Source organism: Ahaetulla prasina, chromosome 3 (assembly GCF_028640845.1).
Source record: "Ahaetulla prasina isolate Xishuangbanna chromosome 3, ASM2864084v1, whole genome shotgun sequence".
Taxonomy (NCBI): Eukaryota; Metazoa; Chordata; class Lepidosauria; order Squamata; family Colubridae; genus Ahaetulla; species Ahaetulla prasina.
The window spans coordinates 223140051-223212139 of NC_080541.1; the positions used below are offsets into that span (position 1 = coordinate 223140051).

General features: G+C 43.9%; 1 protein-coding gene and 1 long non-coding RNA gene across 2 annotated transcripts; one reads left to right on the top strand and one right to left on the bottom strand.

Annotated features, from left to right (window-relative positions):
* The first annotated feature begins 9392 nt into the window (after positions 1-9392).
* LOC131194682 (uncharacterized) lies at positions 9393-13124 on the top strand. Its single transcript, XR_009154269.1, has 2 exons — positions 9393-10799; positions 11363-13124. It is a non-coding gene; the product is annotated as an uncharacterized LOC131194682 (long non-coding RNA).
* On the bottom strand, positions 13055-55789 carry PCMTD2 (protein-L-isoaspartate (D-aspartate) O-methyltransferase domain containing 2). The gene is made up of 6 exons (XM_058175962.1): positions 55634-55789; positions 41670-42003; positions 33817-33919; positions 31034-31205; positions 22244-22367; positions 13055-16143 (listed from the first exon to the last, which is right to left on the bottom strand). The coding sequence occupies exons 2-6, from the start codon at positions 41974-41976 to the stop codon at positions 15764-15766; spliced, it is 1086 nt and encodes a 361-aa protein (XP_058031945.1). The 5' UTR covers positions 41977-42003; positions 55634-55789; the 3' UTR covers positions 13055-15763.
* Positions 55790-72089: the final 16300 nt, after the last annotated feature.

A 72089-nucleotide genomic window follows, 5' to 3' on the forward strand; every position in this document is an offset into this window, starting at 1 on the left:
TCCTTGTCTCGTACCAGCTTCTAATTTTATCTCTTCAGTTAATATTCCATTCACCTTCACTCTTGCACTGCTCTTTTGGTACAATTTTGAAATAACATGTATAAACTTATTACCAAAGCCTAAAGCCTCCACAATTACTTTAATTGTTTCCCATTGTACAGAATCAAAAGCTTTAAAAATATCCAATGATACTATACCAATTTTATCACCATTATATTCAGCTACATCTATAATATTTAATACTCTTCTAACAATATCACTCATGTATCTACCCTTCACAAAGCCTACTTGATTATAACTTATATATCTATCTATAAATCTATTTAATCTATTACTTATAATAGCAGTAAATATCTTTGCATCCTGATTAATTAAAGAAATGGGCCGATAGGACTCAATCCTTTCTAAATCTTTATCTGGTTTAGGAATTAGGGATATCACCGTTCTATTCCATGACGAAGGTACTTCCCCACCATGTAATATTCCATTGAATAATTTTTGCAGTCTTGGTATTATTAATTCTTTAAATTCTTTATAAAACTCAACAGGTAATCCATCCTCACCTGGAGCTTTCCTAATTTTAATTTTGTATTATTCCATTAATCTCATCTTGTGTTATATCTTCTTCCATCAATTCCTTATATGTTTGATCAATTTTCACCACATACTTTTCTAAATAACTTTGCAATTTTCCCCGATTAATTGGTTTCTTTGAATATAGATTCTGAAAAAAGTTTCTAACCACTTCACATTTCTCTAATTTTTATAACATCTTATACCTCTATCATCTATCAAAACTCCAATTTCTCTCTTCTCTCTTTTATCTTTCGCCATCTTTGCCAATAATTTAGAATTTCTATTACTAAATTCAAAAATTCCTATTTAAAATCTCAAATTTCTTTTACTAACTCTGTATCTTCTTCTATCATTTTATTTCTTAACATATTAAGCTCCTGAAGAATTTTTTTCTTTAGTAAGCAAAATTGATTTTCCAATTCTTTAATCTTATTTTTATCTCTTTCCATTTTAATTTTATAATTTTTATATTTCCTACTTGATAATTTAATACTCTCCCCTCTAAACACCGCTTTCATCGCATCCCAAACAATTTCAAATTTAACCTCCCCGTTATCATTTAATCTCCAACTTTCCTCCAATTTTTTAAGTATCCATTTTTTATCCTTTTCATTTTTATACAATTTCTCGTCATATCTCCAATAGCTTCTTTTTTTCTCAAAATTAAAATCTAAGTCCACCATAACTTCTGCATGATCAGAATCTTTAAAAATTCCCACATCTACCTTATCCACATTATTCAACAAATCTTTAGAAAGAAAAATATAATCAATTCTAGAATATGTATTATATATCTTAGAAAAAAAAGTGTATACTCTCTCAATTCCTTTAACCTCTCTACACATCAACCACGTTTGAAGCATCCACATATTTAAAATCCCCAGTTTATTTGCTCCTCCACAGCGGGTGGGATTAGTACTGTCTATTTTATCTCTGATTAAATTAAAATCCCCAGCCACAATTACTTTCCCTACACTTTCATTCTCCAAAATTTTTGTTATTTTTTCAAGAAATTCTCTTTGTTTTTCATTCGGTAAATATAAATTAACAAGTGTCACTTTTTCCTCATTAAGATTTCCAACAATTATTACATATCTTCCATCTTCATCCAAAATTACCTTATGTTTTTCAAAGTACACCCTATCTGATATCAGTGTTGCAACTCCTCTAGCTTTTGAAGTTCCAAATGCTTTTTCATATATTTGCATACCTTTTATATACATTCTATTTGAATCTTCAGATTTCTGATGAGTTTCTTGTAAAAATAAAATGTCTGGTAAATCTCTTTTAATCTTAAGCTCCAATCTTCTTCTTCAACGGCATCCCCTACTTGTGTTCACTCACCATGCTGAAGTTGGTTAAAGCTTGGTTGGATTTTTTGAGGTTTAATGTGTTGAGATGCTGGGCTGAGTGAGTTCTAGTCCTGCATTAGGCATGAAAGGAGGCTAGGTGCGTTCTATTCCTGTATGAAAGCTGGCTGGGTGACTTTGGACCAATCACCAGGAGACAATGAGTTCTAGTCAGCGGTGGTATTCAGGCAGTTCGGACCGGTTTGGGCAAACCGGTAGTGGTGACCACCTGCCCCGGTGCTACGCCATCCTATTTAGCCACGTTTTCTAAGCAATGTATCCATCCATCCATCCATCCATCCATCCATCCATCCATCCATCCATCCATCCATCCATCCATCCATCCATCTATCCATCCATCCATCCATCCATCCATCCATCTATCCATCTATCCATCTATCCATCCATCCATCCATCCATCCATCCATCCATCCATCCATCCATCCATCCATCCATCCATCTATTCATCTATCCATCCATCCATCCATCTATCCATCTATCCATCCCTGTGGAGGGAGGGCTGTTCAGTTTGTACACAGATGGTCTCTTTGACCCCTCTTCCAAACCAGCGGTCCTCTCTATCCATAATATCTGGACTTTGCTGTCTTCAATGGCTGGAACGGATTGCCTTTTAGAAGTTGTACATGCTCCAACACTGGAGGTTTTCAAGACGAGACTGGACAACCATTTGTCCAGATTGATATAGGGGGTTTCCTGCCTGAGCGGGGGGCTGGACTAGGAGATCTCCAAGGTCCCGTGCAACTCTTGTCATTCTGTTATTCTTTCCCTCTGCAGTGCCCCATCGCAGATGAATCCCTCCCGCTGAGGCCCACCAACCGATGCCAGCTCAGACAATCATCCATCCTAAATGAAAGGGATTATTCACTCTTGGCTGGTTTTTAGACATAAACGAACTCTAATTAAGACTAATTGTCAGGGCAAAGAACCTCGCTGGTTGTAGAAGCAGCCTTAGATGTCTTTTCAATGTGTCTTTTAATCTTTATCTGGGTTTCAGGGCATACAATGGGAGAAGAGGAGGGCAGGGGGAGTGAAAAAGAGACATTGGATTCCTACTTTTTTAAATCTTCCGACGAATTGCTAGCTCCTTTGAGCCTTGATAAATGAACTTGATTAAATCAACTGCCAAGTTCTCTGATGCTATATTTAACAGGAAGAGTTTCAGGACACCATTCCCTGGCGATTTGTTGCTGAGAAGAGTTTATTCTGTGTTTTTCAGACTCGACAAATTTAAAGTGTGTGGACTTCCACTCCCAGAATTCCCCAGCCAGCGTGGGGAAGACTGGGGCTTTCTGGGAGTTGAAATCTGCACATCTTAAAAGTTTGAATTTCCCCGTCTGTTTGGTAGATGATGGCCAGTTGCCTAACAGAATAAATTTCAACGGCATCCCCTACTTGTGTTCACTCACCATGCTGAAGTTGGTTAAAGCTTGGTTGGATTTTTTGAGGTTTAATGTGTTGAGATGCTGGGCTGAGTGAGTTCTAGTCCTGCATTAGGCATGAAAGGAGGCTAGGTGCGTTCTATTCCTGTATGAAAGCTGGCTGGGTGACTTTGGACCAATCACCAGGAGACAATGAGTTCTAGTCAGCGGTGGTATTCAGGCAGTTCGGACCGGTTTGGGCAAACCGGTAGTGGTGACCACCTGCCCCGGTGCTACGCCATCCTATTTAGCCACGTTTTCTAAGCAATGTATATGCGTGCAAGCCAGGCGCGCAAGCAAAGTGCATGTGCAGAAGGCCACATGCATGCTTACATTTTCGGTGCACGGCGAACCGGTGGTAAAATTATATGAAACCCACCTCTGGTTCTAGTCCCACCTTAGGCATAAAAGCCAGCTTTGGACCAAACAACAAAGAGACTGTGAGTTCTAGTCCTGCCTTAGACATCAGAATCCACTTGACATCAGAACGGTCCCTCTCCCTTAGCCCAACAGCCCTCACAGGGTTGTTGTTGTGGAGAAAATAGGAGGAGGAAGGAGTATTATGTTCAATGTCTTGAGTTACTTACGAAGTAATAAAAACAGGATGAAAACGTTTAATAAAAGACACTGACATTCTGCCAGCTTAAAAAAACGTCTCCTTCAGAAGTGGGTTTCAGCAAGTTCTGACCAGTTCTGGAGAACCAGTAGTGGAAATTTTGAGTAGTTTGGAGAACCGGTAGTAAAAAATTTTACTGGCCTCGCCCGCATCTATTTTCTGCCTCCCGAGTCCCACCTGATCAGGAAGAAATGGGGATTTTACAGTATCCTTCCCCTGGATTAGAGTGGGAATGGAGATTTTGCAGTATCCTTCCCCTGGATTGGGGAGGGAATGGAGATTTTACAGTATCCTTCCCCTGGATTGGGGTGGGAATGGGGATTTTGCAGTAACCTTCCTTTGGATTGGGCTGGGAATGGAGATTTTGCAGTAACCTTCCCCTGGATTGGGGAGGGAATGGAGATTTTACAGTATATTTCCCCTGGATTGGGGTGGGAATGGGGATTTTGCAGTAACCTTCTTTTGGATTGGGGTGGGAATGGAGATTTTGCAGTAACCTTCCCCTGGATTGGGGTGGGAATGGGGATTTTGCAGTAACCTTCCCCTGGATTGGGGAGGGAATGGAGATTTTGCAGTAACCTTCCCCTGGATTGGGGAGGGAATGGGGATTTTGCAGTAACCTTCCCCTGGATTGGGGAGGGAATGGGGATTTTGCAGTAACCTTCCCCTGGATTGGGGAGGGAATGGAGATTTTGCAGTATCCTTCCCCTGCCACGCCCACCAAGCCACACCTACAGAACCAGTAGTAAAAAAAATTGAAACCCACCCCTGGTCTCCTGTGTGAGGTTAGGCCCTTCATGTCTCATCCTGGGCTGCCCTGGAGGGTCAAAAAAAGGCTGGAGAAGAAGAGGTGAGAGTTAAGATTTAAAACATCTGTGTGGAAAACCTGACCATTTCCCTCCCACTGAGTCATTTAATTTGATTCCACTGGAAAAAAAAAAAGGCTTGTAAGGCAGAATCGGTCCCCAGACGAAGAAATGAACAAATAGTATTCGGTTGATGGCAGCTTTTGCATCAGCGCAGATTCAAATACAAAAGGAGGTGGTGGATTTTGCAGGCTTTACAGGAGAAAGAAATAAAAAAATAAAATAGAGGAAGTCCTCACCTCACGACCGCAACCGAGCCCGAAATATCTGTTGCTAAATGAGACAGGTGCTAAGTGGGGCTTGCCCCATTTTGCAACCTTTCCAGCCGCAGCGTTTTTTTTTAAATCAATTTTTATTGCCCCCCCCCCCATAGTTTATGAACAGAGCATTGGCTATATCATATCTTACGCACCTTAACTTAACATATCCAAATACATTTTACTCCATTACAATTTCTGCCAAAATATTCTTTTACCCTATTTTAATCCCGGTCTTAATATTTCTATGCTACTTTAGCTTGTGATTGTTGGTCATAATACCCGGTATTTGCTCTGGGAAGTCCCGGGGGGGTGGGGAAGGGGGAGGAGGGGGAGAAAGGGGGGGAAAACGATACATGGATTGGTTATTAATGTACAGTAATGTTTGAAGATATGAAATTAAAATTTAAAATGATATTGGGGCTGCCCGACTGCCATTTCAGAAAGAAAAGAATAGAATAGAATAGAATTTTTTATTGGCCAAGTGTGATTGGACACACAAGGAATTTGTCTTGGTGCATATGCTCTCAGTGTACATAAAAGAAAAGATACCTTAATCAAGGTACAACACTTACAACACAATTGATGATCAATATATCAATATAAATCATAAGGATTGCCAGCAACAAGTTATAGTCATACAGTCATAAGTGGAAAGAGATTGGCGATGGGAACTATGAAACGATTAATAGTAGTGCAGATTCAGTAAATAGTCTGACAGTGTTGAGGGAATTATTTGTTTAGCAGAGTGATGGCCTTGAAAAACTGTTCTTGTGTCTAGTTGTTCTGGTGTGCAGTGCTCTATAGCGTCGTTTTGAGGGTAGGAGTTGAAACAGTTTATGTCCAGGATGCGAGGGATCTGCAAATATTTTCACGGCCCTCTTCTTGATTCGTGCAGTATACAGGTCCTCAATGGAAGGCAAGTTGGTAGCAATTATTTTTTCTGCAGTTCTAATTATCCTCTGAAGTCTGTGTTTTTCTTGTTGGGTTGCAGAACCGAACCAGACAGTTATAGAGGTGCAAATGACAGACTCAATAATTCCTCTGTAGAATTGGATCAGCAGCTCCTTGGGCAGTTTGAGCTTACTGAGTTGGCGCAGAAAGAACATTCTTTGTTGTCCTTTTTTAATGATGTTTTTGATGTTAGCTGTCCATTTGAGATCTTGCGATATGATAGAACCCAGAAATTTGAAGGTTTCTACTGTTGATACTGTGTTGTCTAGTTTTGTGAGAGGTGGAAGTATGGAAGGGTTTTTCCTAAAGTCTACCACCATTTCTACGGTTTTGAGTGTGTTCAGTTCCAGATTGTTTTGGTTGCACCACAAGGCTAGTCATTCGACCTCTCGTCTATATGTGGATTCGTCATTGTCTCGAATGAGACCAATCACTGTTGTGTCATCTGCGAACGTCAGTAGCTTGACAGATGGATCATTGGAGATGCAGTCATTGGTATACAGAGAGAAGAGAAGTGGGGAGAGCACACAGCCTTGGGGGGAGAGAGAGGTAGAAGGAGAGAGGAGTAGAAGGAGGGAAGAAAGTAGGTAGGAAAGAGTTGAGAAGGAGGAGGGGAATAAGAAGGTTAGATAGGGTGGAAGAAAGGAGGAGTGGAGAAGGAGGAGAGGAAGTAGTAAAGTGAAGGAGAGGAAGGATAGGAAAGTAGTAGAGGGTAGAGGGAGGTTGTGAAGAAAGGAAGTGGCAGTCGGGCAGGCCTGAATCAGTAATAAATAAAAATTAATGATTAAGGATGGATAATAGTTTGTACATAAATATGATGTTGGAAAACGGAAATAAAATTTTTTAAAAAAAATATTTCTATGCTCATTTATACAGACCACATCTTTCGCCCTCAGGTTCAAATTTCTCCATTTTTACTGACATATATTCTCTTTTATTGGTTTGTTTGTTTTTTTAGCTAATTCGATTTTTATCCTGACGGATTCAAACGGCCGCAGCGCTTGAAGGGACTCACTGCAGCGGTTAAATGAGTAACGCGGTCGTTAAGTGAACCGGGTTTCCCTGTTGACTTTGCTTGTCAGAAAGGTTGCAAATCACGTGACACCCCCCCCCCCCGGGACTGTTATAAAAATGAGCCAGGAGCCAAGCGTCTGAATTTTGTTTGCGTGATCGTGTGGATGCTACAACAACGGTCACGAGTGCGGAAAAACGGTCGTAAGTCCCTTTTTTTTTCCAGCGCCGCCGTAACTTCGGTCACTCAGCGAACTGTTTGCATGTCGAGGACTACCTGTCACCTCCTTTTTTCCCCCAGCGATTTGGGGAATTCTGCAGGGGTTGTTTTCTCTTGGAAAAGCCGCGGGTGGCCGCATAGGTTTGTTTTGCAAAGAAATGAGGCTACGCTATTGAGCCATCCTCTTGAGACAGAGTCCTCCCCCTTCCCCCCCAGGAGCAAAATTTCAGAATAAAAAGGAGGGGGATGGGGGGGAGGGGAGAGATGGTGAGGTTGTTTGGCTTCTCCGCTGGGAAAAATCAACTTTCGGCTGAGGTCAGGGTGGGACGCCCGTCACCAGTTCGGTTGAAAAACCACTAGGGACTTTTCATCAAGAACCGGCAGAGGCAAAATTTCCTTTCTCTGATTCAGTGTTTCAGAGTTCAAGGGACTGACTCATCGGTCCCTGTGCGTGTCTTTGTGTGCGTATGTTTGTGGGTAATGTTGCCCCCACCCCTACACCGGCAAGCTGGGCTTTGCAGGAAAATTCAATTACAGGCAAGTCCTCGGCTTACAACAGTTCACTTAGTGGCCATTTCCCACGGCGCTGAAAAAAAAAAGAGACTAATGACATACTACCACATGCGGTGGATGGGCCCTAAGGTGAGGAAATTTTGGTATAAAATTAAAGGGTGCTTGGAAGAGATTACATTTCAGAGGATGGATTTTAAACCGGAGATGTACCTCCTAGGAATGATTGATTAAAAAAATGGAAAAAAGTCTGTATTATATATTATATTATAACCCAAAAACTAAATACATACTAGATGGACATTACCTTACAGACGACCCCCATCCCGTCAAAGACCTTGGAGTTTTCATGTCAAATGATCTAAGTGCCAAAGCCCACTGTAACTACATAGCAAAAAAAAGCTCTAAGAGTTGTAAACCTAATTTTGCGTAGCTTCTTTTCCAAAAACACCACACTACTAACCAGAGCATATAAAACATTTGCTAGACCAATTCTAGAATACAGCTCATCTGTTTGGAACCCTCACCACATCTCTGACATCAATACAATTGAACGTGTCCAAAAATATTTTACAAGAAGAGTTCTCCATTCCTCTGAAAACAATAAAATACCCTATCCCAATAAAATACCCTATCCCTTGAAAATACCCAGACTTGAAATCCTAGGCTTAGAAAACTTGGAACTCCGTCGCCTTCGACAAGACCTAAACTTAACTCACAGAATCATCTATTGTAATGTCCTTCCTGTTAAAGACTACTTCAGCTTTAATTGCAATAATACTAGAGCAACTAATAGATTTAAACTTAATGTCAACCGCTTTAATCTAGATTGCAGAAAATATGACTTCTGTAACAGAATCATCAGTGCTTGGAATACTGTACCTGACTCTGTGGTCTCTTCCCATAATCCTAAAAGTTTTATTCTAAAACTTTCTACTATTGACCTCACCCCATTCCTAAGAGGACCATAAGGGGCGTGCATAAGCGCACAAACGTGCCTACCATTCCTGTCCTATTGTTTTTCTTTTCTTCTTTCTATATATATGCTCATACCTCCTTATATTTACCCATATATGTGTTTATTTACTATATAATCTTTTTGTATGATACCTACATATATTGTTGTGACAAAATAAAATAAATAAATAAATAAATAAAATAAAATAAAATATTATATCGCATATTCTAATGGCGGCTAGAATCACTCTAGTGCAAATGTGGAACTCGACCAGTGGTAAGATTCAAGTAATTTAACAACCGGTTCTCTGCCCTAATGATTTCTTCCAACAACCAGTTTGCCAAACTGCTCAGAAAGTTAACAACCGGTTCTCTGGAAGTGGTGCGAACTAGCTGAATCCCACCACTGAACTCGACCAATACACCATCGGAAGAAATAATAATTTTAAAAATCCTCAAATGCGCCAAAATGGACAAATTAACGATGGAGATCAAAGAAAGAGACGACTCGGATTATTACAAAGTGTGGAACAGGTTTTATACATGGTTAGAAAACAGAAATCAAATTAAGAAATAAGAACGTAAAGTAAAATTTGATATTAATACTCAGGATATAAATGTAAATAATGACCCTGCTTACAAAAAGGTTAATTATGAATATTTAGAAATAAAGAGAAGGAGCAGGAAGATAAAAGTTAAGAGTTGGTGCTGAAAGTCGGTGCTGAAAATTGTAAAATTGTATATATCTGTTGTTAGTAGTATAGTTTAACGTTTGATGTAAGTGTATGTATGGTTTTTTTTTCTCGTGTTTTCTTTTGTTATTGTGTGTTTGGTTTTAAAAATGTAAAATACTCAATAAAAATTATTTAACAACAACAAAAAAAAAGACCGTCATTCACTTCACAATGATGGTAGGGAACGTCTAAAAACGGGGCCAAAACTCACTTGGGCAAATGTCTCACTTAGCAACAAAAAGGTTGAGGTCGTAAGTCGAGGACTACCCATGCTACCTGTACTGAGTGAGCCCAAAATTTCTGTTGCTAAGCAAGGCAGGTGTTCAGTTCGTTTTTTGCTCCATTTTACGATTTTTGTTTTTGCCGGTTAGGCAAATCACTGCAGTTGTTAAGTGAATCACACGGTTGGTAAGCAAATCTGGCTTCCCCCCCATTGACTTTGTCAGAAGCTGCTGGGAAGGTTACGAAGGGGGAATTACGTGACCCTGGGACGCTGCAACCATCACAAATACCTGCCCGTTGCTGAACAGCTGGATTTTGATCACATTTTTTTTTAAATTTACATTTATATCCCGCCCTTCTCCGAAGACTCAGGGCGGCTTACAGTGTGTAAGGCAATAGTCTCATTCTATTTGTATATTTACAAAGTCAACTTATTGCCCCCCCAACAATCTGGGTCCTCATTTTACCTACCTTATAAAGGATGGAAGGTTGAGTCAACCTTGGACCTGGTGGGACTAGAACCTGCAGTAATTGCAGGGAGCTGTGTTTTAATAACAGGCTTCTTACAGCCTGAGCCACACCGCGGCCCTTGAGCCACACCGCGGCATCACATGACCAAGGGGTGCTCCAGCAGTGGAGTGAAAAGCAGTCATATGTCTGAGGACCCCAATCCCTGGGCCCTCGGCCTACTACTGGGCCATTGTCTGTTTGAAACTGGGCCATGTGAGCATCTGGACAGCATGATTGCACGCACGTGCAACTTAATTTGTGTGAGCAACGGGCTGGTGTGTGCACTTGTGCAGTTTGACTTGTGCAACCAGCTGGCTGGTTCCCCTCTCTCCCCATACCTGCCTGCTGGGCTGCCAAGCCGTACAGATTGGGAATTATTGTCCCAAGTCACATTTTTTCCGTGCCATTGTAACTTCGGTTGCTAAATGAATGGTTGTTAGCAGTGGTGGAATGCTGGAGGTTGAACAACCGGTCCGGTGAGTGCGCGCTTTGCCTGCGCATGGACCTAAGGCGTTTGCGCGCAGCACTGAAAAGGGAGCATTTAGAAGCCCAGCTACTTACCTTCCAAGTCAGCAACCGTAAGTAGAACAGCAGTGTGTGTGTGTGTGTAATCAGATTGAGATGAGCTACAAAGCAGGAAATAAAAGACAGGATAGAGCGGGGGTGGCTGCGCGGTGCCAACTGCTCGTCGAAGTTACCGGTTCGTCCGAACTGGTCCGAACCGGATAAATTCCACCTCTGGTTGTAAGTCAGGGACTACCTGCATGCTGTTTGTTTTGTATTCCTGGAGAAACTGGGCTGGTGTTTAGCAGCTGTGAAGTGTTTCCGACAAAGCCAGGACAAGAGCACCATCTAGTGGCAAAAATAAGTTATTTCTGCTGATTTGATCATGAATGGTGGACTCAGGTAGGGAAAGCCGAGAGGCAGTTTATTGTCTCTTGATGGGCTACGATGTCAAGAGAATGAGCTCATTCCTGTGTGTGTGTGGGGGTGTTCTAGGCGTTTTAGCAATTCTGTGGAGGTTACATGCTCTTCGGTAGATTTTAGTCAAGTTACAACTATTTGTTCAATGAGTGTTCAGTTACAACAGTATTGAACAAAGTGACTTAACCAATGGTTCTTGTATTTATGACCACTGCAGCCCCCCATGTCGTATAATTCCTATTGGCGACCTTCCCAGGGGATTGTTGTGGTCTGCCAGCAGTCTGCAGAGCTGGCAACGGAGTCGGACAGCGATGAGGCTGAGGTGAGGCCAGGGCCATCGGAAGTGATGTGCAGACTCCAGAGCCTCCAAAGTCTGACAGTAGTGAGGCAGAGGAACAGGAGGAGCCTGTTCCTAATGCACAGATGAGAACTTTCAGAAGGCAAGAGCAGCTCAAGCAGATAGGACGACTCAGGAGTAGGGCCAAGAGATGATTGGCCCCTCCCATAAGGCATAAAAGACCAGCAACGGCATTTGGGCTTTGCCGGAAAACATTGGCAGTTTCGTCTTCTGCTTCGTCTACGTCTTGCATTTATTTTTGTGACTTCTGAACGTTTGCCAAGGAAGGCCTTTGGCAGTTTGCCTAATTGGACCAAGGTTTGCGATACGACTGAGGAATTTGTGTTGGGAGGAATTTGCTTTAATTTAGTTGAACTACGCTGGGAATGAAGTAATTCTCAGCTGTTCGAATAAAGTTTTTTTTCCCACGGGCTGAGTTTCCTACTACCTACTTGGCCCTGGGTCACAACAGGGATGTCCAACAAGCAAAGTCAATGTGGGGATTCCCTTTATGATTGCATGTTTCGTTTAACGACTGCCATGGCTATTTTTTTTTCTTTTTGTAATGGAAAAAAACAGGTTTGAAAGATCGGGTGTAACTTATTTAACGAACACATCACTTCATGATCAAAGTTCCAGTTCCAGTTGTGGTTGTTAAATCCTAATATCATTTTCTTCTACACAAGTCTACAGTTCTCTATCCCAAGAGATCAGAAGAGGTGATGCAGAAGCCACATCTTAAAGCTTCATCCCTAAATCACATCTGGTCAGGTGGCTCAGTGGCTGAGCTTGTCGATCGAAAGGTTGGCAGTTCAGCGGTTCGAATCCCTAGTGCCGCGTTTAAACGGGGTGAGCTCCCGTTCCTTGTCCCAGCTTCTGCCAACCTAGCAGTTCGAAAGCATGTAAAAAATGGAAGTAGAAAAATAGGGACCACCTTTGGTGGGAACAGCGTTCCGTGCGCCTTTGGCGTTGAGTCGTAGATAGATAGGCAGATACCGGTAGATAGATACTGATAGGTAGGTAGGTAGGTAGGTAGGTAGGTAGATATAGAGACAGATAAGATAGATAGGTAAGTAGATATAGAGATAGATAGACAAGACAGCTAGGTAGGTAGAGAGATTAGATAGATAGATAGATAAATGGATGGATTGTAATGATGGATGGAAAGAGAGAACAGATTTATCATCTGTTGATTTGCTCCTGGAGTAAATATTAATGTCTGGTGTTCTTTTTTCGACCAAGAAACAGTAAGAGCTGTTTCAATGGGGAGCTCCCGCTAAGCTTTCTCCCCCTAACCAGACCATCTCCCCACAGAGTCTGAGGGTCCATTCTGAAAGTGACTGGGAGGAGCATGGAAGGAACATGCAGGAGGAGAGCGTATTCCCAGGACAAAGCACCGACACTACCGCTTGCTTAAGGTGGAACCATTTTTATTTGACACGGACATGTATTTCGATAAAAATCTGTTATTTTCGAAACCACTCTCTTTCCAAACGGTCTCCATGCTCCAGAAGTTAACTCTTCTTTCCCAATCTTAATCTCTAAGCTATTTACATCTTTAACTACCTTAGGAAAGCAAAACCTTTTGTCGTAAGGGTACAACTTAGCGATTCTATCCCAAAGCTACCAAAAAAAAAAAGAATGCTTATGTGAAACTGGAAAACAATAAACATTGGAGGGAACTGCGATATGTATATATATATATTTTGCAAGAACAGATATCATAGGCCACGTTAGTTGGCTAAAACACACTGACCCGGATTAACCAGTGTGTGTGTGTGTGTGTGTGTGTGTGTGTGTGTGTGTGTGTATGCTGGTGTGTAGAAATACCACACTGACAATTCCTCTTCTGTTCACAATGTTAAAAGCCTATGTTATTTCACATTATGCTGTCAACCCAAACACACAATTTTTTTTTCTACCTTCGTATATTGATAAAAACGACAACTGAACAAATCACAACGGCTTGCAAATCTTGCTATCTTTCACCCCAAACAAGAGAAAAGGGCTCCCGAAGATCCTTGGTTTTGTTTTGTTTTTCTACGCGCTGGAAAAAAAAAAAAAAGAATTCTAGATCGTTTTTAACGAAGGTGAAGATGAAAGAAAAAACCTTCACACAATAACTCTGGTCGTTCTTTCTTGAGAAAACCCCAAAAACAAGTAGAAAGAAGTAAAAGTTGATGAAAAGGATGCCTCGGGGTGGGGGGGCAGGATTTATTAACGCCGAAAGAAGAACGTTTACCGAACTAAACGTGAAGATTAAACCTAAGTGGCAGAGAAGGATTTCATAGGTTCTTTGATAAAACTGCTTTCCGGACAATTAAAACTTGAACCTGACCATAGGTTAAGACGACACCTATGATGTCAAAGTTGATGGGCCGTTCACCCGAGACGATGACAGCCCAAAAGGCCCAACAAGACCGACTCAGTCGAAGAAAAGAGATACGGAGCATCGAACAATTTTAATGGCATCGTTCAGAGCAAAAATGAAAGTTACCGAAGGAAATTCAGCACAGTTTTAACTGTTATTACCGAGAGCTCTACAAAACGATCGTTCCGCTATGGTTGACACAAAGCTTCAGAGGACACAACATGGAACACAACATTGCACATGCAGTGCCAACTAGACTGGGGGCAGGGCGGGGAGGGGGTGTCTCTCCCCTGATGGGGACCACAAAGCACGGGTTTATTCGGCTCCCGGTAAGCCCGCAGGACATCGCCGCCTTACTTTAATGAGGAGAGTTGCTTTGCCAGAGCTAAAAACCCGGTGGTGGGCGGGTGGGGAGATTTGCCTGCATTTCAGCTTAAAATAAAAATAAAAAATAATATTAACCTCTGGCTCACTGTTTTCTAAGTCAAAGCAGCTGAACCGCGAACACTGAGAAGTTAAAAACGTTCCACAGGAAATCTAAAGCAAACTGAAAACTATCTTCGGCCCCCTTCCTCTGGGGAATATCAGATGATCCTGTCCAATATTTCAGCTGGAAGGGAGAGAGGGGAAAAAAAAAAAGCCCTAAAATTTTTAACGACTGCTTCTGCTCACTCTAAATTCCAACCCAAAAACCAATCTACTTTCCAGAAGGATTTGTGCGTTAGGGGACATTTAAGAAGCCTTGTGCCATGTTTTCGAAGTAAGCTTTACCGTAGCCTCTATAAAATAAAATTTTTTAAAAAAAAAGGGGGGGGGGAGGGAACATAATGTTGAGTTTTTAGCCTTTCTGCTAAAGTAGAAGACCCTGGGGTGGTGGTAGGATGGGCTGGGGGTAAAGACACAAGAGCCCACCCAGCCACTGGTAGTTTTCTCCAGGCGCTTCCTGTCTGGATAACTAACCACCTGAATTCAAACAAGGTGCCCGGTTTTATCTCTCCGTGACATACTTGATTTCAACGGACCTCGGACAAGGCCAGGTGGGTTTGAAGGAACTGTTTTCCTTCTCTGGCGCCTCTCCTTCTTCATCACCTGAAATCCGTGCAGGGAATGATAAATCCCAGCCAACTTTCAGGCGAGCCAATGAAAAAAAGTCTAAGGCTGCTGCAGCGTTAAGGTGTCGTTGATTTGACTGTCCTTGCTTAAGCCGCACACGGCCTTTTTTTTTTTTTTTGGCCTCTCTCCTTTTTAATCGTACAGGATGAAAATCTCTTCTGGGTTTTTTATCCCCAGATCGTCGTCTCTGGGGAATCGTTCCCCTTCTTGCAAAAGCTCTGCTTAAACATCCGATGCGAAGGCAGCCCTAGTGGTTCAGCTGAGGCCAGCCTCCCAGCCTCACTCGCCCGATAAGAATTTATTCATATTTATATATATATAATTCCTGAAACTGCTTCCTGGAAGAGAGCGAGAGAGGGAGGGAGGAACAAACAAACAAAAAAAAAACAAACAAACAGTGGAGATATTCACAAATATTTCAGCAAATGTGTGATTTTCCTTTCAGGGTGGTTGTTGTTGTTGTTTTTTACCGGCACGAAACCCCTCTCTTCTGTCAGATATACGGGATTGGCTTGCCGCACTCTCTTCCTCACCAAGGAAGTCCTGCTTAGGACAAAACCGGAGCACTCAAATCAAGGGAAAGGGTCTTGGGTGGGAGTGGGAGTGGGGTGGGGGAAGGAAAAGGCTATCCCATTATTTTAAAATTCCTGGCAGCCGTGTTCCCCAGTTTAACTCTCACCCCACGCGGGTGGGTTTGTGTGAAAAGGCAAGCAAGTGGCCTTGCGTTTTTTGTCAGCCCTGCCGAGTTGTGTTATTGTCCTGCCTCCCTCCCTGACGGATCGGCTTCCCAAGGCTCCTTATTTCTCTCTATAATAAAGCAGGTAATATTTCAAAGGATCGGGGAGAGGCAGGCCGAGAATCTTCTCTCTCAAGGTGTTTGTAGCCGGTTCGGGCTTCAGTTCCGGCATAGGTTTCTCCACGTCTTCCCTGCAATCTTCTTCCAATTCCTCACAATTATTATCCTCCAAAGGGTTGGCGATCCGGCTCGCAAAGACCTCTTTGTCCAAGAAGACGATGGTTTCCATCCGGCGGTGCCGGATGCGCCTCCGTTTAAACCGCGGTGGGTTTCGGAGGCCGTTTCCGTTTTTGCTGGCTGCTTCTTGATGGATCAGCTTTTTAATGGTGCCGCGGATGGCGATGCGAGCCAGGTCCTGTAGGCTGCGAACCGACACTGGGGCTGGAAACGGGAAAGAGGAGAAGGGAAGAGGTGAGGGAATCTGCGTTGGAAGCCAGAAATTATACCTGGCTCAGGTTAGAAGAAACTAAACTGATAGAACAGAGGTTTAACAGATTAACAGAGTTGGAAGGGGCTTATAGGTCATCTAGTCCAACCCCCACCCCCGCCCAAGCAGAAGACCTCCCACCATTTCTGACAGATGGCAGTCCAGTCTCCTTGAAAGCCTCCAGTGATGATCCCACAACTTCTGAAGGCAACTTCTGTTCCATCGGTGGATTGCTCTGGCAGAAAATTTATCCTTAATTCCAGGTTAAATCGCTCCTTGTTCAGTTTCCATCCATTGTTTCTTGTCTAGCCTTCAGGTGCCTTGGAAAATAGCTTGACCCCCTCCTCTCTGTGGCAGCCCCTCAAATATTGGAATGCTGCTATCATGTCTCCCCTGGTTCTTCTCTTCACTAGACTAGCCAGGCCCAGTTCCTGCAACCATTCAGAGTATGTTTTAGCCTCCAGTCCCCTACAGAAAATCTCTGCAGCTCAGCATTGAACTGTTGGGCGCTTGGTGCTCTCTGAGCTTGGTGGTTTTCTTGTAGACATGTCATCAGCAAACTAACAGAATAACAGAGTTGGAAGAGACCGTGGAGGTCTTCTAGTCCAACCCCTGCTCAAGGAGGAATTCCTATACTATTCCTGTACCAGAGACATTGGATACGAGATTGGTAAGCAATAAATTTCATAATAAATAATAAAAATAAATTCCAGAAAAATGTGTTGTGGTTCACCAGCAGTCTGCAGAGCTGGCAGCGGAGTCGGACAGTGAGGAGGTTGGGGAGGACAATGGGCCAGTCTTGGAGTCAGGAGAAGGCTCGGACGAGGGCTCTGCGTGGGAGGCAGAGATGAGGCCAGGGCCATCTGGGAGCGGTGCGCAGACTCCAGAGCCTTCAGAGGTGGACAGCAGAGAGGCAGAGGAACAGGAGGAGCCTATTCCTAATGCATGCATGAGAAGAGCTGCCAGAAGGCAAGAGCAGCTGAAGAAAAAAGGACCACTTGGGAGAAAGGCCAGGAGATGATTGGCCCCTCCCATAAGGCTTAAAAGAGCAGCAACGGCTCTTGGGCTCTTTTTAGGAAGAGCAACATTGCTACAATTTTTTCTTGTCGGCTTCTCCTGTTTCTGAACTTCGTGGCGTTCTTGCCAGGAAAAGCCTTTGGCAGGGTGCCAAAGAGGACAAAGGTCTGTGATAAGGCTGAAGGACTTTTTCTGAAGGACTTTGTTTTGGACTTAATTTGGACTAAGCTGAGAATGAAGTAATTCTCAGTGGTTCTAATAAAATATATGTTTATTTAGGACTGATTGGGTCTGGTAATCACTACTTGGGCCTAGGTCACAACAATTTGGCTGTCCAATCTCCTCTTAAAAACCTCCAGTGATGGAGCCCCAAAAACTTCGGAAGGCAAGCCATTCAGCTGAATAATTGTTCTGACTGTAACATCACCTGCACTAGAAGGAAATGGCGATCCTCTCTTTTCATATACAAGTGATTTGTACCAAGCCTAACCAAGGAACATTCTAACCAACACTGATAAGGCAAGCCACTTGTATATATGCAGAGAGCAAACTCCCACTCCCTTCTAGCATTGATGATGTTACCTAGCTGGGTCATGCAATGTCTTCAAGAAAACAAGCGAGCCCAGAGAGCACGAAGGACCCTTCGTGTCAACCCTGAGCTACCAATGGTCCCCTTTATGCCCGGTTCCAAGCAAAGTGGACTTTTGGAATGGACAGGTTTTGTCAATACACCGACTGAGATGTTTTGCTCAGAGAGCACCAAGGACTCTACAGAAATTAAACCGATCAAAAACGGTACAGCGACCTGATCAAGGTGCTGGAGGCCACCGGGATGCTACGTCTGGCAAGAACAGAGAACTGATTGGTCCCTGCGACGTCCTCCAAAGCAAGGAAGGACATAATGAGATCCCCTGGGCAACCAGAAGGTCCGCATCGTCAAGGAGTTACTGTAGTATAATAATAGCTGTCATGTAACCTTACCCCCTTCCCTGGCTTCCTGCTGTCTGGAATTGGCCCAGTCCTAAACAGATACAGCAGTGGCCAAAATTGTGGAAACCTTTTGGGAAAAGTGTATTTTTGAGATTTGATGGCTAATAACATCACTTTTTGGGGGGAAGTTTCAAGATAATCCTATTCCACTGCTGGAATAGCTTTAGGAATAGCCCAGACCTTAACCCAATTGAAAATCTATGGAGCCGACTAAAGAAACCTGTTAGTCAGAAGTGACCCAGCAATAAAACCCAGTTAATAGAAGCCATCATTCAATCTTGGTTTCGCATTAGAACAGCTGCAGAACTCAAAAGACTTGGTTCACTCCATGGGAAGACGTTGTAAGGCCATAATTCATGCTAAAGGTTACCCAACTAAGTATTAACCCAACTACGTAAGTATTAACTGGTGCCTGATCTTCGGACCTTTCGCCGTGAGCTGAAAACGCACCTATTTATTCAAGCGGGACTGGATTGATATTTTATTGGGGTATTTATGTCTTATGATTTTAAATGGTTTTAAAAATTTTGGCCACGTTATAATATTTCTTTTAAACTTCTTTTTAATGTTTATACATTGTATTTTTACTAGGCTGTATACCGCCCTGAGTCCTTCGGGAGAAGGGTGGTATAAAAATTGAAATAAATAAATAAATAAACTTAACATTTTAGTATATCTCGTTTTTTCTACGTGTTTCACTTTTCTTCTTTATCCTGTAACTGCTATTCTAATAGCAAATCCTTCATGAAAGTTATTGCATTACATTCTTGATTAAATTGTCTAAATTGATATATAATTTTATGGTACTACTCCCCCCCACCAAAAAAAAGGGATGTTATGAGCGAGTTTTAGAAAATACACTTTTCCCAAAAGGTTTCCACAATTTTGGCCACTATTCTAAATAGGTGCCACTTCGGTGGGAAGGTCACAGCGCTCCGTGATGTCATGCTGGCCACATGACCATGGAAATGTCTTTGGACAGCACTGGCTCAATGGCCTTGAAAGGGAGATGAGCAGCGCCCCCTAGAGTCGGCAACGACTAGCGGACTATCTATGGAGTCATAGTGAGTCATCCAGGTCACGGTTGTCCCTTTCCCCTCCCTTTTTTTTTCAAGAGGCAACTGGACTTTCTTGTTTTTCTTTGAAGATGTTTCGCTCCTCATCCAAGAAGCTTCTTCAGCTCTGACTGGATGGTGGGGGGAACTTATAAACCCTTCCATTCCCTACCCATCCATTCAGAGTTGAAGCAGTTTTTCGGATGAGAGGTGAAAACGCCTTCAAAGATAGGGAAGTTGCCTCTTGAAAAAAAAGCAAAAAAGCGCCTTTGGGACGACTAGTGGAGTAAAACCTGCAGGGACTCCTAATTTGTTTCAGACTAAAGGCTTCTTTTTGCATCCCAATTGGCCCCCGAGCATATTAAGCAAATAGCCAAGGCAGGCATTCCTTTCCACGTTCCCTATCGTTTGCTTGCTTAAGGTAAAGGTAAAGGTTCCCCTCGCACATACGTGCTAGTCGTTCCCGACTCTAGGGGGCGGTACTCATCTCCGCTTCAAAGCCGAAGAGCCAGCGCTGTCTGAAGACGTCTCCGTGGTCATGTAGCCGGCATGACTCAACGCCAAAGGCACACAGAACGCTGTTCCCTTCCCACCAAAGGTGGTCCCTATTTTTCTACTTGCATTTTTTTACCTGCTTTTGAACTGCTAGGTTGGCAAAAGCTGGGACAAGTAAACGGGAGCTCACCCCATTGCGCGGCGCTAGGGATTCAAACCGCTGAACTGCCGGCCTTTCGATCGACAAGCTCAGTGTCTAATCTCTTCCTTTCCGATAAGCAAACATTGATTTTCCCGCTTGCTAATGATCCCAGAAGAGAGGTGAGGATGCCTCTAAGGGCGAGGGTGTGGAGAAAAGGGGCTGTGAAGATTTGTCCCTTTCCCCCCCCTTTTTTTTCAAGAGGCAAGTGGACTAGTTCTTGTTTTTCTTTGAAGAGGTTTCGCTCCTCATCCAAGAAGCTTCTTCAGCTCTGACTGGACGGTGGGGGGAACTTATAAACCCTTCCATTCCCTACCCATCCATTCAGAGTTGAAGCAGTTTTTCGGATGAGAGGTGAAAACGCCTTCAAAGAAAAACCAGAAAGTCCAGTTGCCTCTTGAAAAAAAAGCAAAAAAGCGCCTTTGGGACGACTAGTGGAGTAAAACCTGCAGGGACTCCTAATTTGTTTCAGACTAAAGGCTTCTTTTTGCATCCCAATTGGCCCCCGAGCATATTAAGCAAATAGCCAAGGCAGGCATTCCTTTCCACGTTCCCTATCGTTTGCTTGCTTAAGTTAAAGGTAAAGGTTCCCCTCGCACATACGTGCTAGTCGTTCCCGACTCTAGGGGGCGGTACTCATCTCCGCTTCAAAGCCGAAGAGCCAGCGCTGTCTGAAGACGTCTCCGTGGTCATGTAGCCGGCATGACTCAACGCCAAAGGCACACAGAACGCTGTTCCCTTCCCACCAAAGGTGGTCCCTATTTTTCTACTTGCATTTTTTTACCTGCTTTTGAACTGCTAGGTTGGCAAAAGCTGGGACAAGTAAACGGGAGCTCATCCCGCTGTGCGGCGCTAGGGATTCGAACCGCTGAACTGCCGGCCTTTCGATCGACAAGCTCAGTGTCTAATCTCTTCCTTTCCGATAAGCAAACATTGATTTTCCCGCTTGCTAATGATCCCAGAAGAGAGGTGAGGATGCCTCTAAGGGCGAGAGTATGGAGAAAAGGGGCTGTGAAGATTTGTCCCTTTTCCCCAGCTCCCTTGTGTGTCAAGGTCAAGAATGTGAACTTTCCTAGCCATTAGGGCTCCCCCGACTGATGGGGGTTGTATCCTCCTGATGTTATACATATTTATGGACCATTTCGTAATAAACCCTTTTAAAATATTTATTACGGTACAAGCCCGGGCGTCCCTCTGGGCGTTCTCCTTCTTTGGTATGCGTACTGGAAATTCTAAATCAAGTGTTGACACGCAGAGTAACGGAAAGGGGGGTTAAACTGGTTCAGGCTCGATCCTGGGGGGGATGAAGGGATTAGGGCCTCTTGCTATCGCTCATCTTAGCCTACTTTACCGGGGCGTGTTAAAAAGTGTGGAGACCCCGGTTCCAGGTGAGCTAAACCAGGGGTCTCCACCCTTGGCAACTTTCAGACCTGCGGACTCCCAGGCATTCTGAGAGTTGAAGTCCGCAGCTCTTAAAGTTGCCAAGGTTGGAGACCCTTGAGCTAAACAATCCAGCCCATTATAACAATGGAGCAAGTGGTACACTGGTTTTTTTTATTGATGTGCTTGTGTATAACCTGCCTTCATTATTTTTTATAAATAACTCGAGGCAGCAAACATTCTTAATACTCCTCCCTTCTCTTATTTTATCCCACAACCCTGTGTGGTGGGTTAGGCTGATGGAAAGTGAGCCAAAGTTATCCAGTTGTCTTTCATGCCTAAGATGGGATTAGAACTCACATTCTCCTGGTGTTCACCCAAAGTCACCCAGCTGCCTTTCATGCCTAAATTGAAACTAGAACTTAGAGTCTCCTAGTGATTGACCCAAAATCCCCCAGCTATTTTTCATGCTTAAGTCGGGACTAGAACTCAGTCTCCTGGTATTCGCCCAAAGTCACCCAGCTGCCTTTCATACCTAAATCGAGACTAGAACTTACAGTGTCCTAGTGATTGATCCAAAATCCCCCAGCTATTTTTCATGCTTAAGTCGGGACTAGAACTCACAGTCTCCTGCTATTCGCCCAAAGTCACCCAGCTGCCTTTCATACCTAAATCGAGACTAGAACTTACAGTGTCCTAGTGATTGATCCAAAATCCCCCAGCTATTTTTCATGCTTAAGTCGGGACTAGAACTCACAGTCTCCTGGTACTCGGCCAAAGTCACCCAGCCGCCTTCCATGCTTAAGGCAAGACTAGAATTCATAGTCTCCTGGTTTGTAGGCTCAAGCACTAGACCCAGTTTTCAAAAATGGAATGAATCAACACATGAACAGAGTCGGGTAGATGTGACTGACTTACGCAAATGAACCAGTCTTGACTTCCCTGAATCTAAGTGGTTGGGTTGGATTAGAGGAGCAAAGGAAACAGCCAAGATTTTCTTGGTCTCCCAGGCGGAAGGGCCTGTGCGAGTAATCTTCGTCAGCTGCATGGAACGACAAAAGCAGAAGGTGAAATGTGTGCTGCAGCAGAAATCACCAAACACAACTCCCCCCCCCCCCGCAACACACGCACATACACACACACTTCTCTGCTTCAGACGTTGCAAATGTGGCCCTTGCTAAACTTAAAACCCAGCAGTTGTACTGGTTGCGATGGATTTCAGCCAGTGGTGAAATCCACGTTTTTTTTTGCTACCAGTTCTGTGGGCGTGGCTTGCTGGGCGTGGCAGGGGAAGGATACTGCAAAATCTCCATTCCACCTCACTCCAAGGGAAGGTTACTGCAAAATCCCCCATTCCCTCCCCACTCCTGGGGGGAAGGATATTGCAAAATCTCCATTCCCACCCCACTCGGGGGCCAGCCAGAGGTGGTATTTGCCGGTTCTCCGAATTGCTCAAAATTTCCGCAACCGGTTCTGCAGAACCTTTCAGAACCTGCTGGATTTCACCCCTGACTTCAGCTCCCAGAAGTCTTAGCCATGGCCCTGTTGCCTAAGGAATTCTGGGAGTCGCTCTACACACCTGGAAGTTGCTAAGATTGGGATGGTGGGCTGTATACTACTCTAGTAGTTTATTAGAGTTACTCTAGTGTTTCTCAAACTCAACAGTTCAAAGTTGTGTGGACTTCAACTCCCAGAATGCTCTAGACAGCATGCTGGCTGGGGAATTCTGGGAGTCAAGTTCTCCTGTATTTTAAAAGTTGCAGAGGTTGAGACACACTGCACCACACCAGCAGTCTTCAGCATACCAGCGATGCTGGCTCAAGAATTCTGGGAGTTGAAGTCCACCAGGCATAAAGAGGCCATCGTTCCCTAACCCTGAACTAAAGTTCAGTATAAAGGTATCTCACCTCTACTATTACAGGCAGTCCTTGATTTACAACCATTGTAAATCATTTAGCACTTGTTCCAAGTTACAACAGAACTGAAAAAAAGCAACTTGACACATGGTGCCCGCACTTACGACTGTCGCAGCATCCCCATGGTGACGTGAGCAAAATTCGGGCACTTGGCAACCCTCTTGTTTTTATAACAGTTGCCAGTGTCCCAGGTAACCTTCCCAGCTGGCTTCTTGACAAGCAAGTCAATGAAAAAGCCAGATTCACTAAACAACTGCCTGATTTAGAAAGTGAAATTCTATTCCCAATTACGGTCCTAAGTCGAGGACTACCTTACGACCACAATTGAGCCCAAAAATATATGTTGTTCCGTGGAACAAAAAAAAATGATGTGAATTTGTCCCACGTTGCGACTTTTCTTGCCACCTTTGTAATAAAGTGAATTACTGCAGTTGTTAAATTGCTAAGTGAACCTGGCGTCCCCATGGACTTTTGCTTGCGGAAGGTTGCAAAATGACCCCTTGAACACTGCAAGGGTCATAAATGCGAGTCACTTGTCAAGCAGCTGAATGTAAACCGTGACCCTGCAATAGATGCTGCAATGGTCCTAAGTGTGAAAAATGATCCTATTTTCAGTGCCGTTGTGACTTCAAAACGGTCGCTAAATGAACTTCAGGTAAGTCAAGGACTTATCCAATTTATATTGTACCTCAATCCTATTCTGAACAATTGACTCCTCCCAATCAAACCAAAGGCCCAATAATTTCAACTTTGTCTCTCTCTCTCTCCACATACACATACATACACACACACACACACACAAACACACACGGTTTGCTCCTTCTTTACCCTCTTTCCCCAGAAGTTTTAGCCATGGCCCTTTTGCCTAAGGAATTCTGGGAGTCGCTCTACACACCTGGAAGTTGCTAAGATTGGGATGGTGGGCTGTATACTACTCTAGTAGTTTATTAGAGTTACTTGTGGAGTCAGTGTGCATTGCGAGGTACAAAATCTGAACAGTAATTCGGCCCTGTAAAATCCTTGGTCAGACAACTGAGTCAACTGTCAACAGTTTTCAATACACATACAAAGCAAGAGGAAGACTTAACCTAATCAAGAGAAAGACTTAAACTAATCAAGAGCAAGACATCACCTAATAAGGCAAGGGGAAAAGACATCACCTAATAAGGCAAGGGGAAAAGACATCACCTAATATGGCAATTGGGGAAAGAGATCACCTAATATGGCAATTGGGGAAACAGATACTTAAAATAACAATACCTGCTACGTGACAATTGTATAGCCATGCTTTACCTGTTTGCTACTCAATAAAAGGTGTGTGCTCAGAGCAATCTGGGCTCACCCCATCCAGAGAGAACAATGGTGTCTGAGTCTTTATTGGGAAGGTAGCCCGTGTTCCTAACACGCACCCTTGCGAGGGCCTGATCCATTTGCAAACAGCATCCCTGCGGGGACCCTACGAGTCAGCGAAGAAGACCCACCCTAGATGACAACGATGCAACAACTGGGAGCTCGTCCGTGGATTCTTCTTGACTCCAAGGTGTGATCTCTGTCTAGAGATACACTTCCTTCACTCCTATTACTTCGCACCTGGAATAGGCTACGTACACGTAAGTAATGGGCTCCTCACTTTCCAAAGTTTTGTCAGTTCATAGGGACGAACTTTATTCTTTAGTGAAGAAGGCTAACTGTTTGCAAAAAATTAATGGCACCACTGTATATCCTCTTTCTAAAAAAATCTCTTAATCAATTTCTTCTCTATATTACTCTTCATTGTCTTGCCTATCCCCAGGAGGGTACCTTGCGTCGTTCCTCTTGGGAGCGATTAGGCAAATATCTTTATGAACACCCCAGGGCACCAACTGAAATCTTAACCACATGGAGGGTGGTCATGGCTGCTCTTACTACCCTTTATCCTTCCTTTCCCACCTCCTCTCTTTCCCCCCTCTCTGAACCTTCAAAGCATATTGAGCTAGAAATTAAATCTGTGCTTGCTGTCCCTTCAGCCCCTTGCTTTCAACTCTCAAAGCATATTGAACCAGAAGTTAAACCTATACCTGCTTCTTCCATCTCTGCTTTGAAAACTGCCTCCTTTCCCCTGCCTGCCTCCCTTCCCCCAGAGCACCCCTCCCTTTCCCCCATGGGTGCTCAGCAACTGATTTGGTTCAATTACTTCTTTATATTTGGAAACAATCTGGAAAAGAATTTGCTCAGTGACTATATGGAAAAATTGGGAACTTATTTCCATGAAAGTCCAAGAGCCCCTGTAAAAATTTTGTCCAAGTGGCTCATGATCCTTGAATGCCTTATTTTACACGAAGTCACTTAAACAGTTTGTCAAGACCTCTGCCTTATCAAAAATGACTTAAAAGGATCCACAATCACAGTCATGATTTAAACTGCTGAGTTTTCTCAGACAACGTTCCCCAGGTCTGTAAATGTTGTTTGATGATGTGTGTGCTTGTGTATGTATGTATGTGATCATTTTCAGACCTGCATAAGAATTGTAGAGATAATTGTGATGCTTGATTTGCATGTAATGTGTGTATGTGCAAAACTCATTGAGAAGGTGTGAGATTTCTGTGTTGTCTTTTGGATTTGCAAGAAATGTGTGCATGTGTGAGAAATTGTCTCTGCATGTGTGTATGTGTGTGTGTGTGTGTATCTGTCTGCATAAATTCCGTATGCAAGCAGCCAGGTACTTTTGGAAAAACAATTTTTTTCCTTTTACAAGCAAGTGAGTTACTTTTGGACATTTTTTTCTCTTCAAATGCATGAGAGTGTCTTTCCAGTGAGTTACTTTTAACTTTTTTTCTCTGCCCTCGCTGGCTTATCTTAACTACCCCCCCCACCTTCATTCCTTGTAGTGCCAGGGAAGAGGGTGGCCGAAGGAGAACCATTCACCCCTCCATGTTTTTCTCTCTGCTGAGCCTGTCTGAGAAGGGAGGGACAAATAGGCTCTTTGGAGCTTTGCTTTTCACTGATTTGGAATTTCTTCATCTGCATAAAAGCCCTGCAGATATATTTTCCTTTCAACCCTGAAAACAATTTTGATTCTAAATTTCAATCCTGAAAACACTTTTGATTTTAATTTTTAACCCTGCATACGATTTTGATTTTGATTTTAATTTTTAATTTTTCTTGTTTCTGGAACTTTTTGAGGTTTAAACTGCCTGATTAAACCTATACCTTTATAAATGTTTTCAAAGCACTGAGCTGACTCAAAATGTTTCATTTAGTTTTGTATTTTTGAAGCTGTTAACATACATAATAAGAGTTGGAAGGGACCCTTGGAGGTCTTCTAGTCCAACCCCCTGCCCAGGCAGGAAACCCTACAGCATTTCAGACAAATGGCTATCTTCTTATGTATGGATGCAATTTTTTTTTAAGCAGAAATCTTTTTTTGGGAAATGTACTCAGGTTTTCCACATAAACAGACTCACCCAAAAGCTTACAAAATGTTTTTCTTTTTTTGAATCAGACTCAAGGTGCCTCTTATTTGCTGTTTGTATTGTGTATCTTTATTTTTTAGCAGCACAGTTTTAGGAAGCAGTTCCTTAGCAGCAGTTCCTGTTTTAGGAACTATTTCAGAGATAAATTAGAAAGTTACAGGATGTGAAGAGAGATTTAGAAGGATGAGCAGATACTAGTGCTGTGAAAGATTTAATTTGTTAATGAAGCTGAAATAAAAGTTTAATGTTAGGAGTTAGGAGTTAGAAAAGTTTGTTTTTGGAAGTTTTTGATAGTATGGATTTGTTAGTGAACAACTTCCACACATGAATAAAAAGGGTGGGAGTTGGGTTTTTGTTGATTCTTTGTCTTTTTCTCTGTCTTCCACATAGTACCTTTGTTAAAAAACAAAACTGAGATTTGTATGTAAACCCCCTCCCCAAGTTGTGTCATCTCTTCTTTGTCCCTGCTTTTATGTGGGTATGAATTTTAAAAGTGCTGGAAAGAAGAAAAATGACTTTTCCTACAGGATGGACTGGCTACTTAGACAGAGTGAAGAACAGAGTTCAACTTTCTTTCTTCTCTGTATTTTTGTTTAAATGATTTCACCTGTTCATTTCCTTCCTGAATCCAGCTACCTTTTCTCATATGGAAATATATTGTACTAGATTAACTGTTCAATGCTGATGTTTGCTGTTTCTTTTTCAGTTCTACCTGCAAACTATCTATTCGCCCTTGGCCCCCTCCCTAATCCTCCAACAATGCCTTTTCTCACCCAGAAAAAGAGGAGGAGGGGACCCTTTCTCATGTCTTTTAAACATGTAAAGATCAAAAGACTTTTTAAGACAGTTGATTCTTTCTTGTTTTATGTATTCATGTAAAATTTGTATTTTGAGATTTCTATCAGCAGCGAACATCCAAATCAACGGTGAGACCTTGTGAGTCCCTGGTCGACATATCTGTCCCTACCATCAAAAGATTGACGGCAATTGACTTTTTTCTTCCTACAAGAGACATTTATCGCTCCTTTGGCCTTCTCTTCCTCCAAGAAGGTGGATTGTGTGTGGTTTTAAAGGAAGACTGCTGCTTCTATGCTGACCATCTGGCATTGTACAGGACTCAAAGAAAAAACTAAGAGACTTAACTTTGATATGGTTTACAAGCTATTATAGTTGTAGTTGGTATGATTGCATTAGGATGTATAATTTTACTTTGTATTCTACCTATTTTTGTTAGAACAATTTCTAAAAGTTTATCTTTACTGGCTATTGAGGAACTCGAAGATGATTACACCCAAACTGCATCTAATGATTTCTGCCTGGTTGACGAATAAGAAATAGACAAGGATAGTATGGCTAATATTTGTGTTTACACCAACATGAAACCGACTGATTTGTCTGGTCCTAAAAAATAAAAACAGAGGAGATGTCCCTCTCAATTATTCAACTTACTGTATTAATGCCACTACAGATTTATATCATCAATGTACTATGTATGTGCCTAAATCAAGAATGTCCTCCAGTTTGCAGTCTCAATCTTTCCATGGAGGGTATGTCACTTTATTCTCCAACATGGTATCAAGATCTTTTTAACGTTTCCCCATGGTTAACCACTTTATTATCTGCTTTAATAGGACCTATTGTGTTGTTATTGCTTGCTTGTATTGTAGGACCATGCATCATAGGACGTATGATACAATTTTTAAAATCTCGCATTCAAGCACTTGACTCAGAGGTTTCTGAAACCAAGGCAAAATTGAATTTGGTAGCTGCTCAGGTTTACGACCCATGCAAACAACCACTGTTAGCATTTACCTCCGATTCTGATATAGAGGATGACAATTACCTTTCACAAAAAACCTTGCTCACTGACATGGAAGGTGCCGACCTTAAAGGGCCGGCTCCGGCCATGCAGACTTATGCAATGGAATCTATCAAATATGATTGTCTCGAGCAATTTTAAAATAAAATAAAAAAGGAGGAAATGTGGAGTCAGTGTGCATTGCGAGGTACAAAATCTGAACAGTAATTCGGCCCTGTAAAATCCTTGGTCAGACAACTGAGTCAACTGTCAACAGTTTTCAATACACATACAAAGCAAGAGGAAGACTTAACCTAATCAAGAGAAAGACTTAAACTAATCAAGAGGAAGACATGACCTAATATGGCAATTGGGGAAAGGGATAACCTAATATGGCAATTGGGGAAAGAGATACTTAAGATAACAATACCTGCTACGTGACAATTGTATAATCATGCTTTACCCCCTGTTTGCTACTCAATAAAAGGTGTGCGCTCAGAGCAATCTGGGCTCACCCCATCCAGAGAGAACAATGGTGTCTGAGTCTTTATTGGGAAGGTAGCCCGTGTTCCTAACACGCACCCTTGCGAGGGCCTGATCCATTTGCAAACAGCATCCCTGCGGGGACCCTACGAGTCAGCGAAGAAGACCCACCCTAGATGACAACGATGCAACAGTTACTCTAGTGTTTCTCAAACTCAACAGTTCAAAGTTGTGTGGACTTCAACTCCCAGAATGCTCTAGACAGCATGCTGGCTGGGGAATTCTGGGAGTCAAGTTCTCCTGTATCTTAAAAGTTGCAGAGGTTGAGACACACTGCACCACACCAGCAGTCTTCAGCATACCAGCGATGCTGGCTCAAGAATTCTGGGAGTTGAAGTCCACCAGGCATAAAGAGGCCATCGTTCCCTAACCCTGAACTAAAGTTCAGTATAAAGGTATCTCACCTCTACTATTACAGGCAGTCCTTGATTTACAATCATTTAGCACTTGTTCCAAGCACTTGTTCATTTAGCACTTGTTCCAAGTTACAACAGAACTGAAAAAAAGCAACTTGCAGCATGGTGCCCGCACTTACGACTGTCGCAGCATCCCCATGGTGACGTGAGCAAAATTCGGGCACTTGGCAACCCTCTTGTTTTTATAACAGTTGCCAGTGTCCCAGGTAACCTTCCCAGCTGGCTTCTTGACAAGCAAGTCAATGAAAAAGCCAGATTCACTTAACAACTGCCCGATTTAGAAAGTGAAATTCTATTCCCAATTACGGTCCTAAGTCGAGGACTACCTTAGGACCACAATTGAGCCCAAAAATATATGTTGTTCCGTGGAACAAAAAAAATGATGTGAATTTGTCCCACGTTGCGACTATTCTTGCCACCTTTGTAATAAAGTGAATCACTGCAGTTGTTAAATTGCTAAGTGAACCTGGCGTCCCCATGGACTTTTGCTTGCGGAAGGTTGCAAAATGACCCCTTGAACACTGCAAGGGTCATAAATGCGAGTCACTTGTCAAGCAGCTGAATGTAAACCCCGTGACCCTGCAATAGATGCTGCAATGGTCCTAAGTGTGAAAAATGATCCTATTTTCAGTGCCGTTGTGACTTCGAAACGGTCGCTAAATGAACTGCAGGTAAGTCAAGGACTTATCCAATTTATATTGTACCTCAATCCTATTCTGAACAATTGACTCCTCCCAATCAAACTAAAGGCCCAATAATTTCAACTTTGTCTCTCTCTCTCTCTCTCCACATACACATACACACACACACATACACACACAAAAACACACACGGTTTGCTCCTTCTCTACCCTCTTTCCCCCAAAATAAGACCTCCCCGATAATAAGCCCAATCGGGCTTTTGAGCGCATGGCAATAAGGCCAAGCGCTTAATTCAGGGTTCAAAAAATATATATAAGACAGGGTCTTATTTTCGGGTAAAACACGGTAGGTCTCCCACTCTCCATCCGCCAGCTATCTCAGATCAGTTTAATCTCACAGGGGACCTTTCATTTGTTCCTTGGATATCAAGCCCACTCTTCTATGGAATTTACTCAACTCGAAAACAGTATCGGAGACAATTGAAGGCACCCGTCCAGGGCTGGGCTTCAAAATTTTTAGCAAGGGGTTCTCTGCCCGGTTGCTGGGTGGGCGTGGCCATGGTGGGCGTGGTGTAGTCGGCCTCCTGCACCACAGCGGGGGGTGGGGGGTGCTTTTTGCCCTCCCTGGCTCTGGAGGCTTTCCTGAAGCCTCCAGGAGGGCGAAAACAGCCTCCCCCAGGCTCCGGAGACCAGGAATGGGCCCCTTTCAAGACTGTTTGCCTGTTTTTTGTCCTCCCTGAGCCTCTCTGCGCACCCTGCACTTACCTGCATCCAAAACAGGCTGCGTGGAGACTTCTGGGAGGGGCGGGGCAGGCAGGGCCAGCCAGGAGTGGGATTTGGGGGGGGGGTTCTCCAAACTGCACAGAATCTTAGTTAGAGGTTCTCCCGAACCCTCTGCGAAGCCCCAGCGGCCCCACCCCTTCACCCATCCCCACCAGCAAACCTTCTCCTCCAGGGGCATGACAAGAATCCCCCCGACTTTCAGCAAGTTCTTCATGTAGTCTTCGTGTTCCTTCTGGACGCCGGCTCCACAGTAGACGCGGTCGTATTGCGAGCTTTCTGGAGAGATTTCTAAGCAGTTTCCGGAGACAAAGGACGGCTCGCAGAACTCAAACCTCAGGAAGGAAGGAAGGTGGGTTGTGAATGAGACTTTCAACACGGCATGAGAATTCAGCAGTGAGCGCGGTTTATTTTAGTCTAGAGGGGTTTTTTTTTAACCTCACCTTTTACAAATAACTCAAGATGGCCAACGTACCTAATACTCCTTTCTTCTGTTGTTTCCCCTTCCCTCCCCCAACCAGAACCCTGTGAGGATGGGTGGGCTGAGAGAAAGGGCTGGCTGACTTTCACCCAGCTGGCTTTCAAACTAAGGTGGAACTAGAACTCGCAATCTCCTACTGATTGGCCCAAAGTCACCTAGCTGGTTTCCACGCCTAAAAGAAGGACTAGAACTCACAGTCTCCTGGTGTTTAGCCCAAAGTCACCCAGCTGGCTTTCTTGCCCAAGATGAGACTAGAACTCACTCTCTCCTAGTAATTGGCCCAAAATCACCCAGCCAGCTTTCATGCTTAAGGTAGGACTAGAACTCACAGTATCCCGGTTTCTAGCCTGATGCCTTAGCAACTGCTATCAAACTGGTTCATTTGCAATATTCACAGGGTTAGATTATGGGCTGACATGGTCAGACCTTTCAGATCAGTGGTGAAATCCAAATTTTTTTTTACTACCGGTTCTGTAGGTCTGGCTTGGTGGGCGTGGTGTGGCTTGGTGGACGTGGCTGGGGAAGGATACTGCAGAATCTCCATTCCCACCCTGCTCCAGGGAGGAAGGATACTGCAAAATCCCCATTCCTTCTCCACTCCAGGGGGAAAGATATTTGCAAAATCTCCATTCCCACCTCACTCTGGGGCCAGCCAGAGGTGGTATTTGCCGGTTCTCTGACCTACTCAAAATTTCTGCTACCAGTTCTCCAGAACCTGTCAGAACCTGCTGGATTTCACCAGATAGTTTGGATTGCAACTCACCCAGCCCTACCCTTCCCAACTGGGAAAAAGCAAAGAAAACCACAGAGGATTGGCCTTGAAAGTCACAGGACTACCCATAACCTGCAGTGCTCATCTATCATTTACCTCTCGTTATGGTGCTTTTTATCTCCAGATCTGTTATAACTGCCCCCCTCCAAAGACCTTGGCCAGCTTATACCGCTTCCCTGAAAATAAGGCCTATCCCAAAAAATAAGCCCTAGCATGGTTTGTTTTTTTTACGTGTGTGCCTAATAGAAGTCCTACGCCCAAAATAAGCCCTACGTAAGAGCCTGTACAACTAGCCGGCTGGTGGTGGAGCTGCTCCATGCACCCTGCACCAGATTACCTCAGAATCCCTGCAGCCAGGCCATCCATGACATCTGCATCACCTCGTGGCCGCTGCGTATTGCTGGGCCTCCTGTTCTGTTGCGGCCGCGGGCAAGCAGAAGAAATGGACCGGCGGTCATGCAGGGTCCTGCTGGATGTGGCTGCTAGAGTCATCGCTGCAAGATTGGCAGCCTCGCTGCGGGGGCCCTGGGGTAAGCCAGTGCGGGCCCATGGGGCGGTTCCACTCCCCCGCCTCACAGTGGCGGTACTGGCATACCGCACAGCCTCCTGCCCCCACCGCAAGTGTTGTGGCTCCCGCCCCCGAACCTGGCCCCATGCCTGAAAGTGCCTTGGAGCCGGGCCTGCTGCCAGAAAGTGATTTGGACAGTGAGGGGGAAGGGCTGTCAGGACTTACCTCGGAAGCACCGGCCTCCCTGGATCAGCTCCAGGAGCCAGAAGCAGGCTAGGTGAAAGAGATAAGGAGGCCTCCTTCTCCTGACTCTTTCCCCCCCCAGGTCACGCCTACAGAACCAGCTGATGGCAATCAGGCTTTGCTCAATCCCAGGTTTCGTAGGCAGGAGAGAAGGGAACGACAGAAACAGGGGAGGGGCAGGCCTAGGAAGTGCTGAGTCATGGCGCCACACCCCACAGGATATAAAAGGCAGCAAGGGCTGGTGTGTCTCTTTGTATCAGGCAAATCCACGGATTGACTAGAGCTGAAGGTTGTGACTCACCAGCGTCTTGGCAGCCAACGAGGGCTCTTGGCAGATGCTGGCTCTTTTGCTGCCAGAGCTGATAAGAGCCGGCTAATTAAGCCATCGTTCGGACGGAGGCGAGGAGGACACAACAGCAAGCAAGCAGAAGACGTGGGCCTCCCATATATGGGGGAAAAAAAATAAGGCACACCCTAGGGCTTATTTTGGGGTCCAAAAGAAAACAAGGCCTGGTCATCCCACATGCAATAACCGCCCACACAAAAATAACTGTAACAGTAAAAAGAAAAATAAACATATTACAGGCGTCCACTAAATACAATCCTGGGAGCAAAGGCAGGTCTTAGGCTCTCAGAACCGAATGAGTGGATTTTTTCGGCTTAGTTGGGTGGCTGAACAAGCGGCAGCTGAATGAGGACTACCTATGCCTGTCTTGGGTTCCCTTCCTTCTAGATCAGGGGTCTCCAACCTTGGCAACTTTAAGCCTGGAGGACTTCAACTCCCAGCTTTGCTGGCTGGGGGATTCTGGGAGTTGAAGTCCTCCAGGCTTAAAATTACCAAGGTTGGAGACCCCTGATCCAGAACGAGGAATTACTATCTGAAGGGTAGGGCATTTTCTGAAAATCTGCTTTAAGGCAGCCTAAGCGACCCTCTCCTCTTACTTGTCAAAGCTGTCGCTTGTTCTGATGAAGAAGTCCAGTTTCTGCTTTGCATAATCTATAACATCAGCGTGAAGCTCAACGCCATGGTTTATTCCAAAAGGACCTGGATGTTTAAGGAATGCAAAGAGACAGTTATAAAAGGCAGACTTGAGTTCAACCAGTTCCTCCTGCCTTGAAAAACAAACTAAGGCAGTGTTACTGCAACTTCATGGGCCTATAATGGGCAGGTACTCATCTAAAGCCACGTATAAATAAATTCTTTAGTTTTATTTTCTAATAGAATTGAACTATGTAGTGGATAAAAAGAGTACCTGGGAAGATCCTGGAAAAGATAATAATAATAAAAAAATCTGCGAACAACTAGAAGCAAAGTTATAATTAGTAGCCAGCACAGGTTTGTTAAAAACTAGAAGCAAATAAAGTTATAACTGGTAGCCAGCACAGGTTTGTTAAAAACTAGAAGCAAATAAAGTTATAACTAGTAGCCAGCACGAGTCTGTTAAAAACTAGAAGCAAATAAAGTTATAACTAGTAGCCAGCACGGGTTTGTTAAAAACAGATCATGCCAAGCCAATCTTATTTCATTCTTTGATAAAGTAACTTAATCAGTAGACCGGAGAAATGCTGTGGACACAGTATCCTTAGATTTCAGTAAGGCATTAGACAAAGTGGACCACCATCTACTTCTTGCTAAGCTAGAAAAATGTGGAATAGACAATATTTGTAGCTGGCTGACAAACCGTACTCAACAAGTAGTCCTTAATGGTCCTACATCCACATGGAGAGAAATAAGCAGTGGGGTATTGCAAGGCTCCATCTTAGGCCCAGTACTCTTCAATATCTTTATAAATGACTTAGATGAGGGAATAGAAGGGGAACTCATCAAATTTGCAGATGATACTAAACTGGCAGGAATAGCCAACACCCCAGAAAACAAGCTCAGGGTCCAAAAAGATGGATGAGAAGAGAAACTTTTTCAAAGGAAAAAAAAGCAAGAAAGCCCAGTTGTCTTTTGGAAAAGCATCTTTGGGATAGTACAGGTTGTCCTCGACTTATGACCAAAATTTCCACTCCAAAGCAAGGTGGCTGTTAAGTGAGGTGCCTCCGGTTTTATGACCTGCAGTGGCTAAGTGAATCACATGGTTCTTAAGAGACACAATGGTCACAAGTTAAGGACTATCTATGTGGAATAACTAACGAGGACATGGAAAAATTCTTTGTATTTCACTGGAAAACCAATGAAGCAGTGAGGAAATGGAAGAAGATGACACACCGGGGGGGGAGGGGGGGGGGAAGACAGATGCAGAAAATATGATTTTGATGTTTTTCTTCTTATTTTTTTTTATAGTTTCACATTTTATTAGTTTTTCAAAATGTAAAATACAAAAGAAAATAGAAATAATCGGAAACTAGGCGAAGGGAAGAGAAAATGAGAGGCAAAAGGGGAAAATGAAAAAAGAAGACATTGACTTCCAACTCTTTTTAACACAGTGGAAGATAATATTACAGCCTCAATTTTTTACTTTTTACACGTAAGTATAGAACTAGCCATTTCTTTAGCAGCAGATCTAATCAGGAAAACCAAAATCAACTGTCATTTTTTCCCATCACAAGCACAAAATCCAGAAGCGATTTCCAAATAAAAAGCATAATATATTATCTTCTTTGAATAATCAATTTAACCTGCTTTTTCTTTCTTGCTGTGGAAATAATATTCGTTTGCACTTAATAATCTTTATAAATGATCACCATTTATATTAACAAATAATATATTAATATTATATTCTTTCAGATCCTTTAACCTTAAAGGGAAAAAAACACTTTTAAAAATTCATTTTACAAACATTAAACATTTCTTTAAAAACATTTCTGAAATCAGTAAGTACTAGTACATGTTTTTCAAACTTCCTCTTAATTTTGATTTTTTAAAATCTCCTATTTATAGCATCTGGGTTTATAGCACTGAAAAAAGTGACTGATGACCATTTTTCACACTTAATGACCACTGCAGCATCCCCATGGTCAGATGATAAATTTGGATGCTTGGAAACTGACTCATATTTACGATGGTCGCATTGTCACAGGTCATGTGATCTCCTTTTGCGACCTTCTGACAAGCAAAGTCAGTTGTTAAAGGTTCATTTAACAACTGGGTTATTAATGTAACAATTTCAGTGATTCACATAATAACTGTAATAAGACATCAGGTAAAATGAGGCAAAATTAATTGAACAAATATTTTACTTAGCAACAGAAATTTTGGGATCAATCGTGGTTAGAATAGAATAGAATAGAATAGAATAGAATAGAATAGAATAGAATAGAATAGAATAGAATAGAATAGAATAGAATAGAATAGAATAGAATTATAGAATTGCTACCAACCTGCCTTCCATTGAGGATCTGTATACTGCACGAGTCAAGAAGAGGGCCGTGAAAATATTTACAGACCCCTCACATCCTGGACATAAATTGTTTCAACCCCTACTCTCAAAACGACGCTATAGAGCACTGCACACTGGACACAAGAACAGTTTTTTCCCCAATGCCATCACTCTGCTAACCAAATAATTCCCTCAACACTGTCAAACTATTTACTAAGTTTGCACTACTACTAATCTTCTCATCGTTCCCACCACCCATCTCCTTCCACTTATGACTGTATAACTGTAACCTTGTTGTTTGTATCCTTACGATTTATATTGATTTTGTTTCCTAATTGCTTATTTGTACCCTATGACTATCATTAAGTGTTGTACCTTCTGATTCTTGATGAACGTATCTTTTCTTTTATGTACGCTAAGAGCATATGCACAAAGACAAATTCCTTGTGTGTCCAATCATACTTGGCCAATAAAGAATTCTAATTTTAATAGAATAGAAATAGAATAAAACAGCAGAGTTGGAAGGGACCTTGGAGGTCTTCTAGTCCAGCCCCCTGCCCAGGCAGGAAACCCTACACCATTTCAGACAAATGGCTATCCAACATTTTCTTAAAAATTTCCAGTGTTGGAGCATTCACAACTTCTGCAGGCAAGTTGTTCCACTGGTTAATTATCCTAACTGTCAGGAAATTTCTCCTTAGTTCTAGGTTGCTTCTCTCCTTGATTAGTTTCCACCCATTGCTTCTTGTTCTACCCTCAGGTGCTTTGGAGAATAGTTTGACTCCCTCTTCTTTGGGGCAGCCCCTGAGATATTGGAAGACTGCTATCATGTCTCCCCTAGTCCTTCTTTTCATTAAACTAGACATACCCAGTTCCTGCAGTTGTTCTTCATGTTTAAGCCTCCAGTCCCCTAATCCTCTTTGTTAATCTTTTCTGTACTCTTTCTAGAGTCATAAATTGAGGACTACCCAGTATTCACCTTATTTTCAGTTTCTTAGAATATTTATAAAGATCCTAAACATTCTTCTAGATTCTAGACACTTTCCTTTAAAGCACCGTTTACTGATGTGATTGTTACACACAAGGAATAGTAGAAAGTGGCCTTTAACCTTTAGCTTTTCTTTATTTTTTTCCCTCACTTTGCTAAGCTCGAACAGAGAGGCTGAAACTCGTTGGCTCTTTTTCTGCAGCACGGACAACATTCTTAGGTTTTGAATTTTGCTTTTATTTCCAAACTTTCGTAATAACCTCTGCAGATGTTTGTGCGCAGGGAGGATCCACAGGTCACCCAGACCCGTATTGCTGTGCTGTGCTGTGCTGACATACAAAGTTAGGGCAAAACAACAATTAACAATTCAGACAAGCAACGGGCTGTAGTTTTTCTCCGCAGAAGGCATCCAATTAGGGGACTCAATCTAACAACCCAAAATCCAAGTCATTAACGTTTCAGAATCTACCAGGATAACATCTGGAATCTACAGAACGATCATCTGTTAAGAGGTTTCAGGGAAATTAAATGAGACATCCAGGCACCTAGCTCACAGAATGGCTGCAATTCCTGATTGCCGCCATAAGCCAAGAAAATTATGTATTTCTGCAAGACGGAGAACCTCGTTTTAGCCTAGCCTGTGGAAGGAATTTAAAGCCATAAAAAGCATTACGTGTATATGCTATATATTTATATTCACAGAGGAGAATAGGGTTGAACTGTGGTGTCCTTGGTGCTCTCTGAGTTTGGTTGTTTTTTTGGCAGACAAACAAGCTAACAGTAAGGTAAAGGTAAAGGTTCCCCTCGCACATCTGTGCTAGTCGTTCCCGACTCTAGGGGGCAGTGCTCATCTCCATTTCAAAGCCCAAGAGCCAGCGCTGTCCGAAGACGTCTCCGTGGTCATGTGGCCGGCATGACTCAACGCCAAAGGCGCACGGAACGCTGTTACCTTCCCGCCAAAGGCGGTCCCTATTTTTCTACTTGCATTTTTTACGTGCTTTCGAACTGCTAGGTTGGCAGAAGCTGGGACAAGTCACGGGAGCTCACCCCGTTATGCGGCGCTAGGGACTCGAACCGATGAACTGCCGACCTTTCGATCGACAAGCTTAACGCATTAGCCGCTGAGCCATCATGTCCCCTTTATGGTCGTAGACAAAGGCTTTGTTTTTGCAGTGCCCCCAGTTTGCCATTTGATGAAAGAAGCGTGTTTGGTTTGTAATTATGTCCATAGAAGCAGTCGTTTTATGAGAGTACCAGCAACTTCCAAATGTATTCACCTGCCCGAACCAATAGGGCTGTGAAGGTGTGTAGGAATGCATGCACAAGATGTAAATTGGAAAAAAAAAAATAGCAGTTGCCTTCAAAATAAAAGCAATCCATGCAGGCCAGACAGGAAGATCCCAAAAGCTGGATGTGGCCAGGAAGCTATAAAATGCACAGGTCTGCCGTAGGGGTTGGTAATTAAACTGTTCCCACTTATTCCCGAGTGGGAAAATGTGCAAGTTCTATTTTTTTGTGTATCTGGAGTCCGCAGAGGGCAGAATGGGATTGTCTCCTTCTCAAGAACTAAGCTTTAGAACAGTGGTTCTCAACCTTTATAGTGCTGCGACCCCTTTAATACAATTCCCCACGATGTGGCGACCCCCAACCATAAAATTATTTTCGCAGCAATCTCAGCGCGCCTCAGCAGCCGCAGAAGGGGGGAAAAAGCGGCAAACTGTTTTTTTTTAATTTATCGCGCCTGAAGCCGTATTGGCTAGCGATCTAAACTGCTTGCGATTGCCTTGAGGACGGAGACATTAAAGCAGAGACTCCTCCCCTATTAAGTTTATCGCACCTGAAGCCAGATTAGGCTAATGATTGGGAGTGATTGCTTGTAGTCAACCATTGGAGCGCGATTCTTCGACTCGCAAGTATACTTCCCTTATTTCCGATGGTCTTAGGCGACCCCTGGCAAATCGTCATTCGACCCCCAACGGGGTCGCGACCCACAGGTTGAGAACCGCTGCTTTAGAACTAAATCTTTTCGGGTTCCCCTCTTTACCAGGTCTGAGTGGTTTTGGAATTAACAGCGTCAACGCTGCAGAATAACATTTTAAGAAATGTCTCACAGCTGAGGCAGCTGGACCAAGATGTAGAAACCAAGATACTCCAAAAAAAAAAAAAAAAGAAAAAAAAAAGTAAGCAAACCAAGAAATAGACCCACAAACACATTAGGAGCAGAATATGGGGAAGGGGAAAGAGGACCCAAAATCAAAGCCAGCTAGGAAATATTCTCTAATAGTTATTTTCGGGAGCTAAAGCCGATTCAAAGTGTGGTGCAAACTGAACCTGTTTACTACCGGTTCGCTGGCTGCCCATGCACAGTGCGCACCACGCACCAAATGTGAGGTGCGCATGTACAGTGCATGCCAATAGGAGGCATGGGGTAAGTAGAACACCGCCCGGGGGAAGGAGATCAGCTGTGGCCTGCGGGTTGTTTTTTTTTTTACTTTTAAAAGCATTTTTTTTTTTACAATGCCGAAGAGGTTGTAAAAAAATGCTTTTAAAAGTAAAAAAAAAAAAAAGGCTCCGACGATCAGGTAGCTCAGCTGTGATCGTCACAGAGCCTTTTTTTTTTACCTTTTAAAAGCATTTTTTTTACAACCTATTCGGAATAGGTTGTAAAAAAAATGCTTTTAGTAGTAAAAAAAGAGGCTCTGACGATCGCATGGCTCAGCTGGGATCATCAGAGCCTTCTTTTACCTTTTAAAAGCACTGTTTAAAAGAAGTGGCAAGCGGGCAAATGGGCGATTGGGTGGGCATGGGCGGGGGGGGGGAGGGGCAGGGATTTTTGCTACCGGTTGTCTGAACCAACCGCCGCCATTGCTACTGAATCAGCCGATCCGGTCCGAACCGGGAGCATTTCTCCCCTGCTCCCCCCACCCCCACCCCCGGGGAAAAGAAACTTCCTGCAGCCTTTCCTAGCTCCTCAAAGGACCAGGGCTTTTGAGAACGGTAAAATATTTTTACAGTGAGTTGAGAGAGCTATAAAATACAGCTGTTGCTAACAGTTTGCCTGCAGGATACTAATCCACCATAGTGCTGAGTGCTCGTTTTTTGTTCCAAAGCGGGTGGAAGGTCACACAGCAAGCGATTCTTGTGCTCATGCTAGAAAAGTCCCCAGGTTTAAACTGACAACTGAAGCGAGGCAGGGAGGATGCAACCGGCACACGGGGGGGGGGGGGGGATATAGAACAGAGGCAGAAAAACTGTAATTCCCCCACAGTCTTCCCCATAGATGGCTTAAAAGTTTTATTAAATTTTATTGGGGCTATGTATGAATTTTAGGGTTTTAAAATTGACTGTTTTAAATTTCGGCCATTTATATAATTATGCTTGGTTTTAAGTTTTTTGTTTTAATGTGTATATTGTATGGTTTTATTACTTGGCTGTACACCGCCCTGAGTCCTTCGGGAGAAGGGCGGTATAAAAATCTAAATAAAACTAAAACTAAACTAAACTAGATATGCCACAAAAGCGTATTCCTCGTTTGGCAGGAAAGCTTCATGGGTGACAAAAAAACTCCACTTTGTGGAAATAAGCAATAATACTTGCATCCTAGCGGCGCCCACTCTATTATTAAATGAGTCCTCGGCTTACGGCCGCAATCGAGCCCCAAATTTCTCTTGCTATGTGGAAGTCGTTCAGTGAATTTTGCCCCACTTTCTTGCCGCGGTTGTTAAACGAATCATTGCCGTTATTAAATTAATAACACGCTTGTTATGTGAATCTGGCTTCTCTGTTGGCTGGTTGTCAGGAGGTTACAAAAGGGGATCACTTGACCCCGGAACACTGCAACCGTCGTAACTATGAGTCAGTTGCCAAGCGTCCGAATTTTGATCTCATGGCCATGGGGATGCTGCAATGTTTGTAAGTATGATAAGCGGTGATAATTCACTTTTTTCAGTCCCATTGCGATTTCGAACAGTCACTAAATGAACTGTTGTAAGTTGAGGACGACCTGTGTTAGCAAAGGTATTTTTGCTTTCAAGAGGCAAGCAGCAGGATTTACATAGAAAATTTGGCAGGATACACGTCCTCCACTTACAGCAGCTCACTTAGTGACCATTCGGAGTTACGACAACACTGAAAAAAGCGACTTATGACTGTTTTTCATGCTTATGACCAAGTAAGTTAAGTAGCCTTTTGTTCAAGTAATCAAATTTTATAAGTTTGGCAACTGACTCATATTTATGACGGTTGCCGTGTCCCAGGGTCCCCTTTTGCGACCTTCGGACAAGCCAAATCAATAGGGAAGCCAGATTTGCTTAACAACCCGTGTTACTAACTTAACCACTGCCGGGATTCTCTTAACAATGGTAGCAAGGAAGGGGGTCCAACGGGGCAAGGCTCGCTTAACAAACGCCTCGCTTAGGAACAGACATTTTGGGCTCTGTTGCGGTCGTTAAGTCGAGGTCTAGTTGCGCAAGACCACTCACCCAAGATGAGGCCGACCATGGAGCTCAGATAACCGGTGCCGCTTCCCAGGTTCAAGAAGGAGAGTCCAGGCTGTAGGTCCAGAGCTTCCATGACTTCGGAGTAAATGCAGGGGGCAGAGAGGTGGATGTTCCCATGTTTCCAGGCCAAATCTTTGTAAGCGTTCTCCTTGAATTCCTCCAGGTAATAGTCAGCCCGGTCGACCGCCCTGAAGGCCTGCTCTACCAGCTCCGACCGAATGTACTGAGCCTCCTTCAGGTTATCGATCAACTCGTCGTTGTCTTCTCCCGCGCTCACTGCGCCTCCCATCGTCCACGCCGGTTCCACAAATCAAGCCTGGATGGATTACAGAAGAAGCAGAAAAGAAGCACGATTAGCGACAAGTCGGCAGAGCAGGGGTGTCAAACTCGATTCCATTGAGAGCTGCATCAGGGTTGGGTTTGACCTCCCAAGGGGGTGGTGGTGGTGGCTGCAGTGGGTGTGGCCAGGGTGGGTGTGGCCAGCTCTACGTCACTCGTGACGGGGGCGCCTGTGGTCGCCCGAGCGCTCTGCCAGCGAAAACGGGCTCCCGAGCTCCGTTTTCAGTTGTGATGGCCCCCTGCAACCCCCTGCCAGAAAAAACGGAGCTCTGGAGGGACATGCGCGGCCCTTGTGAACTCCGTTTTCACTGGCAGAGGCACTGTGGGCTGGTCCTTCGCTGTTTCCAGGGCGGCCCCGCGGGTGAGATCTAAACACCCCGCGGGCCGAATCCGGCCCCCGGGCCTTGAGTTTGACACCCCTGCTGTTGAGATTCTGAGTCATCCAGGCCATGTTTGTCCCAACGGTGTTTTTTTTTCAGGAGGCAACTGGACTTTCTGGTTTTTTCTTTTGAAGACGTTTCGCTTCTCATCCCAGAAGCTTCTTCAGCCCTGACAGGATGGTGACTAGGATGAGAAGCGAAACAAAACATCTTCAAAACAAAAAAATCTTTCCATTCCCCTCTATCCTGTAGGGCCGCGGTGTGGCTCAGGCTGTAAGAAGCCTGTTATTAAAACACAGCTGCCTGCAATTACTGCAGGTTCTAGTCCCACCAGGCCCAAGGTTGACTCAGCCTTCCATCCTTTATAAGGTAGGTAAAATGAGGACCCAGATTGTTGGGAGGGCAATAAGTTGACTTTGTAAATATACAAATAGAATGAGACTATTGCCTTACACACTGTAAGCCGCCCTGAGTCTTCGGAGAAGGGCGGGATATAAATGTAAATAAAAAAACAAAAAACAAAACCATGACCTGGATGACTGAGAATCTCTACAGACTTTTAGCCATACAATTTGGGATGAATTTGGGATGAACAGACTGTGGGAGTAGGAATGGATTTCCAGAGGGAAAACTGCAGACTGCAGGAACCAGGAGCACTACTCAGATGACCTGAGGACACAGATAAACATCCAAGTGGCCTCAACGGCTCTCTAAAAGGATGCAAATGACCAGCTCTCTGCAAGGAGTACAAATCCTTCAATTCCCCACCATCCGGTCAGAGCTGAGGAAGCTTCTTGGATGAGAAGCGAAACGTCCTCAAAAGGCAAAAGGAGAGAGTCCAGTTGCCTCCTGAAAAAGCACCTTTGGGACATATAACTAGCGACCATCAGGAGGAAGAGTTGAGAAGATACTGTGGGCATATACAGGGAGTCCTCGACTTATGACAGTTCGTTTAGTGACCATTTGAGCATCGGTTATCAGATCAGGATGAAGTAGTGTCTCTGAATGTGGCCAAATTCTGCGGTGCTTTATGTAAAATTAGGGGAAATTTATTTATTTATTTACATTTATATCCCGCCCTTCTCTGAAGACTCAGGGCGGCTTACAGTGTGTAAGGCAATAGTCTCATTCTATTTGTATATTTACAAAGTCAACTTATTGCCCCCCCAACAATCTGGGTCCTCATTTTACCTACCTTATAAAGGATGGAAGGCTGAGTCAAATTTAACTTTCCACTCTTAAACTATCTACCGATTGCAGTAGTCTTTATTCTCTTATTTTTTTTATGATTATTGTTGCTCTAAATTCTTTTATTTGCTGATCTGTGATCGTAATAAAAATTTATCATTCGAAGTTACAACAGCACCTGAAAAAAAGGGACTGAGACTTGCGACCATTTTTCACACTTACGACCATTCAGTATCCCTGTGGCCGCACGATCAAAATTCAGACACTTTTTTTTTAATTTGCATTTATATCCCGCCCTTCTCCGAAGACTCAGGGGCGGCTTACACTGTGTCAAGCAATAGTCTTCATCCATTTGTATATTATATACAAAGTCAACTTATTGCCCCCCCAACAATCTGGCTCCTCATTTTACCTACCTTATAAAGGATGGAAGGCTGAGTCAACCTTGGGCCTGGTGGGACTAGAACCTGCAGGCAGCTGTGTTAATAACAGACTGTCTTACCAGTCTGAGCCACAGAGGCCCTAACTTGCCAACTGACTCATATTTATGAGGGTTGCAGCATCCCCGGGGGTCACACGATCCCTTCTGACAAGCAAAGCCAATGGGGGAAGCCAGATTCATCTAACAACGATGTGACAAACTTAACAACTGCTGTGATTCGGTTAACAAGGGTGGCAAGAAAGGTTGTAAAATGGGATAAAAATCACTTGCAGAAATTTTGGGCTTAAATTGCGGTCACTGACCGCACACATACTCAACACACAAACCTTGCTAATTATAGCCCTCTTTCTCACCAGAGGTTTCCCGTTAAAAACCTCAGAAATACGGAAATGTGAATTCCAGTTGACCTTTGGCCTTGCATTTCACACACACACACACACACCCTATGAGCCTGTGCTTTTGTGAAATGTGACAATCTGTGTTATCCACGCTTAAGAACCCTCGAATTTATGACCTTCACAGGTCTGTAAAGCAAAGAAGATTGAAGTTAAGATCATGAGCACGCTCAGGGTTTCACTTAGCGACTGCTTTGCTTAATGACTGCATTGTTAGTCCCAGCTAGGGTTGCTAAACGAGGACTACTGGTATTTTTCCTGAAACAGTCTTGAAGGCCGTGAAAATATTTACAGACTCCTCGCATCCTGGACATAAACTGTTTCAACTCCTACCCTCAAAACGACGCTATAGAGCACTGCACACCAGAACAACTAGACACAAGAACAGTTTTTTCCCGAAGGCCATCACTCTGCTAAACAAATCATTCCCTCAACACTGTCAGACTATTTACTGAATCTGCACTACTATTAATCTTCTCATCGTTCCCATCACCAATCTCTTTCCACTTATGACTGTATGACTATAACTTGTTGCTGGCAATCCTTATGATTTATATTGATATAGTGACCATCAATTGTGTTGTAAATGTTGTGCCTTGATGAACGTATCTTTTCTTTTATGTACACTGAGAGCATCTGCACCAAGACAAATTCCTTGTGTGTCCAATCACACTTGGCCAATAAAAATTCTATTCTAAATTCTAAAATTCTATTCTAAGTCTGTAATTTTGTTCCTGGACTTATTTGTAGAGGAGATGGACTCCTCCCCACACACCAACCATTCCAAAAATCCCCCAATTCCAGTTGTCTTAATAGGCATGTCTGAATAGAGGTAGTCCTTGACTTACAACAGTTCATTCAGTTCATTCAGTTCATTCAGTTCATTCAGTTCATTCATTACAACAGCACCTGAAAAAAAGGGACTGAGACTTGCGACCATTTTTCACACTTACGACCATTCAGTATCCCTGTGGCCGCACGATCAAAATTCAGACACTTTTTTTTTAATTTGCATTTATATCCCGCCCTTCTCCGAAGACTCAGGGCGGCTTACACTATGTCAAGCAATAGTCTTCATTCTATTTGTATATTTATATACAAAGTCAACTTATTGCCCCCAACAATCTGGGTCCTCATTTTACCTACCTTATAAAGGATGGAAGGCTGAGTCAACCTTGGGCCTGGTGGGACTAGAACCTGCAGTAATGGCAAGCAGCTGCTGTTAATAACAGACTGTCTTACCAGTCTGAGTCACAGAGGCCCTAACTTGCCAACTGACTCATATTTATGAGGGTTGCAGCGTCCCCGGGGGTCACACGATCCCTTTATTGCGACCTTCTGACAAGCAAAGCCAATGGGGGAAGCCAGATTCATCTAACAACGATGTGACAAACTTAACAACTGCTGTGATTCGGTTAACAAGGGTGGCAAGAATGGTTGTAAAATGGGATAAAAATCACTTGCAGAAATTTTGGGCTTAAATTGCGGTCACTGACCGCACACATACTCAACACACAAACCTTGCTAATTATAGCCCTCTTTCTCACCAGAGGTTTCCCCTTAAAAACCTCAGAAATACGGAAATGTGAATTCCAGTTGACCTTTGGCCTTGCATTTCACACACACACACACACATACCCTATGAGCCTGTGCTTTTGTGAAATGTGACAATCTGTGTTATCCACGCTTAAGAACCCTCGAATTTATGACCTTCACAGGTCTGTAAAGCAAAGAAGATTGAAGTTAAGATCATGAGCACGCTCAGGGTTTCACTTAGCGACTGCTTTGCTTAATGACTGCATTGTTAGTCCCAGCTAGGGTTGCTAAACGAGGACTACTGGTATTTTTCCTGAAACAGTCTTGAAGGCCGTGAAAATATTTACAGATCCCTCGCATCCTGGACATAAACTGTTTCAACTCCTACCCTCAAAACGACGCTATAGAGCCCTGCACACCAGAACAACTAGACACAAGAACAGTTTTTCCCCGAAGGCCATCACTCTGCTAAACAAATCATTCCCTCAACACTGTCAGACTATTTACTGAATCTGCACTACTATTAATCTTCTCATCGTTCCCATCACCAATCTCTTTCCACTTATGACTGTATGACTATAACTTGTTGCTGGCAACCCTTATGATTTATATTGATATATTGACCATCAATTGTGTTGTAAATGTTGTGCCTTGATGAACGTATCTTTTCTTTTATGTACACTGAGAGCATATGCACCAAGACAAATTCCTTGTGTGTCCAATCACACTTGGCCAATAAAAATTCTATTCTAAATTCTAAAATTCTATTCTAAGTCTGTAATTTTGTTCCTGGACTTATTTGTAGAGGAGATGGACTCCTCCCCACACACCAACCATTCCAAAAATCCCCCAATTCCAGTTGTCTTAATAGGCATGTCTGAATAGAGGTAGTCCTTGACTTACAACAGTTCATTCAGTTCATTCATTACAACAGCACTGAAAGAATTGACTTATGACCATTTTTCGCACTTATGAGTATTGTAGCACTCCTATGGTCACAGGATTTGCATTCGGATGCTTGACAACTGTCTCACATTTATGACGGTTGCAGTGTTCCCAGGGTCACACAATCCTCTTTTGCGACCTTCTGACAAGCAAAGTCAATGGGGGAAGCCAGATTCCCTTAATGACGGTTTTACTAACTTAGCAACTGCAGTGATTCACTTAACAAATGTGTCAAAAAAAAAGAAGCCATAAAATGGGGCAAAATTCCATTCACAATTTTCTCACTTAACAACATACATTTTGGACTCAGTTGTGGTCATAAGTTGAGGACTACCTGTAGGAGCAATGAGATTTTATAACTGAATGCATAATCTACACTTAAAATTACACAGGATCACCCAAAGAATTAAAGATGATGGAAAAGCACATATCTGTTGATCAGTCTGAAAATAGTAATTTGGCAACAGAGGTCAAAGAGTGGAACAAAATTCTACTATACAAACCTGGTAATGTATTCAGTGCTGCTTGGATCCTTGCCTTAAAACAAATGCAACCTCAAATCCAACATTTCAACCAGAAATCCTCTTAACCAAAATATTCTTAAATAATTGTCTTAACTGGGGTCATTGTTAAGTATCACATTAAAAATCTTACTCTTTTTTTCATGCCAGTTCTAATGAGTGAGCACTTTCTAATACCAAGTGAGGTTTAGATAGACTGTTAATAATACATATAGGAAAAAAGGCAGGGGAATTTTAATTACAGCATTTTGCTCTTCTAATAAGACTTGTAGAAGCAGACAACCTGGTCTGTAGTTCCCTGTTTAACATGTTTTACTTTGGCATGCGTTTAGGAAAACCAATAACCCACTTGTATATATCAAAACTGTATCAATAAAATAAAACGCACTGCAAAATCTAAATGAGAAATTGCCACTTCAGCAGAGTTCTTATTGAACACTTATTGATATTGTATTTAGGTGGATTTTGGATAATCTGCAAAACAACAACTATAAAAAATCCCCATGCACCAAGACATCGATTTGTTAGATTTATACACCAATCTTTCTGCCGGAGGTCAAACAGATTTAACTGTTTCTTATCACACAACAATCTTATAAGTTAGGATAAGCCGAAAGTGTATGATTTTAACCTGAACTATGGGTGGTCCTTGACGTACGACCGTAACAGAACCTTGCATCATGGTTGTAAGTGACCGCATGTCTCAAGGCTGACCTGACGTCATGACCTTTTCACAGGGGTAGTTAAGTGAATCACCCAAGTCATTAAGCAAATCCACAGTCATTAAGTTAAGCCTTGGTTGTTAAGTGAACAAAGGTTTGCTCTGTAAGTGTCAGTTTTCAGTAAAACCATCGTAAAACACTGTCGCAGGACTGCAGGACACTACAAATGGCCCAATATGGTCCATGTTGCCCAGGAAGCGACTTTTGAACTTTGACGGAACTTTGAATCGGGGCCGCAAGCCAGCCTCGAGGTAGCTTTGTCGTAACTCTGAATACAGATAGTCCTCAACTTACGATCCCGAGCCCAAAATTTTATGTTGTTAAGTGAGAAATTTGCTGACTGAGTTTTGACCCATTTTACGACTTTTCTCGCCACGTTCACCAAGTGAAATCACTGTCGTTCTTAAATTAGCGACGCGGTTGTTGAAGCGAATCTGGCTTCCTCATGGACTTTGTTTGACAAGAAGGTTGCTAAAGGGGACACCGGGACACTGCAGCCGTCGTAAATGTGAGTCAGTTTTCAAGCGTCTGAATATAACGCACGAGACCATCGGGATGCTGCAAGAGTCGTGAGTGTGAAAAAAAAACGGTCACTTTTTTTCAGTGTCGTTGTAACTTCAGACAGCCACTAAATGTCTAGGTATGTCTAGTTTGATGAAAAGAAGGACTAGGGGAGACATGATAGCAGTGTTCCAATATCTCAGGGGCTGCCACAAGGAAGAGGGACTCAAGCTAGTCTCCAAAGCACCTGAGGGCAGGACAAGAAGTAATGGGTGGAAACTCATCAAGGAGAGAAGCAACCTAGAACTAAGGAGAAATTTCCTGACAGTTAGAACAATTAATCAGTGGAACGACTTGCCTGCAGAAGTTGTGAATGCTCCAACACTAGAAATTTTTAAGAAAATGTTGGATAACCATCTGACTGAGATGGTGTAGGGATTCCTGCCTGGGCAGGGGGTTGGACTAGAAGGCCTCCAAGGTCCCTTCCAACTCTGTTGTTATATTATTATATTATTATTATAAATGAACTGTTGTAAAGTCGAGGACTACCTGCAGTTGCTAAAGAAGTGGTCGTAAGTTGAAGTACCTGTCCTGTTGGCAGATTTAAAAGGTACGCAGCAGGCTTGGTTTGTAACAAAACAGTATTGCAGAGTTGGAAGGGGCCTTGTCTACCTCATCTGTGAGGTAAAGCTGCGTTTTTTGGGAACCGACCTCCCTGTCTGGGCATGAACAGATGCAGAGCTGCCTGATAAGGGATAATCATGGCTTGAAATGCGGAGGCTGTGAAGGATTTGTGGCTCCGACAGAATCTTCTCCAGGAGCTCTACCTGCCCTAGAGATAATCACATAAGCAGATCATCACCTATACGCTTCTGATAATAGCTAAATTCAACATTCAGGCCCAGAAAAGTACCTCGGACTATCTCTAGGGATGGGTGTTCCCCGGGCCAGAATGCCATGCTTCTCAATCCGGTCTTTGATTTGTCGATTTTATTATCCGACTGTATAGATAGGGCTGGGAGGCTCCCTTGATGGATCAATTCAGCAGCCTCTCTGGTTTAAATATTGGTTTTGTCACTGATGCCAGCTGGATGCCCTGGAACTCTGGCCAGATAGGGCAAAAAGGATATCTATCTATCTATCTATCTATCTATCTATCTATCTATCTATCTATCTATCTATCTATCTATCTATCTATCTATCTATCTACCTATCTACCTATCTATCTATCTATCTATCTTCTCTATCATTACCATCCATCCATCCATCCATCTACCTATCTATCATATTCCATCTTTATTTTTATAAACAACTCAAAGCAGTGAACATACCCAAGACTCCTTCCTCCTCCTATTTTCTCCAGAACATCGATCCTGTGAGGTGGCTTGGGCTGAGAAAGAGTCATTGGCTCAAAGTCATCCAGTTGACTTTTATGGCTAAGGTGGGACTAGAACTCACCGACTCCTGGTGATTGGGTCAGAGTCACGCAGCTGATTTCATGCCTAAGGCGGGATTAGAACTCACTGACTCCTGGTGATTGGCTCAAAGTCACCCAGCTGATTTCATGCCTAAGGCGGGATTAGAACATCCCGACTCCTGGTGATTGGCTCAAAGTCACCCAGCTGATTTCATGCCTAAGGCGGGATTAGAACACCCCGACTTCTGGTGATTGGCTCAAAGTCACCCAGCTGATTTCATGCCTAAGGCGGGACTAGAACTCACTCTCGTTTTCAAGCTCGGTGGCTTAACCACTAGACCAAACTGATCTTGCTTTTCCCTTTCCTTATGAACGATTGTCTATTGTAATATACCTTCAAGTCTACCTTTTCCCACAGAGACTTGAGTCTGATCGCGAATTGAAAAGATTCTGAAGCATAGGTCACCTTTCCCTTCCCTTCCGTTTATCTCTACTCTCTTATTAGAATAACACAGCTGGGAAGAACTTTATGGGTCATATAGTCCAACACACACACACACACGCTTTGTTATCAAACGACCGGTTTCTAGAGATGAAAATAAAAAAGGATCATTTTTCAAAGAAAATCAAACAAAGAATGGATATATTTTTTTTAATTTGCATTTATATCCCGCCCTTCTCCGAAGACTCAGGGCGGCTTACACTATGTCAGGCAATAGTCTTCATCCAATTGTATACTATATACAAAGTCAACTTATTGCCCCCCAACAATCTGGGTCCTCATTTTACCTACCTTATAAAGGATGGAAGGCTGAGTCAACCTTGGGCCTGGTGGGACTTGAACCTGCAATATTGCAGGCAGTTGCTGTTAATAACAGGCTGCATTAGCCTGATGAGCCACCAGAGGCCCTGTATGAATAAAGGAGAATATTTATAGCTCGAGGAATGGATGTTCCCAATATTTGCACTCAGCCTCTTATGGATCCTGCAAAACACGGACCAAAAACTAAGAGCCCTAAATGGGATTTAAGTAGAAATGCACCTCTTTCTAGCCTTCAACTGTCGGTGCTTCCTATGGCTTAATGCTTACCGTCAGCACATATATTCCGAATAGTCGAGTGGCTTCATTTTTAATTTACCGTCCATTCTTCCCTGAGCAACCTATTCAATGTCACAAAGATTCCCCCGTGCGAAAGGACACGTGCTCCCTGACCTGGCTGGTTCTCTTATTACAGGGTCTATTAGCATGCTTCTGCATGCTTTGTTCAGCCACAACAAGAGATAATTGGTTTGCAGCCAACTCAGGGCACACTTAGTAAAAACAAGGACTCCTGCCTACGTTGCCCTATCGCTGAAGGACTGTGTATCCCAGGGGGAAGGAGGGTGTGGAGGATAATGAATAGCTTTCTTCTGACAACAACACCCTCATGTTGCAGCCCGGGCCTAGAGCAGACAGCCTGGTTTCCAAATGCCCAATATCTATATCTATATCTCAAATATATATTGCTGATAAAGAAATAAAGGGAGACTAGTATAGATCTATTTCAAGCTTTTTAGCTTTCCTCAGCTAGCTATACCCTTATTCGGATTCGAACTTCGAATATGGAATGGCTAGCTGAGGAAAGCTAAAAAGCTTGAAATAGATCTATACTAGTCTCCCTTTATTTCTTTATCAGCAATATATATTTGGTATAAAATGGTTGGTCATGAATGCGACTGCTTGAGGGCTCCTGGATTGGAGCTGAAAGGTGAAAGAGAAGCAGTATGTTCCCTCCCACGTTGGGGCAGACCAGGTGCTTCAACAAAAAAACACTATATATATCACACATTGCTCCCAGAAGCACGAAGCTGAAGCCTGAAGATGACGAATGAGACTTCGTCGAAACGTCGCCAAGACACTTCCAATTTTACGCGGGAGAAAACCCGAATAACCAAAGACCTATATTATTTTTTTATTTATTTTTTCAAATTTATATACCGCCCTATCTCCCTAAGGACTCAGGGCGGTTCACAGGCAGTTAAAATACATATAAATACAAATTAAAAAACAACAATTAAAAAACTTATTCTATTGCCTAATTTAAAAACAATATAAATAATAAAACCCCTTAAAACCCGAATAACCAAAGACCTATATACATATATATCTATATCTATATAGATATAGATAGATAGATAGATAGATAGATAGATAGATAGATAGATAGATAGATAGATAGATATAGATATTATGCCATTTAATATATGGAATATTATAATATAATGTAATGTAATTTAATATATTCAGTGGTGGGATTCAAGTAATTTAACAACCGGTTCTCTGCCCTAATGATTTCTTCCAACAACCATTTTGCCAAACTGCTCGGAAAGTTAACAACCGGCTCTCCCGAAGTGGTGCGAACTGGCTGAATCCCACCACTGATTAGATTATATTATCTGTTGTGTTTCTTTTTCTGCTATACGACCATCACAATGCCTGGCATTTGCTCCATGCAGACCGACAAGAGTGTCAAAACTTTGCTCCTTGGATTGGCAGCCCAGATGTTCCTTCTATTTACAGCAGTGAAGTTGTGGGGCTGGACTTCGCCTATAATCACAGGACCCGACCTGAAACAACGGAAGCGATTTTCGCTCTGAAAGGAAACACTTGGGTTTCTTTTTTCAAAGCGAGCAGCCCCATTTCAGAGAAATCAAAGGTACTTTCAGAAGGAAATTCCAAGCACCAACACTCAAAAGATACCGCCTAGCCATTCTGAACAAGGCCTGTGGGCAGACATGATTTCTTAAACTTACAATACTTCATTCAGTGACCATTCAAATATACAACACTGCTGGAAAAAAACAACAAATGACTTATGACTATTTTTCACCTACAACCACTGCAACATCCCCACGAACACGGGATCAAGATTCAGATGCTTGGCAACCGACTCTTATTTAACGATAGTTGCTTTGTCCCGGGATCGTGTGATCACTTTTTGCGACCTTCCGACAAGTGAAGTCAACGGGGGGGGTCGGGGGGGGGAGCTAGATTCACTTAACAACCTTTAACAACTGCAGTCATTCACTTATCAGCGGAAACCTTAAGAAAGGTCGGAAAATTCAATGAACAACTGTGTCGCTTAGCCACAGAAATTTTGGGCCTCGGTTGTGGTTGTTAAGTCGAGGACTACTTGCACCGGAATGCACGTCATTAGGCATCGTGAGAAAACGCACAATTTTCAAATGCCCTGTAAAATTGCGGGGTACTTTTTTTTTTAGAAACCCGGCAGGGAAACCCGGCAAAAAGCTGTTGCAAAAGTTGCAAGACTGTATTAACAGCAGCTTTCACCGTGACAAGTAGCCACAAGGACCTTTTAGGGATTAAAACCCAGGATAAATATTTACCTATCTCCAGTATGCGAGATAAGGGGGAAACACTTGCTTCGGAGAAGGTTATTTTGAATACAGAAGAAAGTTGCCAATCCTTTCTCCATAAGCAAGCAACACATCTTGCCAGGAAAGATTAACAGAGCTGGAAGGGACCTTATAGGTCATCTAGTCCAACCCCCACCCCCCCACCCCCGGCCTAAGCAGGAGACCCTACACCATTTCTGACAAATGGCAGTCCAATCTTTTCTTGAAACTAAGACAAACTTGAAAGAAACTAAGGCAAAGGCCTACTTCAAGAGAGAGAAATGGGACAGTAATTTTGGTGTGTGTGCTTGATGTTACTCTACACCAGGGCTCTCCAACTTTGGCAACTTTAAGCCTGGCGGACTTCAACTCCCAGAATTCCTAGACTAACTCCTAGACTCCTCAGCAAAGGCTGTTTTTTTGGTAGCCAAATCCCCCACCTCTGGAGAGGCTCTCAGGTTGAGAAACATCTCTTAAGAAGAAACGCCAAAGTCCCATTCGCTGCCAGCCATTTATTAACCCAATAAAAGCAGCTTGCTTTGGATGAAGATGTTACAGACACACAAAAAATACAACAACCTTACCAGCAGTTAAAATTGATACCGAAAAGGCTGCAGGGCAACTCACAAAAAATGCCCAGCAGGGCATTTAATTCCAGATTAATCTTTTTCAAACACCATTTGAAGGGTCCACCAGGATAAGGGGAGATTTGCAGATATGGGTGGGGGGCTACTCCCCAGTCAGCAGGGCAAGCTGGGTACTATGGGAATCCTTAGCGGGGAATCCCACCTCCTATGATGCACAGCCAGGATGGGAGGTTGGGAGCTATAGGAATCCCTAGCAGGGAACCTCTTCCCCGTAATGCACAGCCGGCATGGGAGTCTGGGGGCCTAGCTAGGGAATCCCACCTCCTATGATGCACAGCCAGGATGGGAAGTTGGGAACTATAGGAATCCCTAGCAGGGAACCTCCTCCCCATAATGCACAGCCGGCATGGGAGTCTGGGGGCCCTAAAGGGAATGCCTAGCTAGGGAATCCCACCTCCTATGATGCACAGCAAAGATGGGAGGTTGGGAACCATTGGAATCCCTAGCAGGGAATCTCCTCCCCATAATGCACAGCCGGTATGGGAGTCTGGGGGCCCTAAAGGGAATGCCTAGCTAGGGAATCCCACCTCCTATGATGCACAGCAAAGATGGGAAGTTGGGACCTATAGGAATCCCTAGCAGGGAACCTCCTCCCCATAATGCACAGCCAGTATGGGGGCCTTAAAGGGAATGCCTAGCTAGGGAATCCCACCTCCTATGATCCACAGCAAAGATGGAAGGTTGGGAATCATAGGAATCCCTAGCAGGGAATCTCCTCCCCATAATGCACAGCCGGTATGGGAGTGGGGGCCCTAAAGGGAATGCCTAGCTAGGGAATACCACCTCCTATGATGCACAGCCAGGATGGGAAGCTGGGAACTATAGGAATCCCTAGCAGGGAACCTCCTCCCCATAATGCACAGCCAGTATGGGGGCCTTAAAGGGAATGCCTAGGTAGGGAATCCCACCTCCTATGATGCACAGCCAGGATGGGAGGTTGGGAACCACAGGAATCCCTAGCAGGGAATCTCCTCCCCATAATGCACAGCCGGTGTGAGAGTCTGGGGGCCCTAAAGGGAATGCCTAGCTAGGGAATCCCACCTCCTATGACGCACATCCAGGATGGGAGGTTGGGAACCATAGGAATTCCTAGCAGGGAATCCTCCCACCCATGGTGCACAGCCTAATGGCATGCCGGGCACCATGGGAATCGAGGCTCTTCTGCTTCCTGGCCTTGGCCCCAGCACCCCTCTGGAGTGCAACTCCCTTCCTATCATGCCCCCCCCGACCCTGGCCAAGGATGATGGGTCCTGTGGTCCATGCAAGGGGGCGCCAGAGCGGTGCCACCCCCTCCCCTCCAGGAGGAAAAGGGGAGAGAGGGCTCACCCCGCAGAAGCTGGGGCGGGGGGGGGCGGAAGGTTGTTGCTAGGGGGGGCAGAAAGGGGCGGGGGAGGCTGTTGCTAGGGGGGCAGAAAGGGGCGGGGCCTGGCACGAGCGAGCGGGGGGGGCCTCCCTCCCCCTGCCGTCACTTGAGGACGGAGGGAAGCCCCGAGGAAGAACAGCCGGCGCAGCTCTACCTGTTCCTCCAGCGCCAGCCGCCTCCGCCGGCCTTCCGAGCCGCCAACTCTCCCGCACCCGCCCAGCCACACGCCGCGTCCCACGGCTGTAAACAGAAGCCCAGCTGGCCAAACAGCCCCCCTCAGGGCAGCACCACTGCGCAGGCGCCGCCTCCAGAGCGCCTCTGACGTCACACGCCGGACCAGGCAGGCAGGCAAGCAGGGAGGGAACGTACCATGCGGGCCGAAAGGGAAGGGGGCCGAAGAGAAGGGTCCACCGTTAGTCCTGCGCGGGGGGTGTCTGGGCGACCACGTGTTTGGCAGAGAAGGCGGGAGAGACGATTGATTAGAATAGAATAGAATAGAATTTTATTGGCCAAGTGTGATTGGACACACAAGGAATTTGTCTTGGTGCATATGCTCTCAGTGTACATAAAAGAAAAGATACGTTCATCAGGTACAACATTTACAACACAATTGAAGATAATATATCAATATAAATCATAAGGATTGCCAGCAACAAGTTATAGTCATACAGTCATAAGTGGAAAGAGATTGGTGATGGGAACTATGAAACGATTAATAGTAGTGCAGATTCAGTAAATAGTCTGACAGTGTTGAGGAATTATTTGTTTAGCAGAGTGATGGCCTTGGGAAAAAACTGTTCTTGTGTCTAGTTGTTCTGGTGTGCAGTGCTCTATAGCGTCGTTTTGAGGGTAGGAGTTGAAACAGTTTATGTCCAGGATGCGAGGGATCTGCAAATATTTTCACGGCCCTCTTCTTGATTCGTGCAGTATACAGGTCCTCAATGGAAGGCAAGTTGGTAGCAATTATTTTTCTGCAGTTCTAATTATCCTCTGAAGTCTGTGTTTTCTTGTTGGGTTGCAGAACCGAACCAGACAGTTATAGAGGTGCAAATGACAGACTCAATAATTCCTCTGTAGAATTGGATCAGCAGCTCCTTGGGCAGTTTGAGCTTACTGAGTTGGCGCAGAAAGAACATTCTTTGTTGTCCTTTTTAATGATGTTTTTGATGTTAGCTGTCCATTTGAGATCTTGCGATATGATAGAACCCAGAAATTTGAAGGTTTCTACTGTTGATACTGTGTTGTCAAGTATTGTGAGAGGTGGAAGTATGGAAGGGTTTTCCTAAAGTCTACCACCATTTCTACGGTTTTGAGTGTGTTCAGTTCCAGATTGTTTTGGTTGCACCACAAGGCTAGTCGTTCGACCTCTCGTCTATATCGGATTCGTCATTGTCTCGAATGAGACCAATCACTGTTGTGTCATCTGCGAACTTCAGTAGCTTAACAAATGGATCATTGGAGATGCAGTCATTGGTATACAGAGAGAAGAGAAGTGGGAGAGCACACAGCCTTGGGGGCCCCTGTGCTAATTGTACAGGTATTTGATGTGATCTTGCTTAGCTTCACCTGCTGCTTCCTGTTTGTTAGGAAGCTTGTGATCCACTTACAAGTCTGTTCCGGTACCTGTAGCTGGTTTAGCTTAGTTAGAAGAATGTCTGGAATGATGGTATTGAATGCTGAACTAAAGTCTACAAAAGGACCCTTGCATAGGTCTTTGGAGACTCAAGATGTTGTAGGATGTAGTGCAGAGCCATATTAACAGCATCATCTGTTGATCTATTTGCTCGGTATGCAAATTGCAAGGGGTCTAAAAGCGGATTCGTGATGGTTTTCAGGTAGGAAAGCACTAGCCTTTCAAAGGTTTTCATGACTACAGATGTTAGAGCAACTGGTCTGTAGTCATTCAGTTCCTTGATGGTGGGCTTCTTGGCACTGGGATGATGGTAGAGCGTTTGAAGCAAGAAGGAACATAGCACATCTCTAGTGATTTATTGAAAATATGGGTGAAGATGGGGGACAATTGGTCAGCACAGACTTTTAAGCAAGAAGGAGTTATCTTGTCTGGGCCTGGCGCTTTTCCTGGCTTTTGTCTGTGAAATAGGTCCTGCACTTCCTTTTCTGTGATCACTAGGGGTTGTGAACCCAATGAAATGGGGTCAGTTGTAGGAGGCTTGGCTGTTGTTGGTGTGTCTGAGATGGGGGTTGTGGAGATAGGTGGCTGTAGTTTCCTTTCAAACCTGCAGTAAAACTCATTCAGGTCATCTGCCAGTTGTTGATTACCTTCAGCCTGGGAAGGAGGTTTGCCATAGCCGGTGATATTTTAAGAGTTTTCCACATGTTTGCTGGTTCATTTGCTGAAAATTGATTCTTTAGCTTTTCAGAGTAGCTTCTTTTTGCTGCTCTTATCTCCCTTGTTAGTGCATTTCTGGCCTGATTGTACAGCATTTTATCACCTTTTCTGTAGGCTTCCTCTTTGGAATGTCGTAGCTGCTTAAGTTTAGGTGTAAACCAAGGTTTGTTATTACTGTGTATTCGCAAGTTCCTTGTAGGTACACATAGGTCTTCACAGAAGCTGACATATGATGTTACAGTATCTGTGAGTTCATCCAGGTCTGCAGAGGTATCTTTAAAAATATTCCAATCAGTGCAGTCAAAACATGCCTGTAGCTTTAATTCTGATTCCTCCGTCCAGGTTTTCACTGATTTAATTATTGGTTTTATGGCTTTAAGTCTTTGCCTGTAAGCAGGTACAAGGTGAATCATGCAATCATGCAATTAATTAATCATTAATTAATCATCATTAATGAATCATGCAATCATGCAATTAATTAATAAATAAGAACAATTATTCTCAGTCTTCCAGTATTTGAGGGGCTGCCACAGAGAGGAGGGGGCCAAGCTATTCTCCAAAGCACCTGAAGGCCAGGCAAGGAATAATGGATGGAAACTGATCAAGGAGAGATTCAGTCTGCAAATAAGGAGGGATTTTCTGACAGTGGGAACAATCAACCAGTGGAACAGAAGTTGCCTTTGGAAATTGTGGGAGCTTCATCACTGGAAGCTTTTCAAGAAGAGACTGGATTGCCATCTGTCAGAAATAGTATAAGGTTTCCTGCTTGAGCAGGGGGTTGGACTAGATGACCCACAAGGTCCCTTCCAACTCTGTTACCCTAAGTTTGTTTATTTTTAAATTTACATTTATATCCCACCCTTCTCCGAAGACTCAGGGTGGCTTACAGTGTCAGGCACTGTGTAAGGCAATAGTCTCATTCTATTTGTATATTTACAAAGTCAACTTATTGCCCCCCCAACAATCTGGGTCCTCATTTTACCTACCTTATAAAGGATGGAAGGCTGAGTCAACCTTGGGCCGGGCTTGAACCTGCAGTAATTGCAGGCTGCTGTGTTCTAATAACAGGCTTCTTACCAGCCTGAGCTACCACGGCCCAGTTAAAATAAAAGAGGAGGTGGAGTTGCATTATATATAAGCAATAACGACATCTAAGACCTTCTGAGAAGCAAAGCCAATGGGGAAGTCCGATTCATTTAACAACTGCAGTGATTCACTTAACAACCGTACATGGCTAGTCTAGTGAAGAGAAGGACCAGGGGAAACGTGATAGCAGTGTTCCGATATTTGAGGGGCTGCCACAGAGAGGAAGCGGTCAAGCTATTTTCCAAAGCACCTGAAGGCCAGACAAGAAACAATGGACGGGAACTGAACAAGGAGAGATTCAACCTGGAAATAAGGAGGAATTTTCTGACAGTGAACAATCAACTGATGGAACAGAAGTTGCCTTCAGAAGTTGTGGGAGCTTCATCACTGGAAGCTTTTCAAGAAGAGACTGGACTTCCATCTGTCAGAAATGGTGTAGGGTCTCCTGATCTTGATTGTATCCCTCTGTTAATGCAATTTAGGATTGCATTGGCTTTATTGGCTGCCGCCGCCCACTGTTGGCTCATATTTAGCTGGTTGTCCACTCAGACTCCCAATTCAAATTCAAATCTTTATTACCAATGCACAACATGTACAATGAGATTGAGCTCCCTCAGTGCAAGCCCACCCAACCAACACAATACAACTCGCAGTGAAGACAGGAAAAACCCTAACCCAATAAATCATACTAACACGACACCCAGTCCTATTGCACCGGTGTGAACGTGTAACACATAGCGCTGGCCCTGCAGCCCATCATACTACGTAGTTACGATGTTATTTCTCATTCAGGAGTCGTGACAGTCCACGGATAAAAACTGTTCTTCAGCCTGTTTGTGAGGCTGCCTGTGCTTCTATATCTCCTTCCCGATGGTAGGAGGGTAAAGAAGTGATGAAGGGGGGAGAGTCGTCCCTGAGAATTTTCCTCACTCTTCTAAGGCAGCGAGCCCTACCGGTCTCATCTCATGTATCCTCTCACAGTTACTGCTATTAAGCCTGGTTTCACCCAGTCTACATGTGTACATTTTTTTCCAAGCTCTTCTTAAAATCCTCCAGTGATGGAGCACCTAGAACTACTGGAGCTGAATCGTTCCACTTCTTTGCCAATGGAATCAATTTATTTATTTTATTTTATTTATTTATTTATTTTTGTCACAACATCATATAAAAAGGATTATATAGTATATAAACATATATACATATATATACATATATAAATATACATATATACACATATATATACATGTAGGTCCTTGGCTATTCGGGTTCTCTCCCGCGTAAAATTGGAAGTGTATTGGCGACGTTTCGACAAAGTCTTATTCGTCATCTTCAGGCTTCAGCTTCGTGCTTCTGGGAGCGATGTGTGATTGCAGCTGTTTCTTCCTTTTTAACTGCTAGTGGGGGTTTGAACTGATTGGATGGGAGCTTGGCTGTGCTCTGATTGGCTGGGGGTTTTTTTGTGCTCTGATTGGCTGGGGGTGTGTCCTGTTTGGGTGGGGGCTTGGTTGTGCTCAGATTAGTCTGAGTTACAGGGGGATTTGAGCTGGTGAGCTGCATTGCTGTATCATTGCTGAAGCCTGAAGATGACGAATGAGACTTCGTCGAAACGTCGCCAAGACACTTCCAATTTTACGCGGGAGAAAACCCGAATAGCCAAGGACCTACATGCAAACACCCGCGAAAACTTCAGAAAACAAATATATATACATATATATACATATATATATAGTATATAAACATATATATATACATGTAGGTCCTTGGCTATTCGGGTTCTCCCGCGTAAAATTGGAAGTGTCTTGGCGACGTTTCGATGAAGTCTCATTCGTCATCTTCAGGCTAGGTGTTTACAGCTTCGTGCTTCTGGGAGCAATGTGTGATTGCAGCTGTTTCTTCCTTTTTAACTGCTAGTGGGGGTTTGAACTGATTGGGTGGGAGTTTGGCTGTGCTCTGATTGGCTGGCTAACCAGAAGCCAGACCGCAGCTGCAACATTGGCCATTTCAAACCCCTCCAATCCATACATGCAGCAGACTGACACCCACTGTGAAGATGTGGCACGACCGCGAACACAAAGCCGGACAACAGCTGTGCAGCTCACCAGCTCAAATCCCCCTGCAGCTCAGACTAATCTGAGCACAACCAAGCCCCCACTCAAAGAGGACACACCTCCATCCAATCAGAGCACCAAAAAAAACCCATCCAATCAGAGCAGAGCCAAGCTCCCACCCAATCAGTTCAAACCCCCACTAGCAGTTAAAAAGAAAGAAACAGCTGCAGTCACACATTGCTCCCAGAAGCACGAAGCTGAAGCCTGAAGATGACGAATGAGACTTCGTCGAAACGTCGCCAAGACACTTCCAATTTTACGCGGGAGAAAACCCGAATAGCCAAGGACCTACATGCAAACACCCGCGAAAACCTCAGAAAACAAATATATATACATACATATATATATATATATAGTATATAAACATATATATACATATATATACATATAGTATATAAACATATATATATATAAACATATATACTGAGAGCATATGCACCAAGACAAATTCCTTGTGTGTCCAATCACACTTGGCCAATAAAAATTCTATTCTATTCTATTCTATATTCTTTGCCAGTGAACAATTTTTGACTTAAGAAATGGAGGATGAACCCATGGGCAATATTCTCAGTATTGAATCCCCTTCCCTGCAATTGTGGTTAGGATATAGATAGTCCTCGACTTAACGACCGGTCGTTTAATGACTGTTCATCATGACGATGGACCTATGACTCGGATCCAGAGTTCCGAGAGTCGAGTCCCTTCTGTGGTCATGTGACCAAATGAGCTCAGCAACAACCTCCGGACCTTTCGCCGCGAGCTGAAGACGAACTTATTCTTCCGTGCAGGACTGGCATAAAGCTATTAGTAATTTTAATTGGGTTTTTATGGTTTTAATGTGTATTTTAATGAATGGGCCAAATTGAATAGGTTTTTTAAACGGGTTTTTAACTGTATATTGTATGTTTTATTGTGTTTTACCTGGCTGTAAACCGCCCTGAGTCCTTCGGGAGAAGGGCGGTATAGAATTAAATTATTCTTATTCTTATTCTTATTCTTCTTATTCTTATTTATGGCGATTTGCAGCACCCCGCAGTCACATAACTGTGCTTTATGGCAGTTTTGCTACCAATTGACGTTTATTGTTGGTTTTTGACAAAACCGCACCTGTTGTAAACCGTCAGCTACCGCAGTGGCCAATTTACAACTGCCGTGTTGGCTTAATGGCCATGGCAAAAAAACCAGAAAACCCAGGGGTGAAACGTTCCTGGTTCGGACCAGATCGGCCGATCCGGTAGCAATAGCGGAGAACCGGTAGCAAAAATCCCTGCCCCTGCCCCCATGCCCAGCTGAGCCACGTGATCGTCAGAGCCTTTTTTTCTTTTCTTTTTAAAGCATTTTTTTTAACAACCTCTTCGGCTGGGAAGAGGGCCGCAAAATGTTTTTAAAGGGTTAAAACAAGGCTCTGACGATCCCAGCTGAAGTGTCTGATCTCAGAGGCTTTTTTTTTTTTTTTACTTTTAAAAACATTTTTTAAAAGGTACAAAAGCTGAAGCCTGCTAGGCAAAAAATGGGGTGAGGGGTTCATTTGAGAGAGACAGAGAGAGAGAGAGAGGGGGAGGAAGGAAGGAAGGAAGGAAAGGAAGAAAAAGAAGAGAGGAGAGGAGAAGAGAGGGAGGGAGGGAGGAAAAAGGAGACAAAGGAAGGACTACAAACCTGGCACTAGACGCAGCTTCAGAGGATAATCCAGGGCTGGAAGGGACCTGGAGGTCATCTAGTCCAACCCAGCTCCAGCAGGACATTGTTAGTGAGTTTCTGTCTTTTGATCCCCCAGTCACATAGCCACGCCCACCCAATTAGTGGGATCACATGATCCCACCAAGCCACGCCCCACTAAGCCACGCCCACAGAACCGGTAGGAAAGAAATTTAGATTTCACCACTGAACAAACCCCATCATAATATCACGTGACCGGCCCATTTTACAACTGGCACGACTTAATGATCATGATGAGCAAGATCCTGTGGTGGGATTCAGCCAGTTCGCGCAACTTCGGGAGAACCGGTTGTTAACTTTCCGAGCCGTTTGGCAAACTGGTTGTTGGAAGAAATCATTAAGGCAGAGCACCGGTTGTTCAATTACTTGAATCCCACCGCTGGCGGGCTCCATGATGCTCGTATGTCGAAGGCTCCTGTACAGCCCTCCTTTGGATCTGAATGGCACCGTGCAGTTTTGCTCAGGCAAAGCAATTTTAACCGCTCTTATTATTCTATCGGGCCTCTGCTCCCTATCATTTATTCAGTCCCTGGAGATCTGTAATACGTCACGCGCTCTTTTCTAAAGATCGGAGATGAGCGGTTCCATAAACGTCATTGCCTTGGCAGTCGTTCTGATAAACAAAGATCAATTTGAAAGTTCCTGTTTCTAGGCGTTTTGTTTTAGAAACAAAGGATTATTGAGGATTTGAAGAGGCTGGAGTGATATTTATGATAACCTGCAGCATAGCCTGTGTTTGACGCATGAGGGGCTCAGGCTTTTTTTCCTGAGTTCACTACAGGTTGTCCTTGACTTACGACCACAGATGGGGAGCAGAGGTTCTGTTGCGAAGCAAGGCAGTGGGAGGTAACCCGCGTACAATAGTTCGTTTAATAACCGCTCGAAGTTAACAACAGCACTGACAAAAGTGATATGAGTGTTTTTCACACTTAACAACCATTGCAGCCTCCCCGGATCAAAATTCAGCCGCTCAGCAACTGACTCATATTTATGACCGTTGCAGTGTCCCATTTTGCGACCTTCTAGATAAGCAAACTCAAGGGGGAAGCTGGATTCACTTAACAACCATGTTATTACCTTGACAACTGCAGTGATTCATTTAACAACTCTGGCAAGAAAGGTCATTAAATCAGGCAAAACTCACTCGACAAATATTCTCACTTAAGAACAGAAATTTTGGGCTCTGTTAGGGTCGTAAGTGGAGGACTACCTGTATTAAGTCGCCCACACTTAGCAAAGGAAACTTTGGGTTTGATTGTAGCCATAAACCCGAGGACTACCTATATATACCTAGATGGATAAATAGGTTTTGATTTTCACTGATGCCTCTTACTGTCAACAGGTTAATTCTATCCCAATCCTTAGGCAAAGAGTCCTGAAGAAAAAATTATTACAGATGGTCCTTGACTTACGACAGCAATTGAGCCCAAAATTTCTGTCATTAAGCGAGACACTTGTTAAGTAAGGTTTGCCCCGTTTTACGATCTCTCTTGCCACAATCGTTAAGTGAATCACTGAAGTTGGCTAAGTTAGTAGCTTCCAAAAGGATATCGGATGATCCCGGGAACACTGCAACCGTCATAAATATGAACCAATTGCTAAGCATCCGAATTGCTGTCACGTGACCACAGAGATGCTGCTATGGTCGTAAGTGTGAAAAACGGTCACTTTTTTCAATGCCATTTCAAGTTTGGTCACGAACTGTTGTAAACCAAGGTCTACCTGTATCACTAGAGTGGTGAGACAAGGAATGTTGCAGGTCCCGTCCAGTGGCAGGTTTCAATTTTTTTTACTACCGGTTCTGTGGGTGTGGCTTTGTGGGCGTGGCATGGCTTTGTGGGTGTGGCATGGCTTGGTGGGCATGGCTTGGTGGGCGTGGCAGGGGAAGGATACTGTAAAATCTCCATTCCCTCCCCACTCGAGGGGAAGGTTATTGCAAAATCCCCATTCCCTCCCGATCAGCTGGGACTGAGAATAGCTGGGGGTGGGGCCAGTCAGAATTTTTACTATCTCTTCTCCAAACTACTCAAAATTTCCGCTACTGTTTCTCCAGAACTGGTCAGAACCTGCTGAAACCCACCTCTGGTCCCGTCTCCTAAGGAGATACATCTGGCGGGATCCAGAAGAAGGGCCTTCTCCGTGGTGGCTCCTTCTCTCTGAAACATCATTCCCCCCCCCTGGAAATTAGACTGGCCCCCCCACTCTGACACTCTTCTGGAAGGCTTCGAAGACGTGGTTCTGCCAGCGGGCCTGGGGAACTCAGACCGGGATGGAGCTCAATTAAATGATTGGTATGATTGTGTGTTGTCGTCGGGGTAGGGGGGCAGAGGGGTTATTGTTTTACTAATTTATTATTTTATTCTTCTCTTAATTATTTTTATTTCTTTCATATTGTTGTGGTCCGCCAACAGCCTGCGGAATTGGCAATGGACTCAGACAGCGATGAGGCTGAGGAAGAGCATGGGCCAGTCCTGGAGGCTGGGGAAGGCCCGGATGAGGGCTCTGCATTGGAGGCTGAGGTGGGGCCAGAGCCATGGGGGAGTGAGGTGCAGACACCGGAGCCTCCGGAGGCTGACAGTAATGAGGCAGAGGAACAGGAGGAGCCTGTTCCTAATGCACGCATGAGAAGAGCTGACAGAAGGCAAGAGCAGCTCAAGCAGAGAGGACGACTCGGGAGTAAGGCCAAGAGATGATTGGCCCCTCCCATAAGATTTAAAACACCAGTATTTATTTCTTGTCGTCTTCTGCTTTTTAACCTTTGCCAAGAAAAGCCTTTGGCAGTTTGCCTAATTAGACCAAGCTTGGTGATAAGACTGAAGAATTGTGTTATGAAGAATTTGTTTTTTTTTACATAATAACAGAGTTGGAAGGGACCTTGGAGGTCTTCTAGTCCAACCCCCTGCCCAGGCAGGAAACCCTATCCAACATTTTCTTAAAAATTTCCAGTGTTGGAGCATTCCAACTTCTGCAGGCGAGTTGTTCCACTTATTGATTGTTCTAACTGTCAGGAAATTTCTCCTTAGTTCTAAGTTGCTTCTCTCCTTGATTAGTTTCCACCCATTGCTTCTTGTTCTACCCTCAGGTGCTTTGGAGAATAGTTTGACTCCCTCTTCTTTGGGGCAGCCCCTGAGATATCAGAACACTGCTATCATGTCTCCCCTAGTCCTTCTTTTCATTAAACTAGACATTTCCTGCAACCGTTCTTCATATGTTTTAGATTTTGATTTAGTTTGGACTACGCTAAGAATGAGTTAATTCTCAGCTGTTCTAATAAAGTCTGTTCGTTTTTGAATTGATTGCGCCTACTACTACCTACTTAGGCCTGGGTCACAACACATATAGCAATAGAACTATATACCACTCCACAGTGCTTTACAGCCTTTTCTAAGCAGTTCACAGAGTCAGCCTATTGCCCCCAAACAATCTGGCTCCTAATTTTACCAACCTCAGAAGGATGGAAGGCTGAGTCAACCTTGAGTCTGGTGAGAATTGAACTGCCAAATTGCAGGCAGCCAGCAGCCAGCAGAAGTAGCCTGCAGTACTGCACTCTAACCACTTTGCAACCACGGCTCACATATGGTTTTTATATCTGTGTAAGCCGCTTTGAATCGCCATATACATGTATACATCTGGACTGTGTTGTTTCTCTGTGTCGTACAATAAACGTGGGAATATGCATCATTTTGGATTTTTTTTTATTTTGTCATATTTACGTAGTGTGTATGAGAGATCATGCTGGCCACATGACCACGGAGACATCTTCAGACAGCGCTGGCTCTTCGGCTTTGAAACGGAGATGAGCACCCACCCTAGAGTCGGCAACGACTAGCATGTATGTGCGAGGGGAACCTTTACCTTTACCTATATGAGAGGTGGAGACCTTCTGAGAGCTGTCCGCGATGAAATTTCATTTTAATGTATGCCGATTAGTGTACATTTAAATTGACAATAAAGTTACTCTGCGTCTAAGTCAAGTGCGAGCAGACGGCAATAAGCTGAACATTTTCTGAAATAAAGAAATAAATTAGTCCAGCTATTGCTGTCAGCAAACACAAGGCGGAGCTCTTGGAAAGGATAAAGATATTTTAAATTTTTAGGGCGCCTGCTACTAGGACAAATGTTTTTTTATGTGTAAGATAACATTCCAAAGAGAATGCTTGCCATCTTTTGAAATAAGGAATTAACATTTCTTCTGGTTGTGCTTGTTTCGCTGCATATAAGTCTTAAAAGGTGAAAGTAAAGTTTCCCCTCGCACACGTGTGCTAGTCGTTCCTGACTCTAGGGGACGGTGCTCATCTCTGTTTCTAAGCCGCAGAGCCAGCGCTGTCCGAAGACGTCTCTGTGGTCATGTGGCTGGCATGACTCAACACCAAAGGTGCACGGAACGCTGTTCCCTTCCCACCAAAGGTGGTCCCTATTTTTTCTACTTGCATTTTTACCTACTTTCGAACTGCTAGGTTGGCAGAAGCTGGGACAAGTAATGAGAGCTCACCCCGTTACGCGGCCGCACTAGGGATTCGAATCGCTGAGCTGCTGACCTTTTGATCGACAAGCTCAGCGTCGTAGCCACTGAGCCACCGCATCCCTCTATAAGTCTTATGAGAGCACTTATGAGGCTAAAAGATGGAATAGGTTGCAAAAAATAAAAATAAAAACATTATTTAGAACTCTTGTGAAGACTGGTGACCAAGACAGCTCAGAGTAATAAGAATATATTGGCCTGGGCACAAAAGCTATTGGAAATCAGAAACAACATTTGAAGAAATGCAGATAGACCTCGACTTACAACCATCGCTTAGTGACTGTTCAAAGTTGCAACAGCACTGAAAAGGACCATTGCAGCATCCCCACGGTCATGTGATCAAAATTCGAGTGCTTGGCAATTGGCTCATATTTATGACTTCTGCAGTATCCTGGGAAAATCAATTGGAAAGCCAGATTCACTTGACAATTGCCTTACCAACTGAACAACTGCGGTGATTCACTGAATAACAGTGGGAAGAAAGAGGACAAAAACAAGTATTTTGCTTAGCAACATAAATGTTGGGTTTAATTGTGGTTGTAAGTCAAGGACTTTCTACATTCTTGTGCCTGAATTTCTGGTTCCCCTGGATTGCCCTTATCATAAATAAGCAAGCTTGTTCAGGGAATCTAGGATTTGTAATGCAAGCAACCAGAAATCGAGCAAGCCTAGGTTATTTTGTCCTCTTAGTAACCTGAGAAGGACTTACCTGGCTGTTCTCGTGAACTGGGCCTCTGTGGCTCAGACTGCTAAAACAGTCTGTTATTAACACAGCTGCCTGCAATTACTGCAGGTTCAAGCCCCACCAGGCCCAAGGTTGACTCAGCCTTCCATCCTTTATAAGGTAGATAAAATGAGGACCCAGATTGTTGGGGGCAATAAGTTGACTTTGTATATAAATATACAAATAGGATGAAGACTATTGCTAACATAGGGTAAGCCGCCCTGAATCTTCGGAGAAGGGCGGGATATAAATGCAAATAAAAACAAAAAAAACAAAACAAAACTGATATATGATTATCTGAGCCTGAAGGAAGGATCTGCTGTCGGGTAGGATTTATAGCCAGAGGTGGGTTTCAGCAGGTTCTGACCAGTTCTGGAGAACTGGTAGCGGAAATTTTGAGTAGTTCAGAGAACCAGTAGTAAAAATTCTGACTGGCCCCGAACCCATCTATTCTGTGCCTCCCGAGTCCCAGCTGATTGGGAGGAAATGGGGATTTTGCAGTATCCTTCCCCTGGAGTGGGGTGGGAATGGAGATTTTACAGTATTCTTCCCCTGGAGTGGGGTGGGAATGGAGATTTTACAGTATCCTTCCCCTGACATGCCCATCAAGCCACGCCCACAGAACTGGTAGTAAAAAAAATTGAAATCCACCACTGCTTATAGCAGAAGTAATTGGCTGGTTTTGGTTAATTAGCAGGTCAAAGAGGACTAGAAAAGTTTAGATTAGACCAGGGGTCTGCAACCTTAAATACTCAAAAGAGCCATTTGGACTCGTTTCCCACAGAAAAGAAAATACCGGGAGCCACAAAATCTGGGTGGGCGTGGCCAACTTGATGTCCATCAGTCACTTCCATCAGTCCATCAGTCACTTCCATCAGTCACATGACACCCCCCCTAGCCACGTCTACCCAGCTGGTCATTAGGGCAGAGAACCAGTTGTTAAAAAACACCGGGAACCACAAAATCCTTTTGACATATTCTCTCTCTCCCCCTCCCTCCCTCCCTCTCTCTGTATCTCTCTATGTCTCTTTCTCTCCCCACACTCTCTGTATCTCTCTGTCTCTGCCCTGGCCGCTTCTTCATCTCCTGCCGTCGCCCTTACCTTCTCAGGCGAGGCGAGGAGTGACTGGGAGAGGAGGGCGAGGGGCGGGGCCAGCCAGTGGTGGGATCACCTGACAGGGAGCCACAGCAGATGGCCCAAAGAGCCGCATGTGGCTCTGGAGCCACAGGTTGCTGACCCCTGGATTAGACAGATTGACAGAGTTGGAAGCAGTGGTGGGATTCAAGTAATTTAACAACCGGTTCTCTGCCCTAGTGATTTCTTCCAACAACCAGTTTGCCAAACTGCTCAGAAAGTTAACAACCGGTTCTCCCGAAGTGGTGCGAACTGGCTGAATCCCACCACTGGTTGGAAGGGACTTTGTAGGTCATCTAGTCAAACCTCCCTCCCAAGCAAGAGACTCTACACCAGGGCTGTCAAACTCCCAGCCCCTGGGCTGGATGCGTCATGCGCTGGTCACGCCCATGCCCGGTTTAGCGAAGGGGGGAAGGTCCCAATACATCACATGACTCCACCGTGATGACATGAGTTTGACACCCGCTGCCCTGCGCCATTTCTGACAGGTGGCAGTCCAGTCTCTTCTTGAAAGCTTCCAGCGATGAAGCTCCCACAACTTCTGAAGGCAACTTCTGTTCTATTGGTTGGTTGGATGGTTCTCACTGTCAGAAAACTCCTTATTTCTAGGTTGAATCTCTCCTTGATCAGTTCTCATCTTATCATTTAGGTTGGGCAGCCATATAAGTGCATAAATAAGTAAATAAAACCAGAAGTTTACCAAACCACTCACGTTTGTGTGGAACATCAAATGCAAAGAAATTCCTAATGGAGCTCCTCCCACCTGCCTTCTCTCCAAGCCTACCTTTAACAAGCATACAACTTTGTGTGTTTCAGTAGTCGCTAGATCTTTAATTGATCTGGATAAATGGACACAGCCAACGTTCAAAGTTCAAAGACCAGTTTGGTTTAGTGCTTAAGACATCAGGCTATCAAATAGGAGACCGTGAGTTCTAGTCCTGCCTTAGGCATGAATGCCAGCTGGGTGACTTTGGGCCAATCACCAGGAGACTGTGAGTTCTAGTCCCACCTTAGGCATGAAAAGCAGATGGGTGACTTTGGGCCAATCACCAGGAGACTGTGAGTTCTAGTCCCACCTTAGGCATGAAAAGCAGATGGGTGACTTTGGGCCAATCACCAGGAGACTGGGAGTTCTAGTCCCACCTTAGGCATGAAAGGCAGATGGGTGACTTTGGGCCAATCACCAGGAGACTGTGAGTTCTAGTCCCACCTTAGGCATGAAAGGTAGCTGCGTGACTTTGGGCCAATCACCAGGAGACTGGGAATTCTAGTCCCACCTTAGGCATGAAAGGTGGCTAGGTGACTTTTGGCCAATCACCAGGAGACTGTGAGTTCTAGTCCCGCCTTAGGCATGAAAGGCAGCTGGGTGACTTTGGGCCAATCACCAGGAGACTGTGAGTTCTAGTCCCGCCTTAGGCTTGAAAGGCAGCTGGGTGACTTTGGGCCAATCACCAGGAGACTGGGAGTTCTAGTCCCGCCTTAGGCATGAAAGGCAGCTGGGTGACTTTGGGCCAATCACCAGGAGACTGTGAGTTCTAGTCCCGCCTTAGGCATGAAAGGCAGCTGGGTGACTTTGGGCCAATGACCAGGAGACTGGGAGTTCTAGTCCCACCTTAGGCATGAAAGGCAGCTGGGTGACTTTAGGCCAATCACCAGGAGACGGTGAGTTCTAGTCCCACCTTAGGCATGAAAGGCAGCTGGGTGACTTTGGGCCAATCACCAGGAGACTGTGAGTTCTAGTCCCACCTTAGGCATGAAAAGCAGATGGGTGACTTTGGGCCAATCACCAGGAGACTGTGAGTTCTAGTCCCACCTTAGGCATGAAAGGCAGATGGGTGACTTTGGGCCAATCACCAGGAGACTGTGAGTTCTAGTCCCACCTTAGGCATGAAAGGCAGCTGGGTGACTTTGGGCCAATGACCAGGAGACTGTGAGCTCTAGTCCCACCTTTAAGATGACTAGATAACCTTGGACCAGTCACTCTCAGCACAATCCACCTCACAGGGTTGTTGTCCTGGAGGAAATAGGAGGAAGAAGTTATGTTGGATATGTTCACTACCTTGAGGTATTTGCGTTTGCATTTTCTAGAAATAATAAAGGTGGGATATCAATAAATAAATACGAAGTATAACGATACTGTATCTCCATAACAGAATAACAGTTGGAAGGGACCTTGGAGGTCTTCTAGTCCAACCTGCGCTGCTCAAGCAGGAGACCCTATCATTTCTCAAACCCAAACTTTGAAAATTGAAGGACAAGAACCCGGAGGAATAAAAAAAAGTGGAATTCCCATCTCATCCACCATCTTTTGTCTCTGCCAATGTAGGCTGCCTTCATACAACAAACTTTATCTGCCTGATAAACTCACTTTCATGCTGACCTGCAAACTAATCAAACCTGCTGTGTTTGCACAGTTTATTAGGATTTTTTTAAAAAATTTGAATTTATATCCCGCCCTTCTCTGAAGACTCAGGGCGGCTTACAATGTGTCAAGCAATAGTCTTCATCCATTTGTATATTATATTGCCCCCCCAACAATCTGGGTCCTCATTTTACCTACCTTATAAAGGATGGAAGGCTGAGTCAACCTTGGGCCTGGTGGGACTTGAACCTGCAGTAATTGCAAGCAGCTGTGTTAACGGCAGACTTAGTCTGCTGAGCCACCAGAGGCCCCTTTTTAAAATGTAACCAACATTAACGCTCACCAGATTGATTATACTGTGCATGAAGTTACTCCACTTTTAATTGAGCAGGTTAAATGTGTGTTATGCTAACATGTTAATATATTGCATCCATGAATTTTTGTAATACAAGTAATCCTTGAGTTACAACCATTTGTTTAGTGATAGTACAGTTACGACAGCACTGCAAAAAAGGGACATGACACGAGCGACTTACACTTACGACCATTGCAGCATCCCTGGGATCACGTGATCAGAATTTGTACTCTTGGCGATTGACATGCATTT

Bases quoted from the DNA above. Each gene is read 5' to 3' on its own strand.
- PCMTD2 (XM_058175962.1), bottom strand. From the start codon at position 41,976: ATGGGAGGCGCAGTGAGCGCGGGAGAAGACAACGACGAGTTGATCGAT. The intron at 31,206-33,816 runs GTAAGAGGAGAG...TTCCTTCCTGAG, and splicing joins ACAAGCGACAGCTTTGACAA to GTTTGAGTTCTGCGAGCCGT. The intron at 22,368-31,033 runs GTTTGCTGGTGG...CGTTCCATGCAG, and splicing joins TCATGCCCCTGGAGGAGAAG to CTGACGAAGATTACTCGCAC.